The sequence below is a fragment of the Prosopis cineraria genome, unplaced genomic scaffold (assembly GCF_029017545.1).
Source record: "Prosopis cineraria cultivar Desert tree isolate PC_DT_omini unplaced genomic scaffold, ASM2901754v1 PC6, whole genome shotgun sequence".
In the NCBI taxonomy this organism is placed as follows: Eukaryota; Viridiplantae; Streptophyta; class Magnoliopsida; order Fabales; family Fabaceae; genus Prosopis; species Prosopis cineraria.
This window is the reverse complement of record NW_026555337.1, coordinates 2228141-2297356: the sequence shown is the minus strand read 5'-3', so window position 1 is coordinate 2297356 and position 69216 is coordinate 2228141. Positions and strand designations below refer to the sequence as shown.

At 31.4% G+C, this 69216-nt stretch overlaps 6 protein-coding genes across 10 annotated transcripts; 3 read left to right on the top strand and 3 right to left on the bottom strand.

The window, feature by feature from the left end:
* Positions 1-2729: 2729 nt before the first annotated feature.
* LOC129312901 (dof zinc finger protein DOF2.1-like) lies at positions 2730-5107 on the bottom strand. 2 transcript variants are annotated; one of them, XM_054955679.1, is made up of 2 exons: positions 4781-5107; positions 2730-4126 (listed from the first exon to the last, which is right to left on the bottom strand). In XM_054955679.1, the coding sequence occupies exons 1-2, from the start codon at positions 4805-4807 to the stop codon at positions 3263-3265; spliced, it is 891 nt and encodes a 296-aa protein (XP_054811654.1). In that variant the 5' UTR covers positions 4808-5107; the 3' UTR covers positions 2730-3262. The 2 variants fall into 2 exon arrangements, with proteins under 2 accessions (XP_054811654.1, XP_054811655.1); XM_054955680.1 differs by lacking the exon at positions 4781-5107 and adding an exon at positions 4254-4773.
* Positions 5108-18967: 13860 nt separating this feature from the next.
* LOC129313460 (arogenate dehydratase/prephenate dehydratase 2, chloroplastic-like) lies at positions 18968-23010 on the top strand. 3 transcript variants are annotated; one of them, XR_008593952.1, is made up of 13 exons: positions 18968-19305; positions 19410-19477; positions 19606-19698; positions 20563-20763; positions 20969-21049; positions 21391-21486; positions 21584-21661; positions 21758-21847; positions 21954-22021; positions 22211-22292; positions 22373-22448; positions 22608-22692; positions 22781-23010. XR_008593952.1 is itself a non-coding variant. In XM_054956599.1 (12 exons), the coding sequence occupies exons 1-11, from the start codon at positions 19050-19052 to the stop codon at positions 22430-22432; spliced, it is 1173 nt and encodes a 390-aa protein (XP_054812574.1). In that variant the 5' UTR covers positions 18969-19049; the 3' UTR covers positions 22433-22448; positions 22781-23010. The 3 variants fall into 3 exon arrangements, 1 of the variants encoding a protein (XP_054812574.1); XR_008593951.1 differs by having other exon boundaries at positions 22373-22494; XM_054956599.1 differs by lacking the exon at positions 22608-22692 and having other exon boundaries at positions 18969-19305.
* Positions 23011-34002: 10992 nt separating this feature from the next.
* On the bottom strand, positions 34003-36465 carry LOC129313732 (NEDD8-specific protease 1). The gene is made up of 2 exons (XM_054957075.1): positions 36166-36465; positions 34003-34898 (listed from the first exon to the last, which is right to left on the bottom strand). Exon 2 carries the CDS (start codon positions 34871-34873, stop codon positions 34187-34189), a length of 687 nt encoding a protein of 228 aa, XP_054813050.1. The 5' UTR covers positions 34874-34898; positions 36166-36465; the 3' UTR covers positions 34003-34186.
* A 3621-nt stretch (positions 36466-40086) lies between these two features.
* LOC129313423 (V-type proton ATPase subunit a1) lies at positions 40087-49776 on the top strand. Of its 2 annotated transcripts, XM_054956504.1 has the most exons (18): positions 40092-40486; positions 42356-42400; positions 42683-42805; positions 42959-43066; positions 43309-43425; positions 43553-43726; positions 43917-44054; positions 44582-44689; positions 45094-45201; positions 45292-45440; positions 45662-45815; positions 46042-46202; positions 46972-47178; positions 47263-47446; positions 47540-47623; positions 47772-47971; positions 48062-48121; positions 49007-49776. In XM_054956504.1, the coding sequence occupies exons 1-18, from the start codon at positions 40346-40348 to the stop codon at positions 49209-49211; spliced, it is 2466 nt and encodes an 821-aa protein (XP_054812479.1). In that variant the 5' UTR covers positions 40092-40345; the 3' UTR covers positions 49212-49776. The 2 variants fall into 2 exon arrangements, with proteins under 2 accessions (XP_054812481.1, XP_054812479.1); XM_054956506.1 differs by lacking the exons at positions 48062-48121; positions 49007-49776 and having other exon boundaries at positions 40087-40486; positions 47524-47623; positions 47772-47937.
* Positions 49777-54094: 4318 nt separating this feature from the next.
* Positions 54095-58001, top strand: LOC129313466 (mitogen-activated protein kinase 3). The gene is made up of 6 exons (XM_054956607.1): positions 54095-54599; positions 54763-54892; positions 55291-55428; positions 55518-55850; positions 56056-56239; positions 57473-58001. The coding sequence occupies exons 1-6, from the start codon at positions 54445-54447 to the stop codon at positions 57640-57642; spliced, it is 1110 nt and encodes a 369-aa protein (XP_054812582.1). The 5' UTR covers positions 54095-54444; the 3' UTR covers positions 57643-58001.
* A 1245-nt stretch (positions 58002-59246) lies between these two features.
* LOC129313620 (uncharacterized) lies at positions 59247-62423 on the bottom strand. The gene is made up of 5 exons (XM_054956887.1): positions 62144-62423; positions 61298-61549; positions 60651-60794; positions 59877-60566; positions 59247-59730 (listed from the first exon to the last, which is right to left on the bottom strand). Exons 1-5 carry the CDS (start codon positions 62258-62260, stop codon positions 59488-59490), a joined length of 1446 nt encoding a protein of 481 aa, XP_054812862.1. The 5' UTR covers positions 62261-62423; the 3' UTR covers positions 59247-59487.
* Positions 62424-69216: the final 6793 nt, after the last annotated feature.

Below are 69216 nucleotides of genomic sequence, written 5' to 3'. Positions count from 1 at the left end.
TTATTGAGATTCCTAATGTTTCACTTCTGACTCTGCATATTCCCTCTTGGATCTCAAATCTCAAGGTCCATTACGTAGGACTTGTTTTTGTTTTTGTTTTTCTTAAAAAAAAAAGTATATTTGATTACTTTGAAGGATTAACGGCATCCAATTATATCATTTATCCTAAAACTAAAAAGGATTGAGATAAAGAGGGCAAGGAGCTGTTTGGATTTTAGTTTAATATAATTGATTATGAAAATAATTAATTAAATATTTAATTTTAATTATAATTAATTATATTATAATACAATTTATTTGAATATTATTTTTTAAAATTTAATTTTAATATAATTGAAGATATTTGAATAATTTAATTAGAATCAATTTTAACTGTATATATTACCACAAAAGATATTACTTTTTAAAATTAAATTATTGATAAATTTATATATAATATTATTAAATTTATTAAATTTTATTTAAGAAGTAAAATATATTATTTAAATTATACGATTGATTAATTAAAAAAATTAAATTATATTAATATTAATATTTTAATTTATGTAAATAAATAACTCAATATATCTTAGTTTAAATAAATTTAATAAAAAATATTTAATTGTTAAATACCAAACATCAATTTTATAATAACTAATAAAGATGATAATATACAAGTTAATTTCTTATGATATCAAGGATTATAAGCCATATTTGATGAAGATGTTAAGCATTATCTTGAAATTTAACAACATAAAAAATATAGCAATATAACAAATAATACAAAATATGTCTTTCTAGAAAGCTACAACAATCTTTATAATGATCTTAAAATTTAAATTAAATTAAATTTTTTCTATTAATTAATACTTTATTTAAATTAGTTTTATAGTAAATACTTAATAAAGGGTAAAAATTAATAGAAACTTATGCTAGCAACTTTCTTGAAAATTCAAAGTTCAAATTTTGCAAAGATAAAAAAAATAATAAGAAAGTTTAGTTTTATTTTTATCAAATTTTGTGCTTTTTTTTTTTGGGCCTTTGTTGTCATTTTTCCATGTGCCTTTTGAACAGATTTATTTTTTATTCTCTTCCCCGGTGGAAAAGCCAGAAGCGCGCAGATTCAGCTTAGGGAAAAAATTGATTTTTCTCTTTATAATTGATTATCTATTGAAATTCGTGTTTGGGTATTTTTCAAAAAAAAAATTCAATTTTTTAACTGAAAAAATAGATTATGAAGCTAATCCAAACACGCAAAAGATGTGTTTAGAATTTTTTTTCTGCTTTATTTTTATCTCATTTTAAACTATTTTTTGTTGTATTATACTCCATCATTCAGTTTATTTGTGATTATTGAAGATTTAGATTCAAGCAATACACTTTCTGTGTGTGGTAATTAGTGTTTCAAATTTAAAACTTGGAACAATATTTGGGAGAACGACATTAAAAGGACAAAAAATTAAATAAAATTTAAATAAAGACCAAAAGATTTGAAAATGCAAAATAAGGATTAAAGGTTCACGAGTGAATCAATATAAAACTTTGTTACTCTCACTTCATAATTTACAAGTGAATTTGACGAGTTTTTCCTTTACAAATTAATGAATTTTACTTTCAAATTTTTGTTTTGATATTTCCAAATGTTGACAGAAAAAAAAAAAGATAGTTGCAAACAATGTAAAGTTTTTTAGACCAATTAACTAAGAAAATCATTGTTCCTTGTTTTAAATTTCTATTTTTTTTTGTTTCTTGTTTAAGTATAATTAAATCTTTCTGTCAATTTTCCCATAATGTTTTGCTATCTATCAATTTTATAATAAGGATTTAATTGGAAGAAATTTTTTTGTTTCCTTTAGAAAACACTATGTCTCGGAGGATCCATAACATTCGCCCCACAGATATGCACGCCTGGTACTTTTTTAAAAATATTATTCTTTTCCAAAATTAAAATATCAGGATATCAATATCAATATAAATTTTAATAGGAAGTCACAATCATTTATAAATCCTACACAATGAGTACCATTTCTCGAACTCAATCCAGAGCACGGGGAGTTTCCATCTGGCAATTTGTTGGGATGCGAAATACCAAAAAATAAAGAAATTATTTTACGCATGAAATCCAGTTAATATAAATTAGTAACAGAGATAATAATATAATAGCACAACATAGATTGTCAAATTCTTTACCCTACAGAAAAGAATTCCTTTCCAGTACCCTTACAAAACGACCTTAACGATAAGTGTTGTTTGAAGAATATGACAATCGGCAGCTTCATGCTCTCCATTTTTACGCAATTTTTTTGGGGGCATCGCGATATGCAATGCTTCAATTCAAATCTCTCTCTCCTCGGGGCAAAAAGCAAATTCAAACCTCTCTTTAAAATAACTATAAACGTTGCAATCGTTGATGGCGGATATAGTTATTTGAATTAAATAAATATCAGATTCATGGTAGTCCTATCCAATGGTTTGCTAGACAGGGTTGAAAAAAATGGCGGAACATCGGATGATTCCAAGAGCCTCCCGACCCGATTAAAAGAAATTCAAAACGCGATCCAGCCAATGCGGTTCATTTGTCATTGATTCGAGAGGCAAATTCAAATAATTTTCAAACTGATTACTGACGTTTTCTCACGCCCAAATCCTAACATAGATTTGATCCGCCAAGAGAGACAAAAATCCTAACCGAAGTTGGTGCACATGCTTCACTGAAATTTCTAACTCTTAGGGGCACGAGAAATTCTCCATTCATTTTGTAATTAATTATATCCGCAGTTAACTATATTATGCAGTTTAGTAATTTGATGATGGTGCTGCATGTTCTCAGTCAGATTCTGCCTGATCATACAAAGACGCAATCATGGCAGAATATCTCGAAAACACTGCTACCTTCAAAACGCAGAGGAGCTAAAAATACCGATTCCAACCGATCAGAGAGTCCAGGCTCAGACTGCAATCAACCATGAAACATCACTCTCATTCTTTTCTCTCTCCCGCTTCTTTTTGTCAAATAGCCGAATAATGATTCTTCATCTACTTCTCTCCAACTTCCTTGACTATCATTAAAAAAACCAAACAAATCTGAAATGTTCTTAAGTGGGAAATTTTTTTTTAAAAAAAAGGACGCAACCAAGAAGACATGATGATTTGATTCAAAACCCGAGGAATATTGAAAGTCTAAGAGTTTGGCCAAAGAAAAAAAAAAGTTCAAGAGCGATAGATTCTAGTCAAACATGAGGGGAAATCATCACGGCCCTGTGATTGTTCTCTCTTGGAGTTTTTACATTAGGGGACTATTAAGAAGCCCGTGCCAAGACGAAGTGAGACTGTTCCAATTTGCTCTTCCTGAATCAATTTCACCCATATTCGTGTCTCCATTAAGCTGCCATGGAAGACCCCACAAAACCTTGGTGTCACCTTGTTCTCTGCCATTGCACATTTCCTGCTTCATGGTAGTGACAGTGACTGCTTGAGTAGTGGCATTACTCACTTCTTGATCAAATGGAAGCATAATCTCTCCACTAACCCCAGCAATCCCACAAGCATTACTATTATTGCCATTATCCACCTCTCCCGAGTCCCCATTTCCATATCCGTAGTACAGATCCTGGAGACTATTACCCTGTGTTTCAAGGAATCCACTACGAAGTGCATCCAGAAATCCAATGTTTGTGGAAGACAGGTTTCCAAGGGAATTTCCCATAACGGAAAAATCATGGTCACCAAAGCCCAATTGCCCGCAAGATTGTTTTTGGAGTCTAGCCATTGCAAGAGTGAGTTCATTGGGGTCATATGATAATGGAGGGAGGGGGGTGATGAGTGGGTTGGAATTGGGTGTGACTGATTGATCCTGAGCTCTTTTTGATGACGACGACGAAGATGACGAGGACCTTTTGTTCTTCCTGCAGCCTCCGCCCACTGGAACATTCCTCAGAGTTCCTCCTTTTGTCCAATATCTCCTGCAAGACTTGCAGAAATATCTTGGCTGGGAGAGACTGTAATTGTTGTAGTAACAGAATTTGGTGTTGGTAGAGTCGCATCTTGGACACTTCAGGGCCTGTTCTGGCTGAGGTCTTGGCTTTCTCTCTTGATTCTGTGCCTTTGGACAAGCCAACATATTCTCCAAGGACTGGCTAGGCATTTGCTGCGAGATTGATCGGAAAAAAAAAATCACAACGAAATAAAAAATGCATCTTTAAATCTCTGTTCAATCTGTGAGTGATATGTACATGTATACAAGTAATCAGAAAGGTAAATTTAAGGTCAATCACCTGCCTATTGTTGGAAAAAGCAGATGGAGATCGGGAGGTGGAGATTCATCTTTAAATAATTCCAAGAGTTAAAATAAAAAACTAAAGAGCATAAATTTCTCTCCAAAAGAAGTTCAAAAAAAATTTGGTTCCGAGCTCATTCCTGTTAACTTTGTTCAAACCTCGCAAAGATTTAGATTGTAAAGTTTGCCCTAACTTCCCAGCTCAAAAAGAAATTAAATATATTATATATAACAAATATATCAAACTCGGAAGTTTCTCATGCGTATGTTCCAAAATTTTGCTAGAAAAGGGGCGAGCAAAATGAAATGGCTGAGAAGTTCGCTTGTTCGTTGATTCTTCAGATTTCATGACATATATACACAGAAGCTGAGGGAGGAGTGGAAGCAGAAACCAAAATCATAATCAGAACAAAGAGTAATGCAGTATATGATTGAATGAAAGTGGAAACGAAAAAGGGACAAATAAGAGGCGCGTGTATGTAATTGCTAGAAAGTAGAAACGCCCATGTGTGTGTGTGAAGCTACCTGGTGTTGTCCACTTGAAGGATCCATCCATACAGTCTCAAATGAGGTGGCCTCAGTGATGAGAGGGAAATATGAGGTTGTTGTAGAGGAAGAAGATATCTGCGTTTGTGTGAAGTGATGGCTAGTGGTGGAGAAAAGGAGGAGAGGGAAACTGAGATGGGTTGGGTGTAAAGACTAGAGTCATGCAAAGCGAGGGGAGAGGATAGAAGGAAGAGGGGGTGAAGTGAAGATATATAAAGCAAGAGAGAGAGAGAAAGAGTAATGATGGGGCATGCCGTACGACATGATAGGTGAGGTTGGCTTGCACGCAGAGAAAGCATTAAGAAAATTCCAGTCCTTCTATTTCTAGCCCCAAATCTCTCTTCTGCCACCGTTTCATTTTCATTTCATACCCAGCACCAGCATCCAGGCTGCAAATTCTCTCCCTCCCTCTGGGTGGCCGGCGGTCCCACCCTCGCGTGGATTCAACTATTAGTAGGGTCCACATCACATCTCCTCCCTCGCTGTCCCAATTCATTCGCACAAAACCACCTCTGCCATTTTCTCAGCCTCCCCCGCGCCGAGTCGCCGAGAACCTCGTGTGTTCCAGTTCCCACATATATTCACTTCACCTTCACCGTTTTTTTCCGTTTTTTGTGTTAAAGTTTAAATGACTTGCACTATCAAACACAGATCTCTCATTTCAAGTAATATTTCCAAATTATCAACCAATACGTTACAGACAAAATCTGGACTCACGCGCACACACTTACATGATCTATTTGAGCTAGAATGACAATCTTTCCTTTGGCCTTATGTTTCATACTAGCTTTAAAAAAAACACAGACAAATATTTATACTTGTGTAGAATTATTAATAAGAAAATAAATTAAAATTAGTTTTAAAAGATATGGTAACGTGGTATTCTTTGCTATTGTTATAATAAAGCAATTTTAACTATTTCACTAAAATTTAAAAAACATATTTAAATTATTAGTTATATTTAAAAATATTAAAACTCAATTTAATCAGTTTTTAATTAATGATTTAGAAAAGTTCATAATAAGAATTATTCATTTATTTCAAAGGTGTATCATGACATGGAGGAACATAATAATGATTAAATTTAAGTTTGGTGCTGTGGATAAAATATTTGTTTGTGCAAAGGAGGAAGAAACATTTGTTAAATAATTTAGTTGAAGGAATGATCTGGCAGTGGAAGAAGAACAGAGATTTGGTGGGAGAAGGGATGTTGGGGCTGTTCATGGAAAGAGGCGATGGGACCCAGCGGGGAAGAAAGAGGGAGGCATTTGATTTTGATGTGACATTAATTGAGCGGGCAAGCCTTGTCGTGCTTTGTTTGTTGAGTGTTTTGGCTCTTTCTCAACTCTTCATCATTCCTCAGGACAAGCACCGGACATCCTCCTTTTTGTTTTTTTGTTTTTTTTTTAATTAAAAACTGAATGATTTGGGTCTCCACGCACACCTCGGCTCAGCGAAGGAAAATCTGGAGAGGCTTGTTACTTTGTAATGCTTATTGTATCGGAAGTTTTCCATATTGTTATAATTATAAAATCAATGAGAAAATAGAGATATGAAAATAAGAGAAAATTTCAGTTAAGTACTACTATAGTAACTTAATTACATGTGAGTTCAAAAAATTTTAAATTTTAATTCAGTTCAGAAAAAAAAATTAAAGAAATTTTGATGATGAAAAAATTAAAATTCCCATCACTTGTTATACAAAATTAGTCATTAATTTTTTTAATTTACTTATTAATTTATTAATTTTTTTAAAATAAAAAAAATTAATAATCAGTAATTTTATGTAACAAGTGAAAAATGTTTTAATCTTTTCATTTCTTAGAGTAAACTGAGATTCTAAAAGTTTTGTGAACCTGATTGTAATTAAGTAGTCACTGTAGTCGTTAACTGAAATTATCCCCAAAATTAATGAATGAATGGAATGTTTTCTATCTGATATCGATAGAACAAAAGCATAGGTATGAGTTATTTAATTTGTTTGGGGGCTGGGCCCAGGGGGTTGGACGTGGTCCCTCGCCCCCTTTGATTGGCATCAATTATAAGATGTGCGCACACTCACTCTCACTACCCACCAAAATTTCTTCCACATCACCCATTCATACAGGGCATGCCACTCCCATCCTCGTCCTTTCGCTCCCCATTACGACATTCCTATCCCCACTTTGCCCCGACACTCCCCGCTCACTTTTTTAATTATTCCCAAAATTACGTTATTAATTTTATTTAAAAATAAAATAAACTTTTAATTTTATTTTTATTTAAATAAAATAATTTTAAATTTATATTACATCTTCTCTCATAATTAATGAGTTTTGAATAGGGATAATATTAAAATATATTAATTAATACATCATCAAGTGTTTCATATTAAAAGTCAAATAATTCTTCAAGAATGTACCTGTAATATGAACCAAAATGAGTACTTTATATATATTGTACCCTTGCACAGACATGGAAATACGTTCCAACTCGCAAGCTGTCCCGTGTACGTCCCTTCGACCATTCCATGCTTCCTTTCTTGTTTCATTTACTCATTCCTATATAATAGATGTCCTTGTTATCTTTTCAATTTTTCATAAGTCATGAATAATGTGATCCATCTTAAATTTTATGTAATACATAAAAGATGTGTGTAATTATGAAACTAATTGTGTGCAACAAGTGTAGTGCTCTCTCTGTTTATATATATATATATATATATAATAACGGTATCTTAAGAAAATCGATTAAAACTACATGAATTGTTTAATCAAAATAATTGTGTACGGAAATAAAAAACTAGGCTAAAATGTTTAATCAAAATAAGATTATATGAATTGTTTCTCATGAGTAAAAATTATGAGTTTATAAAGGGTAATTTAAAAAAATTGTAAAAAAAATTTATTGAGATATATGATTTTACTTAAATATAAATAAAAAATAAAAAATGATAGTTTTTTTATATATAAAAATGGAAAAAAAAATGGTACTGATAAAGGAAGCAGGCCTCGAATATTATTATTTATTAGTTATTATATTAACCCCCACTTTCTCTTTCCCTCTGAATATCCGCTATCATATGATTGTTAGTTATTACAAATCCAATTCACCTCCCCGTAGGCTGGTATAAGCTTCAGAACATGTGGGAATTTAAAAGATATGGACATTAAAAATTAAGGACAAATGTTCAGATACACTGCATATTTAAAAGCTTAAAAAAAAAAAAGCGTCCAATTAATCGGGATAATGCGGTGCTGTGCCCTTGAGAGAAATCGTGGTTGCATCCAGCGAGGGAATGATTGTGTGACAGTTACCATCATTCGCCAATGCAGAATGATTAATTTCGTCCGCTTGTTTGATCTTCCAAGCTTCAATCAGATCATTCTCACACATGGTAGCTGTTTTGTCGTTTTCCTGTTATCTAAAAAGCAAGGTCCTTTTTGAATTTTGACTCCGATTCAAAATTTAAAAGCTAATCCCATTATTACAATACCAAATCGTATTACCTATTTATGTTGTCCCATCCTCCTTAGATCCATGTATATAGATCTCTTTCATTTTTCCTTCTTCAACGTGCTCGCAGCACGTATTATACGAATATTAGGGATGCATGGGTATCGTAATATAATCGATTAGCAATATCTGATTACGTGCTATTAATTATAGGATGACAGAATAATATTTGAAACAACGCATCTAATAATCACGCCTCAAACCTCGAGTGTATATCATATAAATGTCAATAAAAAAATAGTTATCACGTTTTTCTCTTGCTTTTGATGCTAAATGACTTTATAAAATACATTTTTTCAAAAAAAAGAAATCATGCTCTCGAGACCAAGCAATGAACTAAAATAGAACAGACAAGACTGACTGATCTCGCCCACCCCTGTGCATCGTATGCCAAGTTCCCCACATTCTGTTACTCAGATGAAATTTGTTTGTCCCGCGAAATTGAAGAGTGAATTATATGATCATGAGTATTAAAACACAATTGTGTTCATTTTTTTTGGGGGGGGTTATCAACCACCCATATCCATTATTCAACTCACTGTTTAAAAATCGGACAAAAATAAATCTTGAAAATTTAAAAATACCGTCGTTTAATTTGATTTGGTTTTAATTAAGACATATCTTTGTGGAGGATAATGAAGCTGATCAAGAAAGATGATTGGAGGAAGCAAGAATATATGGTGGGCCATGGAATGTAGGGTGGGGCATAGAACATGAACATCATAGAGCTCAGTCATGTTTGGTTGACTGGTCAAACATAAGTACCAGTCAAAGAAACACAGTGAAGTGCAGGGAAAGTGAAAGAAAGAAAAATATATAAAAATAATATAAAGCAAGTAGCGGGAACTGTGCCTAACATGCCCAGGCATACAATACATACGGTGATGTTGTTCGTGTTGGCATTTCTGTGAAGAAAAGAATCTAATGTTCCCACTTCCCACCGCCTTTTCTTCCACACAGAATCTCTGTCTCTTTGCTTGAAATTGATATCTCCTCACTTGATTTCTTGTGCCTCTTTTGGTCTAAACCGTAAACATTTCTTGCGTCCCTAGTTGGATGCGACGGGATTCACGTTTTATTATAAACAAATAAATAAATAATCTCAGTCATCCTCGAGAGAATATGAAATATAAACTTAGTAAATCAAACGTGTCAGCATTATATTGATACATGTATGATTCAATGCTGGCCGCCAAAAGATTGATAATTCAATTAGAAACTTGCAGTTATTTTATTGATCCGTATCGTATGAGATCAACGGAGCTAGTTTCGAAAAAATGATGATAATCGTGTCATTAAAAGTAACGAGCTCACATTCCAACGTTTCGTTCAGGATCTTTGTGAAGGAAACAGAAAATTAAATTGCTTTTTATCGACGACACTTTCCCTTCCCACAATAACGGTAAAAGTATTCTATTGACAACTTCACGTCTTTTTCTTTTTCTTTTTCTTTTTTTCCAACACTCCATATACTCAATTATATATGGTTCATGCACAGGTCTTAGGAGCGTGGAAGACTAGATATATAGCCAAAGATCCTATATTAATTTGTATGGATTACTTTTTAATATCAAGCCATTCTATACATACACATGTACGGAGTCGGCTTCCCTCCTGTGCCACTCTATGGGGACAGTGGAAAAATTTAAATCATTCAAATTAAATTTTCTAATTTTTATTTTAAATGGATATTTTTACAATAAAAATATACAGCAATTATAATTTTTTTAATGAATATGCTTATTAATCTGATGGTCTATATTTAACATGGATGGTTTAAATTTAATATTAAAATTTTTCAATAAGTTTGTTGCTCCATTTAGAATATATCTACAAAATCAATTTAAATTTTTAATATTAAATTTAGACTGTTCATCTTAAATCTGGACTGTCCGATTAATAAGTATACTTATTAAAAAGATTTATATTTTTTTATTTTAAAAATATTAATTTAAAATAAAAATTAAAAAAATAATTTGAACTGTTCAGATTTTTCCTCCACCTCTTCTCTCAGTGTGGAAGGAAGCCGACTCCCACATGTACATATATATAATGGATTAGAAATTACACCTCATAAATAAAAGAATACACACACGAAAAAGAAAGAAAACGTACACATATAATAAAACTAGGACTACTGTTTGTGAAGGCATCAGCATGAAGAATATGAGGAAATAACCTGCGCTTATGAGGGCAGGATGAAGCAGGAGATAACCTGCTCCCGGGTTCAACCACACGATTTTTAGTGCACAGTCCCTCGCAACTCGGAAGAAGCATTTGCAAGCCAACCCGCCACTAATTGAGTTAAAGGTTATGGCCTTGGGGTTGGAAATGAGAGAGACATTAACTTTTTTACCCACAATGTCCTCCACTCTGGTTAATTATTCCGCCAGGTTAATCCCTCACAAGTATAACGCTTACGTGCTTCTCCATCGCTTCATTCATCGTTTTATCACCTAACTTGTTCAACGACTTTGCTAAATCTTTTTTACGAATTTAAATTTTTAATATAATTAAATTAAAGGTCACTTTTATTCCTTAACTTTACTTAAAAAATGATTGAGGGCCTTAAATTTAGTTATAAATTAATTATGTCCATCAACTTTTTAAAGATTCCTTCCCCCCATCATTTTGTTATTTTCTCATGGTTGATTAACTATTAGTAGACCCTACATTACATTTTAAATATTTTTTATTACATTACATTTTAAATATTTTTTATTATAAAATATTTGAGTTGAGAATATTCATTGACATTTTGAATAAAAGTTTAAGGATAAAAATAATCTTTAAATAAAAAAAATATTTAAAAAATAGTAAAATTAATTAATGATTGATGGACATTAAATATTTTAATGTTAAGGTGATCGAAGTAAAAATATTAACATTGAGTGCATAATTGATTCATAATTAAATTTAAAATTCTTAAAAGTCCTTTGACTAAAGTTGAGTAACAAAAGCGATACTTAACCAGTATAATTTATGATGCTGGTTAAAAAAAAAAAACAGTATAATGTACGCTAGTGTGTACTGAATGCGGGAATGGTGTCTGGGGCGATGAAAAAGAAGAGTGATAAAGATCCCGGAGGGGGGGGGACACGGTCGGTGGTACAGGGCCCATGCCAGATGAGAAGGGGACACGTGGCAATTGGAATGTGGTTATGAGGGGGGAGACGAATATTTCAGTTTACGAGGGAGGAACAAATGAGCAGTAGATTGAATCGATAAGTGCATATTGTGTAATAATATAACTAGACAATTTTCAGTGTGTTTATTCATCTGCTCTTCGGAAGAAATCGAAAAATCTCTTAAAAATCCTATAAGATTCATTCTTTTTTTTTTTTAGAGATTATCAAAATTTTATTTGAGCTCAAATCCTACTAAAAGGTCCACTAAAGAGTAACACATCATGGCACACTATCCTATTTCACAGTATATGAGTTGTTTTTTTATTCTTTTAATTTTTTTCACTCCTTTGATATATCTCAAATTTTTGTATCTTTTTACTTTAATATATAAGATTTTGAGTGATTTAAATTTACTGTGATTATAAAAATTTAAGATTTCTTAAATTTAAACTAAAATTTGATAATTACTTCTAAAGTCAATCCTTTATTACCATGAGTTTTATTAATTAATTATATTAAGTGGAGTGAGATTTTACAATTTTCATCCAATATAATACAGTCAATCAATCACGACCTCCAATAAGATTTCATAACTCTTTGACTTGGTTTCATTATTTCTTAAATTAGTCTAACAAAGCTCATTCAATGATCACAAAACCTACCAAATAATGTTTAAAATAAAACTTATATGGAAAAGAGAATGTGATAAGTAAAAAATTAATGACAATTTTGAAATAAAACATCTATGCAGATGAAATGAATACAAACAGCATCGTCTCGAACACCTCCTTGAAGATTTTTAAGGAGAGTGAATCATAAAAACATAGGGGACCAAAGGGAGGACTATTGGAAGGGAATTATTGAAAGAACTATTAGGAATAAGGCACGACGTTAATGAAAATATATAGATGATTGAAATAAATGCTCCCATTTAAAATGAGAATCAGTAGGAGGATTAATGAAAATAAGGAAGATAGAAGAAATTGCACAAGAATGAGTTGAGTAAACCAATTACATAAGTGAATTAAATTAATACCAAAGTAAAATCACCAACCGAATTGAATAAGAGCTGATCCTGTGCGTTAATGTGGATTTGATTTAAGAAATTTATAAAAAAATATAAATTACAAACACACAAGATTCCAATTTAAATAATACTACTATCTTGTTATATATATATATATATATATATCAATTTTATGGTTAAAAAATGATGAATGTTATTTCTTTTTTGCAGGCTAAACACATTAGTGAATAATATAATTTTATATAACATCCAACTTTTATGTATAAATTTTTTTAAAAAAATGGAAATAAAAGGAACCTTTCTAGCCCTTTGATCTGAAACAGATTTTGGTGCCCCTTGAATATAAGATTCTAACTCCTCTTCAGGCACAAACTTCATTACTCAACAAGATGAGGTAAGTTCCTATAGAAGACCCTTTCTTAAAGCACATTTGATTGAATGACAGCATTTAAAAAGTGTGTATTTCAACATATCTAATAATAGAAACCCTAAAGGAGAAAGGACAGAGAGAAAAGAGGATCACTTTGGGAGATTGTAGAAGAAATCCTCAAGGGAGTATTGATAGAAGGCAAACCTTTTGGGTTATAATCAAAGAATTGTCATTAACAAAAGCTAATTTAGAATTGACAAAATGTGCGAATAAAGAGACTACAAATATAACATACTTCTAAGTACGAGTAATAAGAGGTAACCTTGAGAAATTAAGTTTTTAGATGCCATATGGGAAATGATTGCTTGGAATTGAAGCACGATATAAGAGCAGATGGAAGTGGTGGTTTTGCATTGTCTTCCCAATCCATAGCCCACACACAAATCCTCTGCTCCAGCAACCCTTGCTTACAAAGATAAGAGAGAAACTCATCAAAAAAAATGAGAACAAGTACTTCTGATTGGTAAGGAAATGTCAAAATATTTCCCTGCCTGTGAGATTAGTTATTATTGATTAATGGTTACCTTTATGCTAAGAATTGAGTGAAAAGCTCTAACAAATCATTACCTTTTTCTGAGTAGAATCTTGTCGTTTAAGGAGATGGTGAAGCATTGCAAATCTAGGGTTTTACTTAACTCGTAGCTCTAACTTCCAATTGAAGAAGATGACTATTGGGAATGGAGAACTTGAACAAAGACAAGGGGAAGAACTGAGGGAGTTAAATGGCATTTCGTGAATCTATAAAGAAATTGAAACTATCAATAATAAGAGAAATTGCAAATGCATGGGAAAGTGCAGCAGATTTGAACAAAGTTAATGCTTCTTGAACAATTTGAAATTCAAAATTTGAAAATTGCCCCTGAAATTAATGCTCTTGTGATGATAGATTTTAAAATATATGAAAATAAAAAAATAAATTGAATCTCATCCACTAATCAAAAATTATTTCAATAAAATAAACCAAAGACATAGAAGAATTAAAATTATATCAAGGTTGATTGGACCAATGATATGAAAGATATTCTGATCAATCAGTAACATTCTACAAAATTTATTAATATATATTAATGTTGATACTAATACAAATTCTATTTTTATTGGCTGGCCAATCAATGGGGGCCCCACTATCTTCCCCTGCACCTTCCTTTCTTTTCCCTCTAATGTCACTTGACTAGGGCATCAACCATAGTCATCTGCATGAAATATCTTTGCTTGTTTAAGAATTACTAGATAAAAAATATTAGAATGTCTAATTATTAAAACATAAAAGAAGTCTCACATTTAAAAATTAAAAGATAGATTATAAATATTTAAACTTAGAAAGTATCTAATCAAATGGTTAAAACTATTTTGATGGAGCATAATATCTTTAAGCATACTTAATATAAAAAATCTAATATGATATCAAAAGTCATTCAATCAAGAACAAAAAAAATAGAAGAAAAAAAGAATGAAAGATGGAAAAAAGAGATTAAAAGAAGAAGAAGAAGAATGAGGAAAAAAAAGTAGTAGAAAGAATATTAAAATATAAAAGAACTCCCACATTTAAAAATTAGAATATAAATTATAGATATTTAAACTTACAAAATATCTAACTAAATGACTAAAACTATTTTAGTGAAGTGTGCTATCTTTAAATATATTTAATATAAAAAATTTAATATGATATCAAAAGCCATTGATCAAAAACAAAAAAAATAGAGAAAAAAAGAATGAAAGAAAGAAAAACAAAAAAAAAAGAGAGAGAGATTAAAAGAAGGAGGAAAAGGAGAAGAAATTAAATACACCTGTCTTTGAGAATAAAAAAAGTACAAGCTCTAAGAAGAAGAAAAAAAAGAAGAAAAATAAAAAAAATAATAAAAAAAATATTAAAATATAAAAAAAGTCCTGCATGTAATACTAAAAGATAAATAATAAATATTTAAGTTTAGAAAGTATCTAATTACATAATTTAAGTTATTTTGGTGGGTTATAATATTATTAAACATTTTTAATATAAAAAATCTAACACTAACCACAGGAAAATAATGTAAACAAAAATTAAGGAATCCAGCAATGCAGGCGGTCCCTCGCTCATAAATCACGACAGGTTTGCTAGTGTTGAGAGGGAGGATGGGGCAGGGTGATTTGCCTCGTGGACACGACGATGAATGAAAGGTTACGCGAGCCAGGTACTGAGGTACAGAGAGAAACGTCATGGTTCGAGTGTCGTTGTAACGGGACGGTGATTGTTTTGTGCGATCCAATATGAAGTGTGGAACGTCATAGAAACGGAACGGCGTTATGGTTATCATCATGATCCCTTATTCCGGGCTCTGAACTTCAGGTTCCTTTCTTTTTTGGCCATTACCTTATCATTTGGCAACTAATTTTCCAACGTGATCGATGCAAAGCCCTGGGGCCCTCGCCATTTCGAAGCAGCCTAGGGATGGCCTGGCCGATTTTGGTGGTTTATAACTATATTTTATTTTATTTTTATGTTAAGCTCTTCCGTTATCCTTTTACTTAATTCCTTCTAATTCACTTTCGCGGTAGCTGAATTATCCACTGCACGAGCCTATATATTTCTCGATGAAGCATTTATTTAATGAAAACTATTTTTTTTTATCATCGTCGTTGTTCCTAAATTATCACTCGTCCTTTTAAGAAACATAAACTTGCATGTATTTTTTTTAAAAAAAACGTTAACAAGTACTGTCAATATTTTTAAATAGATATTAACATGAGTTGGAAATTGATTGCATATCCCAACTACCAAATATACAAAATTACCGGATGGAGAGAGTGTTGAAGAAGGAAACAAGAAAGGAACTATTTTTAATCATTAGGATTTCCTAGCCCACATGTTCGTGATTGGTGCCGCAAATCCAATCAATTACATTTACACGCACCAATAGCAAGATTCACTCTCTTACTATAGGATTTACAACATTACAGCATGATTATAGATGCCAATAAAATAAGTTCATAATTAGCGGGTGTGCGCCGTCGGTCCAACTTGCCAGCCCTTGTCGTTTAGTTGTGGCACACTTCAAGATTTATGAGCTAAGCATGCGTGTATTGGCCATTTGCCTGTATGCTAGGAGTTACATACTAAAAAATATAAATTTTTTTTAATATTTTAAAATATAATTATTATTTTTTTAAGCATTCCTATTAATAATAACTTTATATTTAATATAAAATATTTAATAAGAATAAATATAAAAAAATAAAATTAATTTAAAAATAAGTAACTACTTTATTAAGAGGTGAGATTTGATTAAAAATACTATATATTTTTATACGGAGTGAGTATATTTGAGTAAAATTCAATGACAAGAGAATTTTGCTTTTGTTTTTTTTTTTTCTAATGGATCGGAATTGATTAATGTGAAGTGTGACGCGTGCAAATCTTGCACGCATATTTATCATTTCGTTTTCAAAATCTTGATTTCCCATGTTTCACACTCTCCTTTCAAATTTAGCACATTGTCGTTTGCCTCGCATTAGATACCGCGTTCTTCTTGACGCGATGACGCTAGCTGCTTGCGAGCCATTCTAAACAATTTTTCTTTTGGTTACTATACATTAATTATATTCAGAATATGAAGGCATTGCCTTTTCGTTAATCATTTACACTTAACTACGAGTTGACGTCAGGTGATTATTTCACTCTGAACCAGTGGTTGATACATAAAAATATATATAAAAAAAATATTTGAGTGCATTCGTACATCTTTTTGTCTTGGACCAAGAAGTGACTTGTCTTTGTTCTGTTTCGTAGAGCAACGATAAAATTCAATTCTCTGGCCCATCGAGCATTAAATCATTCGGCCTTTTTAAGCAGTTTAGAATTCTCATCGCACAGGCATGTCCGGGCTAGCTTCTGGTTGGGCCGATATTGGTCATGTTACCTTCTGGTTGAGAAGCTAGGCACCGAAAGATTTCAGGGCAACACTCGCCAAGGGAGTTGTTATTGTTGCTGCTGTTATTTATGAGAAGAAAAGGCAATAAAATTAAAATGTTCGAGTGAGGGGTTAAATTTGTTATGTTCTCTTTCTTTTTTCTTGCATTTTTTTCACTGTTTGAAAACCCAAACCAACTCGACCAGGTTCCAATTAATTGAAAAAATTGGCCACACGTGAATTCCAGCCCAATCAAGCCGGCTTTAATTTGGTGGGTTAATTGATTAACACGTTAGATTTTTATCATCATCATCTTCTTCTTCTTCATCTTCACTATTGTAGTTTATTACTGTAAACAATTTATGATTGTTATTTGTACGAGACGTATAAAATTTTTTACATTAATTTTTTATTTACTTAAAAATTAATAACTTTTTTTTTGAAAATATTATTGTCTTTCATAGTCAAATATAAATATTTGTGTATTTTGATTATTATTTTAACCACAACTGACCTAACTCTAAGTTGACTCTTGATCGAACCACTTGCCCTTAAATTATTGTCTCAACTGGTTCAATTACTGGCCCTAATTTTTAGTATTTTGATTTTCATGATATTTTTGGACAAAATAAATTATATGATTTGATATTACATTTAAAATAACACTCGCATTTGGGGAGGGGGATTCCAATGTCTTAACTTAAAATAGTTTTTTTTTTCAATTGAATAAATTGACAATGTGTAATTACTTATAATTAAAACTAACAATTTATCGAGGGTTAATTTGTAAAAATATTTAAAAATTTGTTCTCTAAAAGTTTATGATTCCGTTTGGTTATTATAAAAGAATTGAATGAAATGTATCAAAAAATAAAAATAAAAATAAATTAAATTATTTTTTTCTCTTATGATAAATATGATAAAACTCATTAATGTATACTATAAATATGAGAATTGTTATACTTCTGAAAATTTTATGAATTATAATTCTTAACTCAATAAACTAATTATTCCTCTCTCTTATAATGTGATTCACATATTTTTTTTTGGTCATCTTATTTTTATCTTTAGTTTTTAATTCATTTATTTAAATTCTTTCTAGTAATCAAACGAGATCATGGGCTATTTTAAATGATTGAAAAATATTAACTTCTTTTATAAAGTTAATAAGTACTTGTATATCGTTTTTTGTTTGAGAACACCAAAAATTATTGAGAAAAAAATCTGAATATTTTGGCACCTTGACCTATTTATCAATCAGCAAGTGAAATACATTAACAGGCATAAAATGGCTCAACATGAAATGCTACTAGCACTTTAACTTACACAAGAACGTTTGTCCTTTGATAGTAGGATTTGTTATTCGAATAATGTTTTTTAAACGCCAAGTTAAGAATACTGTATGTTTCAAAAATAGTTTACTATCAGTAGAAGAGACTAGTCACAACATGACATATCAAATTTAAATTTTTGTTAGGAGAAGTAACTATATTTAAATTGATTTTTGAAATAAAATTATCTTTCACAGATAATTATGAATAATAGAAAAAAATGGATTCAAGCATTTCTTTCTTTCTTTTTTAAGGAGTGCTGACACCGTACCCTTGACAAGTTGGGCAATTTTTCCTGAAAAAATTTTCAAGAGCGAAATCATCCTCTTTGTCAGAAGCCTATCGTCTTATCAATTATCAATTGATATAAAATAATTATGGGGCATACATACAATAATAATAAAATATTTTAATTCATTTTATTGCTAAAATTAGGTTCAGTTACTGCCATTGTTACTTCCAGCTTCTTTGACCTATATAAGATAATAAAAATAAAGATTAAAATATATTTTTAATCCTTAATTTTATATAAATTTTATTTTGATCTTAATTTTTTAAAAAGTATATTTTTAATTATTTAATTTTAACATTGTTAGTTTTATCATAAAAAAATTTACATTAAACTTTTAAATATGAATAAAATATTTTTAAATAGTAATTTGTTAATTTTTTTAAAATAATAACGACGGATACAAAATTTAAAATTTCTTGTTGTTGTCACAGCTATTTTACGTAAGGAAATAATAAAAAATAATAACAGGTCTCCAACGACCAGGTAACTTGTGTCTTGAAAGGAATTATTTGGAAGGATATTATACTAATATTTACCAAGGTTAAAAAGTGAAAACCCCCGAACGCGGAAATGAGGCAATTATGAAGAATTAAGGGGTTCGGTCGCCCGCGAAAGAAAACAGACTGTAACAAGCAAGGGGCCGAAGCTGTTAGCTCCAATGGCGGCCTCTATGGCGGCATCACGATTATCCCATTTCTCCTATCATGCTAGACAGCAATCTTCGCCGTCCGATATCCCTCCGTTAACCACCTTCAAACCGTCCAATTCTCATCCAAAACGCTTCCGGAGCCTTTCCACCCGGGCTTTACTTCAGGGGGAAAACGAACTGAACAAGAACCCCAAAGCTCTTGATTTGCGAAGCGCCGATGACTTCCCAGGTGACGTCGTCTCCAAAGACATGCTCGCCCTGCCGCGTATGAATTTCATCATCTCTTCGTCACCCTCTTCTTTGTTTTTTTCTATTCATATTTTTGCCGTGGCAATTCGATTTGGGGTTGTGAAATGTGATCTGTTTCAGGGCCATTGTCTTCCGCTCAGTTTTCTGGTTCAGTTTCTGATAGATCTCGCCTTCGTGTGGGATACCAGGTAATAGCACCAATATATTGGGGAAATACGCATTTGTAACTTTTTCTTGCATTTGCCTCCGACCATCTGAAGTTCTATTTCGTTAGTAATTTTTTTTTTATTTTCTATTCCTGCACTTGCAATTTCAGGGAGTTCGTGGCGCTTACAGCGAGTCAGCCGCACAGAAAGCCTACCCAAATTGTGAAGCAGTGCCTTGTGATGAATTTGACACCGCTTTTGAAGTAAGATGTTAACCGTTTGCCCTCTATAATCATATTGTCTGTGCTGTTTGATTAAATTTTTTCCACTCTTAAGTCTCAGTGATGTTATCGGTGGTATTAATTCTGCGTCTTCCTGTGTTATCCTCCAATGATGTCCAAAATTAGTGAAATATTTTTATCGTTCTACTTATTGGCATGCATCATTGCTTTTGTTTTAGCATTATATGTGGCCAGACCTGTAGTCGAAGGTCACATAGTTCATATCACACAAGGCCATGTAATTCCTAATTTCCTATTGTGCTCACTGACTGCCATTATTTCGTTTGTTTGATTGCAGCTGAGTCTATAATAGGATGTTACGCTTGTAGGATTTTTGAAAACCATATACGGTGCCTATAATCTATTATATTTTCATGCCCTTGGTAACTTAATTCTTTGTAACGGCTCTATTTATTGAAACAAAGTCATGAAAACTAGTTACTGCGGGAGATAACTTAGTTACAGGTACTGACTTACTGCCATCACTTGTTTTCTTTACTGAAGAATGTTATTTTTTGTCGAACTTTGCTTAAGAGTTTTATAAGTCACAGGTTACATGTGCTTCTCACCAGAGTAGGGTCTCAAGGATCACAAATAGTGAGCTGAGTTTGTAATAGGATGTTATGCTTGTGGGATTGTTGAAAACCCTATGCTGTGCCTATGATTTATTATACTTTATGTCTTAGTAGCTTAATTCTGTCTAGTGGCTCAATTTCTTGAAAGAAAGTCATGAACATTAGTCCATAGTTTCTTATTATTGTTTGCCTATCTATTTATGCAGATGGTTTCCAAGGGCTTCTTTTTAACTGTTAATTCTCCCTCTTTCTCTCTGATTCTGCTTTACAGGCTGTTGAAAGGTGGCTTGTGGACAGAGCAGTTTTACCAATTGAGAATTCTTTAGGAGGGAGCATTCACAGAAATTATGACCTATTACTCCGTCACAGGTTGCATATAGTGGGAGAAGTAAAATATGCAGTCCGCCATTGTCTGTTGACCAATCATGGTGTTAAAATTGAGGATTTGAAGCGGGTACTTAGCCATCCACAGGTGTGCCTATAACATTTTCGGGAAAGTATAATTTTGGGTCTTTGCATTTTGCTGTAGGTCCTTGCATTATTTTCGGTGTTCTAAATCTCTATACTTTTATTTTTGGGTGTTCTAAGTCAAGGAACCTAAGGTTATGTTTCCCAACATTTTTTTAGCTTAACTTCTGTCACTTCCAATCCCAAACTCATAGACGATCATTTTTTAGGCTCTTGCTCAGTGTGAGGATACATTGACTAGTTTGGGATTGGTCAGAGAAGCAGTAGATGACACAGCTGGTGCTGCAAAGGTAAGCCTAGATTTATTAAAATGCTGTACTTGACATCACTTCAGATGCTTCTGCTGACCAATATTAACAATTGATGTTTTTGGGGTACAAAAATGATAATGTTGTAATAACATTACTCACTTTTTCTGGGTAAGTTATATTATCCACCATCATATTTCTGAGCATATTATGAATTTGACTGCTTTAGAATACTAATTTCTGGGTAATGCTTTCCCAAGTTGTGTTGTATTCTGAAATTAGACTTTTTCCTTTTGATAAAAAGGACTGGAATTCTATTTTAAATGATACCGTCAACACTTGTTAATCAATATCACTTACCCTAATATATTTACAAATTTTAGCATGTTGCTTTCCACAAACTACGAGATGCAGGAGCAGTTGCTAGTTCTGCCGCTGCTGAGATCTATGACTTGAATATACTTGCTCAAGATATTCAGGTTTGTAACCAAGGCGCTCAGTCTTTTGATTCATGCAATTTAAAGTTCATGTTCAAGGTGGATATGGTCATTCATGGTCATGGATTTGTTTTGGCAGGATGATAGTGATAATATCACACGTTTTTTAATGTTAGCACGAGAACCTATTATTCCAGGCACAGATAGGCAATTTAAGGTAAGCTTGGATGGAAGCAGAAGTTGATATTATTGTATCAAGTTCGTCAGATGCTGTACTAAAAAATTAGTGTTGATTGTGGTGTGTTGTTATCAGACAAGCATAGTTTTTTCTTTAGAGGAGGGTCCTGGGGTACTTTTCAAGGCACTTGCTGTTTTTGCGCTGCGACAAATCAACCTCACAAAGGTATGTTGCCCTTTTGATGGCAGTTGTGACACACACACACACACACAGTGGTGGAATCTTTGCTTTAGACACTTTTTAATTGTGTTATGGGTTTGTTTCTAAACAGATAGAAAGTCGGCCATTGAGGAACCAACCTTTACGAGCATCATCTGACGATAACTATAGTGGGCCCAAGTATTGTTACTGAAGCCATATCTTCAATTTCCCCCCTAAGAGCACCAATATGTGCATCTGTTTTAACTTGATCTTTTTTTTGCCCAGAACTTGATCAGATTAATCATTTGTAGCATTGTATCTTCTAAAATATTTTGCTGGTAAGGAGTATTTTATTGTGCTGATTAATCATATGTGTGTGTTAATCAGGTACTTCGATTATCTTTTCTATGTGGATTTCGAAGCATCAATGGCTGATCAGAATGCACAAAATGCCCTTAGGCATCTAAAGGTACAATTTGGTTTAATCTTGAGGCGTAAATAAAAGGCTTATTTGTGAATGGATACACTCTGAATCAATAACCTTTACAGGAGTTCGCTACATTCCTGCGAGTGCTTGGGAGTTATCCTGTGGACACAAGTACGGCATAAGTTGTCTCTTGAAGAGGTCAGCTGCAATTTATGAATATTTGGACACCTCGAATTTTCATATGGTATAATCGTGTCCCACATTTCTACTGTCATTCTCCTCTAGGTGTGTGCTTAGGGAAGTTTCTCTTCGTGCTAACCCCAGATTTATTCATTTTCTTTCCCCTGTAACTCTCAGCTGCGGTATTTAATACTCGCTACGTTTTATTTCCCTGAGATCGTTGTTATTTCGTCACTACCCGTCTCCCTCTAAGAAAAAACATGTATGATGTATTTGTATATGCACGATTTGTCTAATATACCCCTTTTTTTGAATCTTTAATTTCTAATGTTTATAAATAATTGATGCAGGTTTCACGATACTCATATACAGTTGTCATTATACTTGCGGTCGTGTGCGGCATGGTTCTTTCAATTGTCGATTCAATTTCCTGGATATATAGGGCTTACATCTTTACATTCTTGAATAGAGGATTGAAGTAGAAATTTAGGTTGGTTGCATACAAGTTTCGTAATGTATTGATGGGGTCTTACTTGGAACAGTTGCTTTTTACTTGCAAAAATTTCATGCTTTAGATGTTTCTTCTCTTTTCTTTTATTGGCAAAAGATAAATTTTGCCCCCTCCTCTCTGGTACATGTGCTGTTTCAATATGAGCAAGAGGACGTAACCCCATTTAAATTGCAGTTTTGTAACTAAATGTAACTCAATTATCCACTTGTTTGTGTTAATAATCTCAGATATTTGTGATTAAAATTCTAGCTGAACATTTTTTTTTTTTTTTTGCGGCCATATTTTTACGAGGCCCATTTGGTGTGACCAGCCGACAACCACAGGCTAGTATAGTATATATGTATGTACGTATTTATATATACTGATCAAAGTTTTATGGGAAACTCACGGTGAAAGACCTTTGAAGCATTTTATTTACAGAGAAGGATCAAATAATTTTAAATTCACGCTATAAGATTGAAGGATTAAAATATAATTAATTTTTAATATGAAAAGATAAAACCATCTCTGTTTTTTTAAAAAAAAAACATCTCTTCACTTTCATCAGCAATTAGGGCTCCAGCATTGATGGCTGGACACTAACACTAGAGTTTCAAATGGTGGTTCAGTGAGAGAGACAAGTTAATTTTTTAAGGTGGTCAAAATGAGATTTCAACCTAGACCTTTTTAACCACCAAAAAGATGGCTTGCCACTAGGTTAACAATTTTTGTCAATTATAGAATCGATAAATAATAATTTTATATATTTTTATCTTCATATTTTAAATTTTAAATATTTATTTGAGGTTAATTGAATTTAATTAAATATTATTTAATTTTATTAGCCAATATTTAATTTTAAAATTTTAACTAACTAAATTTTTAATTTTAAAATATAAATGATATCTTTAATATTTTTACACAATTATTCTTATATTTTATTTTATTTTTGCAGATTTTTTGAATTTAATTTGAAAGATATTGATAAAAATTATTTTAGATAGAAGAATATAGATATGTTTGAAGATCAAGTCAAGAATCATTGTAACATCCCAATTTAAATTTTAATAGTTAATTTAGGTTAATAAAAATTTTAAAAAAATATTTAGAGGTAAGCAAATTAGTAGGAGATGATTATTAAATCTAACTTAGGATATAATTCTAAATTAAAATTTAAAAAATTAATTAAAAAATAATAATAATAAAAATTAATTAAAAAATATATATTATTAAATTATTATTATTATTATTATAATAAAAAAAAGGGAAAAGGTATTTAAAAAAAAAGAAAGAAGAAGATGAAAGTTGGCTTCCTCTTTCGGCGCATGATTACCATATAATAATAAAAAAAAAAGAAAGAAAGAAGAGAGAGGAAAGAAGAAATAATAAAAAAAAATGTGGGACCCACTGAATTTTTATAAAAAACTCACCTGTTTACTTCGTTTCTTCATTCTTCCCTGTGTGCGAGCTGAGGCTGAGAGAGTGTCTAGTTTAGCCGGTGCAGGAGATCTGAGTTTTTAAGGTAAGAGTTTTTAATAAGATATTTAGGGTGTGATTTTAAACTTTTCAAGACTAAGTAAGTGTTCTAAAAAATTTTCTTAGTCATCCTTCCTCTGTGGTTTCTGATTTTATGGTGGTAGAAAATTTAGGATTTGAAAGAGGGATGAATTTATATTGAATAAATATAGTTTTTGAGGTTGTTAGTAGTATAATAAATATTCTAGAGTATAAATTTATTGATAATCTTTGAATTTGTGGCTTATGGATCAAATTCTAAACTAGATCTGAAATATATATGTTGATTTATTGAGGTTTAAATGATTATTTGGGATGAGAAATGAATTATTATGGCAATAGGATTATGATTCTAAGCTAGAGACTCAATTTTTAATTTTTGAATATTTTAGGTGCGAATTTATAAAATAAAAAAAATTTTAATAATAGAAATTAGTTTAGAAGTTGATTTTTAGATTATTAATGTTTATTGATAATTAAAAGAGGAGTCAAAAATTTTACTTAATAGTATTAACTCTAGATTTGTATTAAGATTGATATTAGAAATTATGTTATATTTTTAATTCTATTATTAAAATTATTTTATTAGTTTCAAAAATTGAAACTAATATTTATAAATAATATGTTATTTGTAGATTGTATTATTGATGAAGATTGTGGTAGGAGAGAAATTGTAAGGAATAATTTATTGAAAAAGCCATGAGGTAACCATGCTTTTAATTTATGATTAGTGTTACTTCATGTTAATTGGGTGATTATTGAGAAAATTATAAATTTTGTAATATTGTATAATTGTGTAATATTATTATGAATTTGTTTGATTATTGTGAAAGGTGTTAGGAGACTTGCTACTGTTGTTGTATTTATGTGCCACATGGTATGCCCCTATTGGAGCTCAATAGGTGGCTTATAAGGGCTCGGGCTAATCTACCTTTAGTCGGGTAATTTAGCACCGAGTGAGGGCCACGGTTCGAGGATAATGGAAGGATATAAGGATGGTTATTTGTGTGTATTGTAATATTTCTTATATTTGTTAGAATTATATTAATTTTAATTCTCACTTAGTAAGCACACACTTAACTGTTTGTACATACTATCATAAATTGGTATTGGTTACTGGGACTTTTGAGTCTCATTATGTGGTTAATAATTTTCAGGAGAAGAGTCAGAGTGACGCGTGGAGGAGTCCTAGAGGCTTAGTGGCATAGATCCACTGTCTCTTTTAGGTATTTGATTTATGATTTATAATGTGTTATATTGTCAATATTAGGGCTTTTTGTTTATTGACAATTATATGAATATATAAATGTAATCATGCCTTTCAAATTATTTCTATTTTTAGTACACTTTGGATGACTGTAATTTTAATATTTAGTTTACTTTGGATTTGTTAAAATGACATGATTATGAGGCCAAATAACTGGCTTGTTTTAAAAATTGACTAAATTATTTATTTTTCTTGTTAGGAGTATAAGGATGGACAAAGTGATTTAGTTTACTTGTTGGGAGTATAAGGATGGACAAATATGATTTAGTTTACTTGTTGGGAATATAAAGATGGACAAAGGTGATTTAGCTTAACGGCATGTGGGAGGTAAAAATTTATCTGAAATGTTATATTGTGCGAGTTGAAGCCAATTATAAAATATTTTTATATTAAAATTATTGATATAAAATGTGTTAGGTGGCTGTAACCCAACTATGGTTGAGTTAAATTATTAAAAAAAAATTGGTGTGTTACAATCATATTGTAAAAACTTTGTTTATTTTTATTTTAGGTTTTTTGGTGTGATTTTCAATTAGAATCATTGAGGGTAGTTTTGTTTTTTTAATAAATTATTAGGGTTTTTTTTATGAAGAAAGGGCACATGGCGGCATAGAAACATGGCTTTCAATTGAAACAAGAAAACACAAGACACATCATTTTTGTATTCCTTCTATTCAAAAATATAAAATATTTTTTAAAAAATTTAATATTAAAAAATATAAGATATTTTTAGTCTGTCAAGGTGTAATCATTACTTTTTTTTAAAAAAAGTATCCCAATTAATGAATGACTTTATATTTATTATATGGTATTTAATAAGGATAAATATAAAAATATAGTGTTAGTTTAAAAGTAGGCAATTATTCTACTGAGTGATAAAATTTGATTAAAAATATTTTATATTTTTTAATGGACTAAGTGCATATATATGGAATGCACATAATAGAAGGCAGATTTTTGAAGTAGAAAATTAAAGAGGGAGTTAGGGTGTGGGATTGAAAAAATGAAAAACAGCTAAGGCATGCACGCATCTTCTCCGTATAGGTGCGATGAGAGATGAAAAAATGGGTTGAGCCCACGGGTTAGCTCGTTTAACCCGCACAATTTAATTGATTTGGTTGAAGAAGTTGGCCCGTGTTTTAAAACGGGCTAAGTTGGCCCAACCCGCAAAAATATAGGGCTAAAATGAGTTAGCCCGCAGGCTAGCATATTTTTTTAAAAAATAATTTTTTATTTTTTAATTACGTTATATCTTTTTATAAATTTACAATAATGATACTATTTTTTAAATATATAATTTAAGACTTTTAAATATATTCTTTACATTTAAAATATAATGTAAATTCTTTTTATAATTTGCAAATAAAATTTTTGTTATGGTTTGTGAAGATGATTTATTAATTTTTATAGAAATATTTTGAATATATATTATTCATTAATCTTATAAGATTTATTGATTAAAATTATAAATATAAATTCACTGAGAAAAATAATATGAGTTTATATTTAAATTTTCTTTCTCAATGACAAAGATAGCACGTATAGGCAAGCAGATGATTGATAGTAAAAATTTAGCAAAATAAATTTGCTTGGTTGAATTTTATGTTTATTTCATTTATTTATAAGTTTTTTAATTTGTAATTTGCTTTAAAATATGAAATAAATATATATTTATATTATATAAATTTTAAATTATTAAAAAATTCTAAAAACTTTTTGTGGCCCAGCCCGTGGGTTCGCTAACCCGCTATCAAATGGGTTGGGTTAGATTTTTTAACCCATTTTATCTGACGAGCTGGCTTCACCCAACCTACAAAAATGCCAGCCTGTGCGAGCTAGCTGTGATGCATTTGTCTAGTGCTAGGTGTGATCACTCTTCATCCTTTTCTATTCAACAATTATGATGACTTTTTCTAGTTTTTCCTACTGGTTGTTTGATTTTTTTTTGGTGTGATCAATTATAAATTATAATTTTAAATTTTAATTAGAGTCTTTGATATTTAGAAAAAAATTCATTTTAACTTTATTTTAATTTACTTTTCTTCTCTTTTACATCTAAATTTTATGTTTTAATTGTTAGAGCAACTTTATTGCATGATTTTTGGATTATGAATTTTATCTAAAGTTTTATTTGTTATAATTGATTGATATAGTAACATAAGAGAATTTGGCCTGGCTTGAGTGATTTTTCATGCTTTGTTTCTGATGTGGTTAACTTAGAACAATTATTAGATTGTGAATTAAGTGAGATTTTAGTTAATTTATAAGTTAATTTTTTATTTAATTCTTGAATGATAATTTAAAAAATATATAGTAAAACTAAAATAATAAAGTTAAATAAAATTAATTTATTTTGTGGATGAGAAAGATTAAATTTAGATGATTAAGTTACGATTGATTATGCTGTTAGTGCTTGGTAATTTTTTCAGTTAAACTTATTTTAATTATTTAATTTCAATTTAGTTTTTTTAAATTAATTTCATCATAAAAAAGTTTTCCTATTATTTAACTTTTCATAATCATAATTCAAATAGTTAATCTATTAATTTTTAAAGAGATGACCTAAGTTACGCTTTATTATTAAATTTAATTTTTATTAATTTCAGTGCTATTCGACAGTAGTGTCAATAATAAAAATTTATATATATATATATATATATAAATTTATTTTCACTTTTCATGCTAATATTTATCAGAAACTCAATAGTTACTTGTTATTTATAAATATTTATTTGTTAAACTACTAATAAAATTTATTAAAAAAATTTAATATGCACTAGTTTTTATAAATGTTTACTTATTTTTATTAAAAAAATGATAAGTCTTCATTAGTAATTTAATAAGTAACAAGCTATAAAATGATAAGTCCTGTTATTAGTTTTAAAATTTTTCTTGATAATTTGATAAGTAAATTTTAATAAGATAATAAGTTCATATGAATTTTTAACAGGTAAGCTATTGATGATAAAAACAAGTAAATATTTATAAAAAATGCTCTATATTAATTTTTTTAACAAGTCCCCCTTGACAAGTTAACAAGCAATTATTTGTGAAATGATAAGTCTCGTTAGTAATTTTAAAAAAGTCTCTTAATAACTTGATAAGTAAATCTTAACAAAATAACAAATTTACATAAACTTTTTTCATGTAAAAATTTAGTGATAAAAATAAGTAAACATTTATAAAAATTACTCCATATTAATTTTTGTAACAGGTTTTCATTGATAATTTAATAAGTAATGATTTGTAAAATGGTAAGTTTTGTTACTAATTTTGAAAATTTCTCTTGATAAGTTGACAAATAAGTTTCTATTAATAATTTAATAAATAATTATTTGTAAAATAACAAATTCTGTTATTGGCTTTTAAAATTTCTTCTAATAATTTGACAAGTAAATTTTAGTAAAATAATAAATTTATATAAGTTTTTATATGTAAACTTTTAGTAATAAAAATAAGTAAACATCTTTAAAAACCACCTCATATTTAATTTTTTTAACAAGTCTTCATTGTTAATTTAATAAATAACTATTTGTGAACTAACTAGTCCCATTACTAATTTTAAAAATTTCTCTTAATAATTTGACAAGTAAAATTTAGTAAAATAAGAAATTCATATAAGTTTTTAACATGCATGCTTTTAGTAATAACAAGTGACCATTTATAAAAATTAGTGCATATTAAATTTTTTAGCAAGTCCTATTAATAATTTAACAAGTGATCATTTGTGAAATAATAAATAATCATTAAGTTTTTAACAAATATTGGTATGAAAAGTGACAATAAAATAAAAAAATATATAAAAATTTGCATTGTTCACTTAACAAGTTCATATTGGTATGTTAAAAGCTTATATAAACTTGCTATCTTATTAAAATTTACTTGTCAAATTATCAAAAAAAATTTTTAAAATTAATAATAGAATTTTTTTATTTCACAAATAGTTACTTGTTAAATTAATAATGAAAACTTATTAAAGAAATTAAATATTGGATGATCTTTATAAATGTGTACTTATTTTTATTACCAAAAGTTTACATGTTAAAAACTTAACTTGTTATTTTACTAAAATTTATTTGTCAAATTATTATAAAACAGTTTCAAAGCCAGTAACAATACTTGTCTTTTCACAAATAATTATTTATTAAATTATTAATTAGTACTTGTTTGTCAAATTGTCACGATAAATTTTTAAAGCTAATAATATGACTTGTTATTTTACGAATCATTACTTATTAAATTATTAAGGGGTACTTGTTAAAGAAATTTTATATGGACTAATTTTTATAAATGTTTGCTTGCTTTAATTTTATATATCAAAAGCTTATATGAACTTATTATTTTACTAAAATTTACTTGTCAAGTTATTAAAAAAAATTTTAAAATTAGTAACGGAATTTGTCATTTTATAAATAATTATTTATTAAATTATTAATAGGAACTTGTTAGAGAAATTTAATATAAAGTGATTTTTATAGACATTTACTTGTTTTTATTACTAAAAATTTAGATGTCAAAAGCTTATATGAATTTATTATCTTACTAAAATTTACTTGTCAAATTATTAAAAGAAAATTTTAAAACTAGTAATGAGACTTGTTATTTAAAAAATAATTATTTATTAAATTACTAATGAAGACTTATCATTTCTGGTAATAAAAACAAGTAAATATTTATAAAAACTAATGTATATTAAATTTTTAACAAGTTTTATTAATAGTTTAATAAATAATCATTTATAAAATGATTAATAATCATTGAACTTCTGGTAAATATTGGCATGGAAAGTAAAAACAAAGTTATATATATAAAAATTTACATTATATAATTAAAAAAAATTGTTAGCCCATTAACTAATTATCTTTTTGGCGATCAAGAGCGTGTGAGTTCTAACCTTACCTTAGCCACTTTAAAAAAATTAATATGTCTCTCTCATTGGTGACTGTGAGAAGATTATTTTTTTTTTTAAAAAATAGAGGGTTTGTCTTTTCACTTCAAAAGTTAATTATATTTTGATTCCTTAATCTTGCCGCGAATTTAGAATCATTTGACCATAAATAAAATGCTCGAGATATTCTCCCTTGATTTTTCCAAGTTTTATACACACACAACCAGACTAGTTAGTTAAATGAAAATTTTCAAAAGATTAGTCGCGGGGGGTAACGTCATTCTCATGCATCTTAAAAATCCGCAGAACGACTTCGAATTCTTCCTGGTTAATGAAGAATTTTTTTCAAATAAAAACCTGCTAGACGTCAATATGAACTTTACACATTTTCCATAAGAAAGTCAACACCATTAAAAATTACCCACTCTTTTTGTATCCAATTTTATTTAATAAAATAATTAAATCATTAATAAAAATAAAAATATCATTAATTTCAAATTTTCATCAAGGTATTTTCTTATGGAATCTCATTGTTTACTATTAGAAAACACCACAAGGCCTTCTATTTTAGTCGTGGCATCTTAAAAAATGTTTTGTAATTTTGATACAAGGAAAAAGTGTGTGTGTGTCATAATTATATATGTTTTGTTGTTGCCAATGGCAAATGGCCTTGGCGAAAATACCACCTATTTGCAAACCTGAGGTCCAAGGTTTGGACCTTGATCTGGCACTTGGGTGTATGAATCATGTTTAAATTGATAATTTTAAAAAATGCGCACGCGTGTTTTGTTGAATATACAATTATAAAATTAAGAATAAAAATTGAGCTTAAAGACCTTATTTAAAAAATAATTTAGACTTAAAAAATTAATTCTTTTTTTTTTTGTGGAAAATTAAGCTTCTGAGCCTGAACTTTTTAAACCCTGAAGAAAATGGGCTTGGTCCTGAGTGGCCCTTCAAACTCTGATCCCCTTTTTTTTTTTTAACACCCCTTCTTGAAGGTGCTGTGTTTTGACTTTTAATCTAGTCTATTAAAAAAAAACCTAAGCTTGCACGGACTTGACTCCTCCCTCGCTTGGCTCTTTTAATTGCACGACTCTCACCTCTCCCTCAGTCCCTCTTCTCTCTCGACTCTTGATCTCATGTCTCACCATGGGTGTTCTCACAATCTTACCATGCTTGTTACTCATCAGGCCATAGTTGTGCAGACTTTCAACCTCTCCCTCCTTTTGATCTCAGTGAAGGCAAGTCACAGTGCTCTCGCCTCTCGACCTCGCTAGCGTCACGATGCTCTTCTCCCTCCTTTGGGTCTTGGCAATAGCAAAAGCCATAGTGCCTTTGATTTAGATCTTGCCTTTATCGCTCATGATGCTTGGTCGCTCTCTTCCTAACTTCAACCTTCAGGTGCTTCTATCTCAATCTCTGCTTCAGGTGCCTTAACTATTTGATTCTATCATATGGCTTCAGTTCCTGGTTTTATGATTCTCTCATTGTTCAGGTTTATGGTCCTTTGATCTCCTGTGATTTTATTTTTGATCTCACGTCCTGCATCTTAGTCCTTCAATTTTGTTGTGTTTCCTGGTTCTGATCCTTCATGCTTCAATTCTTAATTTTGTTGTGATTCCTATAAATTTATTTTTGATTATTTTTGGTCCATTGAATGTCTTGTTGGTGGTTGTTATTTTATTTATATGAATTATATTTTTTATTTTTAAAGAAGGGCTTATGGTCTGGTTCTAAACCCTTGTTCATAAAAAAATGAGATATTTTAAAGAAATTGAGTTTAAGGGCTTAGGTTTATAAAGGTCAAGCCTACCTATCATTTATGTTTTTTCTTTTTCTTATCAAGGAATAGATCGCTTGTTCAACTCTATGAAGTAGCATTATTATAGTTAAGGGTGTTCATGGAATAAAGTTAGAACACCCTTGTCTTGTGCTGAAAAAATGATCTAAATTGAATTTTTATCTCATATCCCATCTCATTAGGAATTGAAATGAGATCAAGATCGAGCTAGGTCAGTATGTTTTGCCATCCCAATAAAGCAGATAATATGGGAGAAAGGCTTTAATAGTAGCATTTATTAAAATTTTAAATTATATAACTTATTAAATTTAATATCAAAACAATATGAGTACATAAATAATAATAATTTAAAGTTAGTTATTGAATTACATTAATCATAATTACAAGTGTACAACTTAAAATTAGGTATATATGAGATATAACATTATGATAACAATTACAAATAATCTTTAGACTATAAGAGTAACAACAATAGACAAGTCGGGCACAATATTAAATTATTATTCTTCTTCTTTAATTGAAATATGTTAAATTAGCGACTCTTCCAAAAATAAGACAAGAAATATAATATAAATAAAAATTATTAAATAGATAAATATAAAAATAAATTGTATTAATATAATTAATGTATTGTAAAGAAAGATTATATTACCTTGTATTGCTTATTTTGTATTATTAAAATTATTAATATAAAAAACTTTTAATTTTAAATACGAATTGCACAAATTAAAATTATAATTAATATAAGTATAAATTATGTTAATATAATTAATATATTTAATATATATTTTTAAAATAATGTGTATATATATACACAACATTCAAGACAAGACAAGATGTCTCGAGAGCAATCACATGTTTTATCTTTTTTTGAATTCCTTTCTCATCTTATTTCAATTATTTTTGATTTGAGATAAGACTCATTTTAATATGATTGAAATAGAATTGAATCAATTAAAACAGCTACAAGTTAAACACCTCTAGGTGCCGTAAATACGTTCCTTAACTTTCGCATGTGCTTTGCGCATTTCTCTACGGCAAACCTGCTTTAAATGTGAAAATATTTTGAATTTGTAAAAAATTTATTTTTTATCCAAGGCCCCGGATGCAAAGAAATATCTAGGATTCCGGCAGGAGCACCTCCCTCCTAAAGGCTTCACTCAACTAAAGATGATTAATAAAAAGCAAAAAACATTTTGTATTTAGTTACCAATATAAAAAATATTTATTATTTAGTAATTTTAAATTTTTATGATATTTTTGTATATCTTTATATATAAAAGAAATGATTTATCATTAGTTATTGTAAAATTTTTATCACGTATTTCCTTAATTTTTACACACCATGTTTTTTTAATTTTCAAGTATATTTTCTATTTTTTCCTGTCTAGATAATTAAGCTTATTCTTGGTAATCTACGTGGACTCAATACCTTATTATTCATGTCAATAAATTTCAATGATGTTACCTCTTCTTTAAACGCAGTTAAAAAGGAAAAAAAAAAAATCCATCTTGAAACAATAAAGACAAAATTGATAATTAAAATAAACTCAAAAGACCAAATCTACAAAAATTAAATTTGAAAAACTAAATCAATAATAAGGTAAATTTGAGGGCTAAAAAGTTTTATTACCTCAGAATCTTAGTTCAATCAATAACTACAATGTTACACAATGAAGCAATATGGGCTTTACATCTAACAACGAAATCTGAATATTTCCCTCCCATCCCATATCACAGAGGAAGCTCGGGCTGAAATATCTTGAGCGCGAACACAATTCTTATTCTGGTTTCACCGTCTTGCCATTATATCTCTGATCAGCGCCAATATCTCACTTCGCATTGCAGCAACAAAAGGAGGAGTAACCTGCTCCTTCACAGCAGAAAACCAGAGACGATTTCTCTCAGTATTTTCACCATTTACATGCCAACTACATATCACTCTTGCTATGGCTGTGACATATAAGCCGCAATCATAGCCATTCACTTGCTTGGGTGAATCAGGACATTCAAGAAATTTGGCCTCACATGGTGAGTTGGAGAGTCCTATATATCCCGCCACAGCATTATACAGTTGCTTAGCAGGTTCTTTATTCATGCTTATTGTGCTATCGTGATGAACAAAGAGGTTAGCATTTCTGTGATATGCTAGCAAGCTCCAATGGGATCCTCCTTCAGCTTGGCTGACATCATCATTGTCGTTGATGGGAAATATAACTAGTGTCTTATCTGTCAAATGAAGGGGCTCTAAGAAATCTTTCAGAGCCTCGATGACTGGGCATTTCATTATCCAGAATGCAATAGATGGTGGAACCAGCAGAATATCCTGGGAAGGATAGCATGAAGAGAGATAACTGAAATAGAATTCAATAATTCGATCATTAAGAAAATATGGACCGCTAAGGATGTCTAGATCTGAATGCCGAAGCACAACATCATTGTAGCTGAGAATCTTCTCATCTGCATGCGATTTGCTCATTTTGTGTACAGGCCAGCTTGTAAACCTGATGAAAACAGACATGGATGTATCTTGAATGAGCATCAAACACTTGTGAAAAAAAAAAAAAAGGCATGCACTCCTCCACAGTTAAGCAGCATTTTGTGCTCTGCTGTCAGTAATCTCTACATATACTACTTTCTCCAGTTTAATAGCTCAAGGTTCTGATCAGGTTAAGGAAAACATGAGAGAAAAAGGAATAGAAGTTCTATTCACATCATCAACTTGTCACTTAAAATCAATTATCAATCAATATATCTATAAAAATTGTAGGAAGCCGAACGTTCATAAGCCATAAATAATGTAACTTATTTTAGACTTAATACAAATTCACCAAACCTCACTCTAGTTTCTCAAATCCTCTTCACCAAGTTCTGTAGCCTAATGTTGGGAAATGAAGTTGCTCTTTACAGAAATCTAAGAGCAATACCTTTGCGAGAACTGCCAAAAAATCTCATTTTCCCCAACCAATTCAATGCAAGATAAGATCAAACAATTATGTCCCCAAGGCTGCAGAAAATTAAGGTGCTTTCTGAAATTCTGATCACACTTTTTCCCCTCTATCTTTATTTCTTTGGGAGGTTGCAGAAAGAGGATGGCGTGTCAGTGTATATAGACAATATTTACACAAAGTCTGACCCAATGAAGGTGGTTACAGTAGACAATTTGATTCAACCTATAGTGATTCCGACTCTCCCTGTGCCCGTCAAGTTGTGTATAACAAGTCTTACATGTTCATTACAACTTAACAACTATATGGTTTATCTCTATCCCAATTGTGTCTGATGAAAATTCACATGTCAGTCTATTCTGATTACTGTCAATTTCAAACAAACATGATCAGTCTCAAATTTATCCATATTTGATGCAAAATGGACAAGTGCAAGCATTTAAGCAGCATTAACAGTTTTTCTTTAATAAGATTGGCTCCCGTCTGGATTGATGATTATCTTCAAGTGCAACAGGTTCAATATTGCATAGCCTTTACTTATCTCATAGCCTGACGTGCTAGTACATCAGTCTTCAAGGGATTGAGAATTTAACAAATTCCCCCAAGAAATGCACCTTTTCGATGAACCTCAACTCTTTCTTTTCTAGAAACTCTTATCAACCGGGAAAAATAAAAACATAAAAGTGAATGTACAGAGTTGTGTATTCGGGTTTTTCTTGGGACGCAGTGGATATCAGGAAATTCATCGTAGATTAGAGAGACATGGATAAGCGCAAAGAGAAAAGAAATAATTAGCAAAGTTGATATCAGAAGACGGGCTTACAGTGCCGCCAAAAAGAGCCGAGGTTTCGGGAAAAGCTTTCAGACTCTGCTCGAATCTGTTCACAGTGACGGAGCTGAATCCACTCCCTTTAAGAAGATCCCGAAGTTGGATCAGGTGAGAGAACGGAAGCTTTCAATTAACCTGATAATTTACGGAATGACACAAGGCGAGACACAAAATTGGGACTGCCCCAGCACTAAAACGTAGTTTCCCGGCCACAACCGTAATTGTGAACCAAACAAGAGACAATAAACTCCAATCACGTTCTTCATCCAAACTAGGTATTCACCAGACAGATGAGATTAGGACAATCCTGTCACATGTCTCATCTTCAAAAAAAAAAAAATAAATAAATTTATCTCATATCCTATTTCATTTTATTTCAAAAATCATTCCATCTCACTAGAAAATAAAATGGAACTATAATAAGATTGAGACGTCCCGTTCTTTAAATAAATTGGATAATATCAGATAAAGATTTAGATAATAATATTTATTAAAATTTTAAATTATATAATTTATTAAGTTTAAAATTAAAACAATACAAATATATAAATCACAACAATTTAAAGTTAATTATTAAATTATATTAATCACAACTACATGTTATAATAACAATTATAAGTGATCTCTAAGTTATAAGAGTAGCAATAATATGCAAGTTAAATAGAACATCATATTATTATTCTTTTACTTTAGTTGAGATGTGTTAAGTTAGTTGTTCTTTCAAAAATAAAGCAAAAAATATAATATAAATAAAAGTTATTAAATAGATAAATATAAAAATAAATTATATTAATATAATTAATATATTATAAAGAAAGATATTTTTTACTGTATATTTTAAAATTATCAATATAAAAAAATTTAATTTTAAATAAGAATTACATATATTAAAATTATGATTAATATAATTAATATATTTAATATATATATTTAACATAAAAAAATATATATTCAGGACAGGACGAGATGTATCGATGATAATCTTGTATCCCATCTCATCCCAAATTTCTTTCCTGTTTTGTCTTGCAAAATTTCATCAATTATTTTTAAGTTGGGATGAAATCATTCTGATATGATTGAAAAAATATTAAATCAATTAAAATGAATATAAGCTGAGCATTCTTAATCCAAACCATCAGCCACGCCCGTTTGGGTAGAGACTTGAGAACTTGTTTTTGCGTTAAAAATGTCGGTTGAAGCATTGACTGCAAAATCGAAAATGTCACCCATCCAGCAATACACTCATCAATTTTGGGCGAGTTGGATTGACTTTGAACGAAATTAATTATGCATTAAATTTAACAATAAAGGGCAATTTTTTTTTTTTAACTATTTGCTCATGAATGTCTAGCATCTTGCAATTTTTCCTTTTAATATTTGCATCCTATCATTAAAAAAAGTTAACTCTTATTGTTGTTATAAAAAGATTAAAAAAAAATCATAGAAAGGAACCCAAACAATACATATAAATACCTTATAAAAATTAATATCAATTGAGTCCATCCTTAAAAAATTGACAACTAATGTAAAAAAATGCATACATTTATAAATAACACTAATTGTATACAATTTATAGATTATCATATCATACTATTTTAAAAATTTAATTGATATTAATTTTTTATAGTACTCATTTGTACTTTCATGTATACTTTTTCTAATTTTCAAGGTCAATTAATTATTAAAATTAATTTTTTTAATGGTAAGGTCAGCATACCATTTTCAAATATTATTGAAAAAAAAAAACTGCACTAGGTGTAAGTTAGGAATACTAAATACTCATGAGCGAATAATTTATGAGCAAAAATGCTCTTTAATCCTAAAGTTTATTTGTTTGGTTAATTTTAAATATAATTGATAATTGATCATGTTTTCTGTTAATTATTTTTTATATTGATTTATGAATAAAATTGATCTTGATCACAATTGAAAGGCAAAATTAAAAATCATGTAAAATCATGGTTTTATATGAAAAAAACATATCCATACATTCATATTACATGTCAGAATTAATCATGAACTTGAAACTATAACTTTCTTAAAATATGTCAAAATTAGTTATAAATTATAAATTAAAAATTATATTTTTTTAAAAAATATCCAAACACTCCACATATATCAAAATTAATTATAAATACAAAACCTTTACTGGCCGAAAAATAGGTTCTGCACTCATGTCGATGAGAAGTGCGTGTTTGTGAATGCAGATAAATAAAATATTCTACCACTTAGACATCATTTACACTAGCCGTTTTTTTTTTTTTTTTCCACTTAATATTGCTTAAAAAAGAAAAGGATTGCTTTTCATGGGCGCTTACAGTATTGTGCTACGTTACCCAGACACCTTTATTTTCTCTTATTTTTTTTGGCCCGAGCTGTACCCTGAGGATTTTTTTTTTTGGTGGGACCTGAGAAAACTATCTTGTTTAATTGTGGATAATTTTTGTCTTTCTTATAGTGGAAGTGAGGTGTTTGCTAGTTTGCAAAATTTACGCAAGCTGTTAGCCCTAACGCAAAACGCAATACTACATAGATGCGAAAGTCATGAAGCGAATGATAACGACGATCCAGTATTTTACGTTAAAATATATTTTTGAGTGTGGTGGAAGCATCACACACCAATAAATAAGTGGAATGGAATTGGAAGCATTCAAAGAGGAATGAATCGCGTGCCAAGAAAAAAAAATCGTTGGATCGCTCACCAACTATTTAAGGTCATTAAAAAAAAAAAACTTATTTGACCTCGTAGAGTTAAATAACTGAAATTTTAGCCCATTTTAAATTCCCCCTCTCAATATTTTTGTTTGGCCAAAACCCCCCCCCCTCAATTGGGAATCCCAAATAACAATGGAAGGTCATATTGGTCCAAAAAAAAAATGGAAGGTCGTACTAATAATTTACATTGACATTCATGCCAGCAATAAATGAATTTTTTTTTTCCAACTTTGGAGTATTTTTAAGTCCGGTTACTATTTCTAATACTAGTATTTTATAATATAAACAGTGACTAATTTTTCTATGAAAAAAAGTGACTAATTTTGATAACCACATCAGTTTATAATTTTTGTTTTTTTAGTGAAGTTTATCCTCTTGCTTCAACTTTTGAAAAATTATGAATAAATCTCATACAATAAATTTATTTATAAGTAAGTTCCATAAAATTCAAAAGCTATAACCAAGTTTGGATTTAGTTATAATTTATAGTTGGAGTATAAAAACAATATTATCCTTATTAATTTGGTTTTCATTTATAGTTATAACTTTACAATTTATAAATAAAATTTCATAATTTACAAGTCAAATTTTCATTTAATGTGTCACATAATATAGAATCTCTATGAAGTTAATTATATTTACTTAAGGCTATAATTAATCTAATTAAAATGTAAAATTCATAATTCACCATGTGATTATAGCTTAAGAAAATATAATTAATTCTATAAAGACTCTATATTATATCAAGTATTAAATAAGAAGTTTGACTCATAAATTAAAAAATTTTACTTATAAATTATGAATTTATAATTATAAATGAAAGCCAAATTAATAAGGATGATATTATCTTTACACTTTAATCATAAATTATATTTAAATCTGAAGGAACTTAGTTGTAATTTTTAAATTTTATGAGACTTATTTATAAATAAACATACAAGGCCTGTTTATAATTTTTTCTTATTTTTTTCACAAACCATGAAATATATTGCAAATAATAAAACTTCCTCCACTAATTTAATATTTTCATTATGTTCAATTTTAAATTTAATTTTTGTCATAATTCATACAAATATTGGTCAATGCAATTCGGCCGCTTCATTCGTTTTTCCTCCTCCGTAATGTTCAGGTACAACATACAACGCTGGTCCAAAAAAAAAAAAAAAAAAAAAACCAAGATACAACATATAACGAGAAGCCGGTGGCAATCGAATTGCGTCATCGAACCATATGCCTGAGCCGTAACTGTGAAGTTTCACCAGCTTGGGAATTCTGCTCGAATAGAGTTATTTTTATATTCTCATACTTTTCCATTAGACTTTCGAGACTTCATGTGAATTTTCCGATTCTAATGACCGTCGAGTCTCCAAGATAACATAATACCAAAACGCCGACGCGCGGGAGACGGTTTCAGATCTGAAGCGAAGATCTGATCCATCTGTGTTTGTTTCCCGGGAAAATGGATCACATCGACAACTTGCCGCCGATGGATCTGATGCGCTCCGAGAAGATGACCTTCGTGCAACTTATCATGCCCGTCGAGTCCGCTCATCGAGCTCTCTCTTATTTGGGCGAACTTGGCCTCCTCCAATTCAGAGATGTAAGTTCCTGCTCAGATCCGAACTTGTTTCCTACTAATGATGTCGTTCTTGCCTTTTTGGTTCCTTTCGTTCTTGTTTTTGCTTGCCTATTCTTCATCTTTCTTCGGGAGAGAGTTTAAGTATATATTGGAGTTTCGTGCTATTGTTTAAGTTTGAACATGAGTTCTCAGCTTTTCTGGTATGGACGGTCGTCTTAGTTTCTGTGAGTTGACAACGGGCATCAAGGAATGATGGGATATCAGCATTGTGTAATTTAACGTTGAACTTTAAATTTACTGAGATCCCATGCTAGTGTAGTGTGGATTTGACGGTGACTGGAGGCTTCTTGTTTGTAGTGCATCTGGTTTAACTGCTCGACCCTTCATGCGAACAGTATATGCAAACTGATTCAACATTTAAGTGTTTTTATTTTCACGTTAAATTTCTTTAAACATTGAATCTAATAATGGTTTGAGAGGTGCAAATTTAACAGAATTATGGTTTCTTGAGTTTAGTGTTAGTCATCGGTCTTTACTTGGTTAGCCAAGTTACAGTTTGATAATAGTTTCTCAAGTTATGGAGACTTCCCGCACTAGTCGATGGTGGTTAATACCTTATCTCAGTGAGTCACTGGTTCAGATATGTGGACTGCAATTTAGTTTCTATCAACTAGGTTTGATACTGCCTATTCGCTGACTTGAATCATACGTTGTCGTCTCTGCATCCATTCAGGGCTAGAAGGTCAGTTATCTTGTCAGTTTGGTTCATTGGAATTTAAGATTGTGGCTCAATGCATATGCAGCTAGTGTTGGTCATGGTTGGGCCCACTGATCATTTAGGACAAATTGATCTAGTATGTCTAACCATCAGTGATGTCAAGAGAACTTTTTTTGAAGGATTATCTATACTGTACTATATATGTATACATGCCATTATGCCTTAGGAGTTAGGTCATGTGGGTTTTTATCCGTATAAAAACATTGGCCTAAGAAATAGTAATAGAAAGTTGTGATTAGTGGCATTTAAAGTTTACAACTCTTCCAATCTTTCTTTCCTAAATAAAAAAGAAAAAAGTGGATTGACATGCTAGACAATAGTTACTTTTGCACATGTCTCAAGTGAATTACTCCGTTCGTCTCAAATTATAAGACATTTTTAGACAAAATCTCGCATACAAATAAACTTCATTAAATAGACTTAACAACCTTATCTTCAAAAAAAAAAAAAATTAAACTTCCAAATATATCTATAATTTAATATATTGAAAGGAGAAGCGGGAATTAATTATAGAGAGAAAAATGGTAATATTAGAATTGTTACATTTAATGAAACCTTAATCTACTTAAAGTGTCTTATATTTTGAGATGGAAAAACTCTTTCAAAGTGTCCTATAATTTGGAATGGAAGGAGTATTTAGAATGGCATGGGAGAAAATTTATCAGTGGCTGCTTAATTATATGTGATGACATGCAAAAATATTGGTGGAGTCTCATGCACTTAATATCTGGAACTTGCTCTTTATGTTCCAGGCTTTTCATTATCTGAATGTTCTGTATAAGCAGACTTTGTTAAATTGGTTTATGGTTCTGATGGCTTTTCTCATATATCAGCAACCAATGAACTAAAAGTGGGGATGTTATTTGAAAATTTGAATGTCATATTAGGAACAGCTCATTCAATTCTGTCTCTCTTTATGAGTTTTATGAAGGGTTGTTAGGAAATACATGAAGTTTGCTGAAGTATTTACTTTTGCTGTGCAGGAATCTAAGTAATTTGTGCTGTTCTGAATTTTTGGATATGATGTGATTGGATTATAACCTGTTTTGATCTTTAATAATGCATATCTGATGGACACTCTTTTATTTTTATTTTTTTTTTTTTTTTTGTAGTTGAACAATGATAAAAGCCCCTTCCAGAGAACCTTTGCTAATCAGGTAACCTTCACAGCTCTAATTTGATATCCCTTTGCATTCTAAAAGCTGTAATTTATGGCCTCATTATTGAATTATTATTAAATCACTGATTAGTATTATAAGTAGATAAAAGGAACTATGAGATGCATCAATGTATATTTAGACTGAACACACTGCTATCTGAAATTAAAAGTTACAAGTTTTATAATAAAAAATAATAAAGTAGTTATGATGTGTGATAGTAATTTCAAAATTGATTTTGTTTCATTATTTCTGATGGTAAATGCATTTCTTTTATGGCAGGTAAAGCGGTGTGCAGAAATGTCGAGAAAGCTGCGATTCTTCAAGGATCAAATCAATAAAGCTGGTCTGATGTGTTCTCCTAGTCTTGTCTTGCAACCTGATATTGAGTTAGAGGAACTAGAGGTTCCTTTCTATCCTACTGCAATTTCCCTTCAGATATGATGGGTCTCCTAGGCTTTGCATAAAGTTGGTGCTTAGTGATTTTCTATTTTAGATGAGTTCCTTTTCTCTTGAATCTGACAATATATGTCATCTGTTGGATTTTACTCGTAACAGGCACAGCTTGCTGAACATGATCATGAGCTAAATGAAATGAACTCTAATAGTGAGAAGCTTCAGCAGTCATATAATGAGCTCCTGGAGTTCAAGATTGTATTGCAAAAGGTAAAAATTTCTATGCTAGCTTGTTCAGTAATTCATTTTGGAAAACAGTGGCCTTCCTGATCATTACTAAGTCTAAGCATAAGAATTTTGTTTATTTTTCCATTTTTCTTCAATAATACTGGTTTTAATGTGTTCAATTAAAAATATATGTGTTTCTTTGTTCTTCACGTATCACTCCTATTATTTCAGTATAAAATTCTTTCTAGTGTATCTAAAATAATAATTTTGTGGGGAAATTTCAGGCATGTGGTTTTCTTGCATCGAGTCATACCCATGCTGCTATAGAGGAGAGAGAACTGGAGGAGCACGTATACTCTAATAATGATGATTATGTTGAGAGTGCATCTTTGCTTGAACAGGTTTACTCTTATGTCCTCAGCGATCCTAGATATTTTTCCGTTATGAGAAGTGTGGATTCTGTTTCTGGTTACACACGCTTGCACATCTTTTCTTTTGACTATTCTATGATAACTGTTTCTTTTTCAGGAAACAAGGCCTGGATCATCAAATCAATCTGGTTTAAGATTTATCAGTGGGATAGTTTGTAAATCTAAAGTTCTTAGGTTTGAAAGGATCTTGTTTCGTGCAACAAGAGGCAATATGCTTTTCAACCAGGCACCGGCTGATGAACAAATCATGGATCCTATTTCAACAGAGATGGTTTTCTTCTTTTCTACTACTTTATCACTTTTAAAAAGGCTGATGAGTTGACCATATATATATTTTTTATATTTATGGCATAGATAATTAATTTAACTTGTTATTACCATGATCTATTTTAGGCCTTGTTTGATTTTCCCAATGCACTTTCTATGTTCCATGACCTTGATTCTTGAACTGTCCTTTTCAGGTTGAGAAAACTGTGTTTGTTGTATTTTTCTCTGGGGAGCAGGCAAGAACAAAGATTCTGAAAATCTGCGAGGCATTTGGTGCAAATTGTTACCCTGTGCCTGAAGATATACATAAACATAGGCAAGTAACTAGGGAGGTAAATATGCTCATATGGAGGTTGAACACCTCTCTTTTGAAAGCTCAAGCTTAGATGCTATTTCCGGTATCTTTAGTCATGCTGATTCTTTCATGTTGTACTTAAATATGCACTCTTTTATTAAAGAATAGGCGCAAAAATGTGATTTAGGTGAGATTGGGTTTATTTGGGACAACATTTTGCAAGAGAAAGAAAAAATTGCAGGTTCTCAGTTACATATTTTGAAATTTCACTTCGTTCTGGGTTATGGACTGTCCCGAATTCCTTGCAACATTTTGTACCAGTTACCAAACTTTAGTTCAAATATTTAGGCTTCAGAGGCTTTTTTACAATCTAAGAGGCTTTATTTAGATGTTTTCTGCTTTGGGTTTCTTTTCCAGCGATGCCTTTGGGAGTAGTGTCACAATCAATTGATTGAAGTCTATTATTGCTTGTCCTCCTGCGTTTTTGAAGTTGTTTTATACGTTATCACTGGTGGTTGTAAACTATATGGCTTGTGGTTGAAAAGGTTCAGATTTTCGTGACAGGTTTCATCACGTCTTGTTGACTTAGAAGCAACTTTGGATGCTGGTATTAGGCACAGGAATAAGGCCCTTGCTTCCATAGGGGGTCATTTAGCAAAATGGATAAATATGGTAAAATATGACATGTGCCCTCTGCATGTTTTCTTTTTATATATTTGCTTGTACCTTCAAACTGATTTCAACAAGTGATTATTGTATGCATGTGAGGGATATTTAATACTCCCCCCAATCCTTTTTATAAGTCATTCCTACCAATCTCACCAATACCAATGCAAAAGAAAAGGAATAAAAGTGTGTAAAATTCCAAATATGTCCCTTTATAAAAAATCTCAAAAGTAATACCATGTTACCTTTTTTCCCTCATGAAGGGTAATTTCGGAAATACTTTTCAAATATTATCTAAAAAGCCATACCATAACTTATAAATTGGACTAAATGGGCTTTATAGAATGTGTCTTATAAATGGGACCGGAGGGAGTATGAAATAACGGTGCTTATTGCTAAACTTTTCCTAGGTAAGAAGAGAGAAGGCTGTGTACGATACACTCAACATGCTTAATTTTGATGTCACAAAAAAATGCCTTGTTGGAGAGGGATGGTGCCCTATATTTGCAAAAACACAGGTTATGCTAACTCCTTATGTTTGAGTATTTGAAACATTTGACTTTTCATATATATTCTCATAAAAAGATTGCATCTATTGATTATAACAGATCCAGGAGGCTCTGCATCGTGCAACTTTTGATAGTAATTCTCAAGTTGGCATAATCTTTCATCCGATGGATGCAGTGGAATCACCACCTACTTATTTTAGAACCAACTGTTTCACAAGTGCTTTCCAGGAAATTGTTGATGCATATGGGTGAGTCTAATATCTGCAGTGTTGTTGCAGCAACGTGAATACGTTAATGTCTTGAAGTTGGTTTTGGGATTACTTGATAGTGCATGAATTAGTAATCATCATTAATTGATTCAAGGATGTATCATGGCCAAATTAAACTATTGACTTCTAAGCTGTTACTTCTGAAGTTTGCAGCCATGATAACTGCTAAGGTTAATGGTGATCCCCCCTTTTTTTGGCAGTGTTGCAAGATACCAAGAAGCAAACCCTTCAGTTTACACAGTAATTACATTCCCATTTCTTTTTGCTGTGATGTTTGGGGACTGGGGTCATGGAATTTGCCTGTTGCTGGGAGCATTAGTTCTTATAGCACGTGAAAGCAAGCTCAGTACACAGGTAATTTCATTCTGGCCATGCTGTTTTTTAAACAAATTAATAAATATTCTCACAAAATAATAACACTACTAAAACAGGTTTGTAATATAATATGGTATACCTTTGATGAATAAAAACCAATGTCAGATGTCAAAAATCTCACATTCCTTTTCCATCTCACTAATAATAGGGTTGTCATAATCATTTCTCTTATGATAAATTGTATTCAATATTTCAATTCTACCAGAAACTTGGAAGCTTTATGGAGATGCTATTTGGAGGGCGCTATGTGCTTCTTTTGATGGCAGTGTTTTCAATCTATTGTGGGCTAATCTACAATGAATTCTTCTCTGTTCCTTTTCATATTTTTGGTAGATCTGCTTATGATTGCAGAGATACTTCGTGCAGGTGTGCTCTATCTTTTTCCAGTCTTCATTCTTTGTGCCTGTTAGGTGTTTTTGGTTCTGTCATTAAGATATTTGGTCATTACTTGTTGGTGCTTAACACGTCTCTGTAATTTCTGGTGTTGATATGTTCATTAAATTTTTCTATACTTAAATGGAATTTATATTTGGTTGGAACCTCTGTGCCTTTTTCTTTGTTTGGTGGTGCATGCTATTTCATGTGAACATGACTTGATATGATACATGATAATAAAATATATATTTTTTCTTCTGTACAAATGTTGATCAAATTGTTTTTGTACTCTTAAATCATGAAAAGGATCTATGAGTTTGACCCCATCAGATGTGTTTGGTAATAGTTTCAAGATGGTTGCCTTAACATATAATATGCTCAAATGTGTGTGATTCTTGATGGTTGTTATTTAAGACTGTTGAAAAATCTATTGGATAATTTTAATAGCTTCTTTGCTTGTAGATTGCCCAGATGTAGAGGCTGTTGTTACGCTGTTGTATGACCTCACCCAGAATTAGATGTTTTTAAGATTACTGCGGTTCCTTTCTTGAGATTTTTGGATTCATATTTATTTCAATGTTATCAGGGCTCATGTGATTCAAATCTCTCATTTGCTCTTCACCATATTGCTCTGTTTATATTCTTTCTTTCAAACTGTTCTGATCAATCCTGTCTGAGCATGTGTGCCTTGAAAAGTCTTCCTTGGCAAGGTTTATCTTTTGTGCTATATAGCTTTTCATCATTCTTCTTGTCTGGTCAGGGATGCACATACTGCTGGCTTAGTCAAATACCATGATGCATACCCATTTGGTGTGGATCCCAGCTGGCGAGGAAGTCGATCAGAATTGGCTTTTCTGAACTCACTCAAGATGAAGATGTCCATTCTTTTGGGGGTGGCACAGATGAATTTAGGAATTATATTAAGTTACTTCAATGCTCGTTTCTTTGGTAACTCAGTGGACATAAGGTATCTCTCACTTTTGCTAAGCACCTGCACCATTCCCTTGCCAACACTTAAGTAATCTTAACTTATTCTCCATTTTGTTGTCAGGTACCAGTTTGTGCCACAGATGATTTTCCTTAACAGTCTATTTGGGTATCTTTCCCTTCTCATTGTTGTTAAGTGGTGTACTGGGTCTCAGGCAGACCTCTATCATGTAATGATTTACATGTTTTTAAGTCCCACTGACAATCTTGGTGACAATCAGTTGTTCTGGGGCCAAAGGCCACTTCAGGTTTGCTTACAATTCTTTTCTCCGTTTTGCTTAAACTAGTTCTGTACTGATTCCTGGTTGTGATCATTCTGAATTAGAGATCATCATATACAGATTGTGTTATTGCTATTGGCTATAGTTGCAGTTCCATGGATGCTCTTTCCAAAACCTTTTATATTAAAGAAGCTTCAAATAGAGGTACTGCCTTTCCCTCCCTCGCATATGATTGATTTATCTTGCTTAAAAGTAGCAAGTCTTTTCACCGAATTTTTAACATAACAATAAGAGGTGATTCTTGAGGTGTTTTGGAGGATTAATAATCACTTATCTTGATTGCATTGTACAGAGATATCAAGGACATAATTATGATAGGCTTAATACATCTGAGATGGATCTTGAGGTGGAACCAGATTCTGCTAGGGCTAGGCAACACCATGAGGAATTCAATTTTAGTGAGGTCTTTGTTCACCAAATGATACACTCCATTGAGTTTGTCCTTGGTGCAGTTTCAAATACGGCATCATATCTTAGACTCTGGGCATTAAGGTTTGGTCAGCCATGATTTCCCCTCATTGCAATGAATTCCTATATTCTATATTATTGTCCCTTGGTTGATACTTGTTACCACTATTGCAGCTTGGCTCACTCAGAGCTTTCTACTGTTTTCTATGAAAAAGTCCTCCTTCTTGCTTGGGGGTAAGTTAAATCCTGTCATCTGGCTTGATTTTAATGTACCTTTGACCTTGTCGTGGAGAAATGTTTTGCTTTCTTTATTATTATTGTCTCTTATTTTGATGGGCATTCAGCAGCCCTCAGCGGAAAACGTTCACCTATAATTAAACTTGGTGCAATGTGATTCTATACAGGGTTCTTTAGATTCACAATTTTGAAATCCTGGAAATCATGAAATTATTAATAAAATTTGTTTTCTGTAATCCAGAGTTTGCAAGATGCTTACAAAAGATGATTTTAATGATGAAATCTCGCCACTTTCTTATTTTGAACTGTTGTCTTGACTTGACATGTTTTATTTTGGGTGACAGTTATATCCTTTGATGAGATTCTGAGCATTTGTTTGCATGACAATTGACATAGGACCAAGCTGATTCTTTCCATTCATGTAGCTTTGCTGTATTGATGCATTTTCTTGTGAAAAAGAAAACTGACATTCTGCTTTGATATGATTTGTTGAATCCTTCCTGTTTAGTCAGCCGACTTCAACTTCATGAGATGGTGGTAAGGTTAGAGCATTAATCTTCTGATAGGTGGGACTGGATGAGTTTCTTATTTTCTGGTTCATGGTAGAGTTTTTCTTTTTCTTTTTCTCTGTGTTTTCCCCCTTTCGGGATCAATTGGTCTGAAATAGTTTATTGAATTACGTTATGGTTTAATTTATTGGTGGCGAAGTTAATATTTTGTCTAGTAAAATCATTTTAATCAATTTAAATTCTATTTAGTTCTGACTTCCAGTATTTCATCTTTGAGAATTATCCATGCCTGTCCATATCAGCATTTCTTTTCAGATTCTTTTTTGTCAAATTCTTTCATAGTTAAAGGCATTGTTCATTGCTATTATAACAGGTATGACAATCTGGTCATTCGCTTAGCAGGCCTAGCTGTTTTTTCCTTTGCAACTGCCTTCATACTACTCATGATGGAGACGCTGAGTGCTTTCCTTCACGCCCTGCGTCTTCACTGGGTAGAATTTCAAAATAAATTCTATCACGGGGATGGATATAAGTTTAGACCTTTTGCCTTTGCCTCATTGGCAGAGGATGATGATTGATCCAATCATGTCTGTCTGTCTTTCCTGGCAAAGAATATACAGAAAGATGCGGCACTACTCAAATTTGTAGAAGGAGCACTAAATGAGATTTTGTAGGCAGCTAATTTCGTCGTTGGGCTCGCTTGTTGCAATGCCAATTCTGCTTGATACTGACCTATCAACCAAAACTTATGGCTCGTGTTCCCGTGGCTATGCTTGTGTGAAAGATAAAAGATTGCTGCGAACCCTCACCGAAGGCACATGTCACAATATTTTGCTTTCGATTTTTCCCTTTATAGAATAGGAAGAGAAGTAAAGCCAATGTTTAGACTAATTTTTGTAGAGAAGCGGGGGATTTGTCATAGAATGTAGCTATTGAATTTTGTTTGTTTGGGGTCACACATACACACACACACAATGTGATCACTTCACAATGTAGCACCGGTTTTGCTGGGAATTGGCCTTTTTTTTTTTTCCGTTCGAGTATCATTTCTTGTAATCATAAATGATTGATGACATTGACAACCTAGACGGTCCCATTTTTTGTACGGACTAATCGAAGTAAAATATAAGTTGAATAATACCATCTCTTTCTCGAGTTTATGGTGGAAAAAATGGTCAGTCGGCACCATGACCTAGCCCAAGGGTATAATTTTAGTGTGCCGTCGTCCCCTTTCCACTGTGCATTGTTGAATTATTTGAACGGCTCTTGCAATGTGTTAGTAATAATTTTTAAATTTGATGTCATGAAGATTGAGAGAAGAACAAGAGGGAGTGATTTCGCAAAACTCTTCCAAAGTTAGAGAAGAGAGTCAGAGAAAGACGGATTATATTACGTCCGAGTTTTTCCTGTTCCAAATTCTACTGTTGTAGTTTTTTTGTTTTACATTCTAGTTCCAATCATGTCCATGATGGTTTTCTTTGCACCACTACACTATATGCCTACCTTATCACTTTTAACACCGTCGTTTAGGCCATGCTGAACATGTTGAAGTCAAAATGGTATTACAATCCTGTAACATTCCTATATCAGGTAAAGAAATTTACTTTCCCTGCACTTTGTTGCCATGCAAATCACATAACTCGCCTTCAATATCTTCCCCTCCCCTCATTCGTGCGTAAAACCTTTGGAACTAGCCTTTTGCAGATGTGTGGTGTCCTTCCCAGCTTCCCCGTATCAATCAATATCAACCTATGGTTCATATATCATATTATTGCTCCATTTTTATAAATGCCTTTCCAAAATTTTGCCAGCTGTATCCATTAAAGAACAAAATTGATGTCCGGGCCACTGTCATGACCTTCAAAACCACGTTGCTTTTTTTTGTTTTTAGCTAAGTGATATTGGGTGTGAACTGATACTTTATATTTTGAAATGATGCCATAATTTTTTGATATGATGATATCAAATAGGAAAAATGACAATTGAAGACTCCATAGGACCATTAATCACAATTAGGAATTTTGAATTATTGAAACCCAAATAATAAATCATAATCTTTATTTGAAATTAAAATACATATAAGTTTACAAAATTGCTTTGAGTACTGAATTTACTATGATGGGTTGAAACTATTATTAATTAAGGAAAAATCAAGATCCATATTTGGGAATGGAATTAACAATAATCTTTACCCATAATAGTAATTTTAATAGTCTCAACCCATAACACTTGGAATGTTAATTTTTTCAATTGAAATTAACAATAATTCCAACCTATGATAGTCAATAATATATTTTCTTGATTTTTCAAGTGCCTTACCTATATATTGACAAGTATAAAATTCAAAAGTAATTGGCTTCATATTCAAAAGTAATTTTGGTATATTTTCAATTGAATATTGTATATTTATAAGTACTTTTCAAAAGTTTTACAAATAAATTTTGGTTTCATGTTAGGAAACATCTCGTTCTCAAGTGTGAATTTTAATTTTTTTCAACTAAGATTAGCAATAGCCTTAACCTATCATAATAATTTCAATAGTATCTTTTTTTATGTTTCAAGTGAAGACAATTTTGTAAACTCATATATATTTTTAATTTCAAGTGAGGATTATAATATATTATTGGAACCTCAATAATTCAGGATCTCTAATTATAATTAATAGTCTTATGAGGTCTTTAATTGTTATTTTTCATCAAATATTAAAATCAAAATCGTTTAATTAATTATTTATTTGAATTTTAAATTTTCACAACTTTTTAGGGACTAATCTTAGCAGAGTATAATTATTAAAGTTTAAAAAAAATGCCAAATTTTATGCGACACTGCCCTTTGACTATGCCTAGTTTTTGATTGATCCAAATTTGTGCTTATTAAAAATTTGACTTCCACATTTCTGTAAAGTAGCCGGTTATGTTATTTCTTGACCGGACCCAAATTTGGACTTGGTAAAATATTGACTCTTCACATATTCTAGCTGTAACGACACATATCACACAAATTTGGGCCAACTCAAATAAATTTAAAAAAAATTTTAAAATTAGTACAATAATGATATTTTTAACATTTAAGCATATTAGAACTATCTCAAATAAGATCAAAAAATTTGAGTCGAGGTTGACAGGTGTTAGTGTTTGGCTTGAATATCTAAATAAAAAAAATACATTTTTAAAAATATATAAAATATAATAAATATTAATTAAATTTTTTAAGTTTTAGGTCATTTTATATTAAAACACCATATATTTGAGTGCATTATTATAGAAATATTTTTAAAAAATAAAAAATATTTATATTGTCATATTTTTATTATTTTTAATCAATGAAATATTATTTAAAATGTATTTTAATATTGATTTTTAGATCTTAAGACCCACATATTTTTTACAAAAATTTGAGTCTTATGCATCTTTTAAGTATTCAAAAAATATATTTTATAAAATAAAAATAATTAATTTAAAATAAAAAATTCAAGTTAAAATTAATTTTAAAAATAAAATGCCGGTGTCCAAGACCTCCAAAGCATGAATAATTCGGGTTGAGATTAGCCATTAGATATTTCAAAAAATTTAAGCCTGTTTGAGTTGAACTTATTCAAATTGAAGAAGCCTTGCTTGCTCAAATAACATATCCCCTTGCCAACTTTTATCTTTGGCTGACCTTTGTGACTTGAAGTGCAATATTTTATGCTTCCTCCATGACAAAAAACTCTCTCAATTCTCTCAAAATGTAAAATAGTTTAATAAAAATAAGATTTTATTAATAAAATTTTTAATATTTATCATTCCCATTATATTATCTCTCTATTTTATATTGTTTTCATAAATAGAATATTAATGAGAGACTTTTTAGAATTTTATATTTTTGTTTAGAACAATAAGAATGAAAAGTGTATTTGGTGATTTTTATTGTTGTGCATGATTTTACATAAAGTATCATATAAATAGTACGGTTAGAGTCTATTTTTTGGATAAATTAGCCAATTTTTTGGATAAATTAGCCCACGAGCTAAAAAACTTCTTATGCCCTAAAAATATAGATTAAATTTTTAAAAATTTGAGAGTATGGTCATTCACATTGATATACAAAAAGGTTTATCATCAATGAACAAGAAATTTATAATTGAAAATTTTAGGATTTATCTTTAATATATAATGGTATATTATTGAAAAATATAATCAATTTGTTATGATATAAAATATAATAAATGTTAAGCTGTTTGCTTAGTTTGATTCTATAACGTGGATTATATTTGCAAAAGCCTCTTTTTTTAATGTTGAAAAACATACAAATATTAATTATATAAAAATTAGTTTTTTTAATCATTTTTACCCCTTATTTAATGTCAAGATATTTTAAACATTAACTATCTAGAAACAAATATTAATTATACTTAAAAATGGAATTTTTGGAAACACGTATTTTTTTTAATATTCAGAAATCTGTATCAGAACTTATATTTAGGGGAAAAATTGAAAAATAGGATTTTTTATTTTTTAAAAAATAATCATTTAAATATAACTTACATATCTGAATTTCATGCTCCGTGAGAAGGTGGCATTACCAATAAAACAACTTGCGGCAAGTATTATATATTTAAAACATGCAAGTTAATATTATATTATATTATAAACAAATAGTTTTCAAAAGCTGAGGAAGCATCATATATTTAATACAAATTGACTGGCACTAATTTTCCCTCGTGCGTGCGAGTGTTGACATTGCCCTGATGATGCCGTATGAACTTTTCAAACTGGAATCTGCGGGCAGAGGCTTACAGGACTCTTTCACGTCTTGCTTTTTAGTATTTATTTCTCCCTAATGCCATCAGCAAGGACGTTTTAGCGGAGAAGCGATAGGTTTCCAAAGCTAATCTCTTTAAACTTTGGACTTTGATGAATCGCTGTCAAAGAAATATCAAGTGCTTGACTCGCAGAAACTAAAGCCATTTTAAGATAGATGTATTTTATTCTCCAACGTGTCGTAGAAGCTGTTATTGCACAAATTAATGAAATTTTTTATACGCCGGCGCTTCGGACACATTTTCAACATGTGGTGGTGGTTTGATTATTGATGTTTCTTTTACAGCAATTTCATGATAGAATATTGACGCTGTCCGAAGAGGATCTTGGTTAAACTCGTGGAAAAAATTAAATTAGTTTGTATTCAAATCTCAGAGTTCGAGAATATTATCCTCCTCTGGTACATGGTCAGAAGACATAAGTCGCATATAGCCCAGGTACGTAATTTTCTGGGGTAAAAGGTAATGTGATTGAAAAAAAAAATTCACAGACTTAAAACGCAAAAGGCTCTAGCATATTTTTTTGTTCTTTATTTAGTTTTTTAAAATAAAATAAAATATGAGATGAGATGGCCGATGGCTTCCAAGTCTTAAAGCGAGGCCTCCCGTCCTGATGCGATAAACAATATTATGGCAGTTGAAATAATTGAACAAACATAGGCCGTTGATGAGAGGCGGCTACAATATGAGCCTTCCGACTACCTTCTCCTCCAAACGCGTTCCTGGATTTTCTTCTAGCGCGTTTTCGCCTCATCTTCGTTGCATCTACTTCGAACTCAACTTCAAGACCAAGCACACACTACGACTCTCCTCTCATAGTAAGACTGTCCTCGCATCATATTTAAGATCTTCTTCTCCTTATTCAACAGACCATCTTCTTCTTCCTTCGTCAACGTTTTACACCGAGAGAGGGGAGAACTGGTGTTGAAAGATCTTGAGAGAGAGAGAGAGAGAGAGAGAGAGAGAGAGATAAAAGGCTTCTTGTGAAGTAGTTTGTGAGTGACAGAAAAATGGTGGATCCGAACACCGGCGCAGATTTTCCGGCCGTTCCGACTCACGGAGGGCAGTTTATTCAGTATAACATATTCGGAAACCTCTTCGAAGTTTCAGCGAAGTACAGGCCTCCGATTATGCCTATCGGTCGCGGTGCCTATGGAATTGTCTGGTACTCTTTCGTTCAATACATGTTCCCCTCAACTTTTCGTTGTGCTGCGTGTGCGCGCCTTTTTTTTTTTTTTTTTAACTTTCCGTACGTTGGATCATTGAAATTTTAAGCAGTGTCATTAGTTACTGAAAAGTTAGTTATTATGTTCCATGTGATAATGAAGCTCGCTGCTGAATACGGAGACTAACGAAATGGTGGCTGTTAAGAAGATAGCGAACGCTTTTGACAATCTCATGGACGCTAAGCGCACGCTCCGTGAGATCAAGCTTCTTCGGCATTTGGATCATGAAAATGTGAGTATCTCTCTTCGGCAAGTGAATTCAGATATGGCGAATAATTGGCGTTTATCTTTTTGTCTGCTGCTATGTTTCGCTTACTGGAAATCGTGTAGTAAATTATTCATTTCTGTGTTCCATTATTGATTGAAACGGATGGTTAATTTTGAGTAAGCTTGTAGCGATATAGATATCCATAATAATAGTAAAATTTGGTACAGAGTTTATCTCCCATTGTTGACAATGGTTGGCCATGACTTTCCGATTTTAGGAACCCACGTTATAAAATCTTAAAAGCCTTTTGACAAATTACTTGCCAAATATCATTATAGGAATTTGATGCCTGCATGGGAATATCCTCTAATTTTCTCCCCTTTTGGGACTTGAAATCTAGTTATAAAATCTGTGAATAACAGGTAATTGCTTTGAGAGATGTGATTCCACCACCCTTGCGTAGAGAGTTTGCCGATGTCTACATGGCCACGGAACTTATGGATACTGATCTTCACCATATCATCCGCTCGAATCAAAATCTCTCGGAGGAGCACTGCCAAGTGAGTGCTGTTTTCCCCCCCAAAGTATTAATTGTCTTCTCCGCAATATATCGCTCTAATATCTTGCTGATGATTGGATGCTCTTGCAGTACTTCTTATATCAGATTCTTCGTGGGCTAAAGTATATACATTCTGCAAATATCATCCATAGAGATTTGAAACCAAGTAACCTGTTGCTGAACGCAAACTGTGATTTGAAGATTTGCGATTTTGGGCTTGCACGAACGACTATGGAAAATGATTTCATGACAGAATATGTAGTCACTAGATGGTATAGGGCTCCTGAATTGTTATTGAACTCCTCAGATTACACCTCTGCGATAGATGTTTGGTCTGTAGGTTGCATCTTCATGGAGTTGATGAATAAAAAGCCTCTATTTCCTGGCAAGGATCATGTGCATCAGATGCGCCTATTGACTGAGGTGAGATGATAAAATATAGGTATCTTGGCTACCGCATACTGACATAAAATAGCATATGATATTCATTTAAGGGGCTCATATAGTTTAACAATCATAGACCTTTAAGTTATTAAGATGTTAGATACAAAAACAATCATTAATTTACTTGTATAGTTGTATGTAATGCAACTTCTGGATGTATGCTTACCCTGGTTATTCTCTGTAGCTTCTTGGCACTCCAACTGAGGCTGACATCGGATTAGTGAAAAATGAGGATGCAAGGAGATATATCCGACAACTTCCCCGATATCCTCGTCAGCCTTTAGCAAGGGTTTTCCCTCATGTTCAGCCCTTAGCCATTGATCTCATCGATAGAATGTTGACTATTGACCCTACACGAAGAATTACCGGTAATTTTCTTATGACTAATCTGTCATTTACGCTTATGTTGCTAGATAAAAATCAACTGGGTTCTTATTGAACAACCACGGAAGCTGCATTAGCAAGGGTTGAGCCAGAATTTGATTATGAAAGGACCAAGATTAAAAAGTATATACACTACAAAGTGTGCAAAAATCTAGCGGACTGGAATTATATAACACGAATAAAGACTTGAAATTTGAAAACTTGGGGTGGCCAGCTAACCCCACACTCATGGCTTTTCTTTATTCTAGTTGCACTTAATGTTGCTTTGTAGAAGCACTGAACTTGCAATGTATAATTATCGCTAGCTTCAATCTGCTTAATATAATGACGATAACGGAAGTAGCATGTTGTGGGGTATGAAAAGGAGAGTGAAAAGAATCATTTATGAATGATCTGAAAGAGGAATAAAAACGAATTGCACTTGACCGTCACATATATTACTACTTTGAACTTAGTGGACTTCCTTTGTTCTCTTGCTTTAATAAAAAGGAGCAAGTAATGGGATCAGCAGTAAAAACTATGTGCTAAAATATGATATGAACACTGAAAACATTCCAAGTTTAAAATGTAAAGAGAAATATGCATGAAAAAATGTTGATTCTGTAATCTCCTCAGTTAACTCATGGGATCTTGGAATTTAAGAAGTTAAAAAGTATTCGGCGTAGGAGACTTATGTGGTACCAAGATTGTCAATAATTGGTTCCAATACAACTTTTAGCAGTGTTTTTGGATAGTAATAATTTTACTCAAAGCATGCACAGGAAGTTGTTGAGCTAGACTTTCTGTTTACTGAACTGTTTAGTGTTAGCATTAGTCTCTTTTTTTTTCCCCCCTAATACAAGGCCATGGAGTAACCGTGCAAAAGACTAATAGATAGTCATGTCTATAGCCATGAGGCTATTACAGTCAGGGCGGGTTGTCAAAGATACAAATATCAAAATGATGATAAGTCAAGTTATGGGCTAGAAGATCAGTGTATTTGTTAGTTTCTCTATAGACAGTCAAAAATAACCAGCCAGTTTCTGTTAGCATTAGTTTTTGACTCTTCCATATATGACATGAGAATTAAAAAACACACGAATTATAAAGAAGGGACCGACAATGTTTATCAGGCCATGTTCTATTTTAATATGGTTTAACTATAGTAGGCTCAATGAAGAGTACAACTGCTAATGAATTGGTGGAAATTTCATTTCTATTTGCTTAATGACGTGCAGTTGAAGAAGCGTTAGCGCACCCATACCTTGCTAAACTACATGATGTAGCTGATGAGCCAGTCTGCCCAGAGCCATTCAACTTTGATTTTGAGCAAAATCCCTTGGGAGAAGAGCAAATAAAAGATTTGATCTGCGAGGAGGCCTTGGCATTTAATCCAGTGTACGCATAAAGAATATGCACAAGGAATATAAAACTTAGAAGGGGAGAAAAAAGAACCTGAGTTGTCGACATTATCATCCTCAAAGTTCACAGCAATGAAATTTTTCGGAGAACGAATCATGTTGAGATGACAGAGCACCCCGTAAGTTTTAGTTTTGCACCAATGGCCGCCCATCTACTGTAAAATCGCTTTCTGTAGTGATAACCTCTACTGTAACTTTGTGCGTCCTGTTTAGTTGGGTTTTTTTATTCAATGAATATTTCAATGGCATAATGTATTAATGTAACATTTTTAATCCCTTGCGAACTATACAGTCACTGTAGTGGACAAATTCGAGGAGTAATATTTCTTGCTCAGTTTATCGCGCATCGATCGGTCGCAAGTAAGAACTAAAGTCTATGTGGGGGCTTCTGTAAATCTCAAGCCTCACCCCGTTTGAACTCGAGTAGCTTTGGCAGTGGTGTTTTAGAACCAGAATCCAACCTCCATCCAACTTTCATTGGGGGAACAAAAGAGGAAACGCTTCCATTCCTTGTCTTTCACAGTTCCGTTCTCTTCTTACTTTCTAACTTCTTTAGGTAATGTTTGAGTTTTTTTTCTTTGGGATGGAATGCAATGAGATGACTAAAAGTCTTATATCATTGTTTAAAAAAAAAAAAATTAATAGAGTGGAATGCTTGGGGTGACTTTTCAAATCATCTCTTACTATTCTAAACTCAATTTTTTTTTTTACCTCCTACAAGAATGAAATGGTATGATAAAAATAAATTATTACAAAATTATCCCTATCCTTCTCACTCCCCTCTCACTTTTTCATTCCCCATCATTGTAAAGTTGAAAAATATAATCATTTTCTAATTCAAATATATTTTTTATAATTAGTTAAATAATGATTAAATAAAATTATTTATTCATTTAATAAAACTCCAAACAATGGAATGTTTCACTCTACATTTCATTTCATTAATAAACATTCATTTTCATTACATCATATACTTTTAAACAAATCTTTAACTTCCAAGCTTCCTATCAAATATATACAGATACTCGATTCAACAATAAGCATTCAAGTAATGATTTAAAAATCAAACCAAACCGGATAGTCAGATCGGTTGGATCGTTGACCGATTAGGTTAACAACTCGATCAAGTTGAAAAAACCATTTGAAAAGTTGGATAGAATTGGACCACTTTGGACCGGCGGTCAAACCGATAATCGAGATCAAATTAGAAACTGAATCAAAATTTCAAAAACCAAACTGTTCAAAAAAAATACTTCTTTTTCTTTTATTTAAATCTTGTTATCAAATTTTTTTTAACCATTTAATATTATATTGTATCATGTACCATATTAAGTTACGATAAACTTAAAATATTTTATTTTATTTTTAAATTAAGGAGTAATTTGATATTTTATTTTTTATATTTAAATTATTATATCCACATAAAATTTTTTTACTTTAATTATCACATCACCACTTTGATTATTGAATTAAACCATACGAGCTGTGGACCATTGAACTTTTCGGCTCAATATTCAACTTGATTTTGGAAACATTACATTCAAGTTTGCACGTAACATTCTTTACACACACACACACACACAAACATCTATGAGAGAAGCACATGAATTAAGTACACGGGAGAAACAACACACCAAAAAGGTGGGGGGGGGGGAATTCCACGCCAAGAGGACGTGCAATCCTCAACTAAAGTTTATACATTATGACGAGGCCATCACATTAAGTTTATACACATCTTGTATGTACATAATTCTGCCTTAAAAGCGCGAAGCTCTAATTTTTGTTTTCACAATACTAACCAGCCATCAGCAATGATATCCACTTCCTTAACCCTAGCTAACGTTGCAATCTCTAGAATTTCCCAAAATTTCCTCATCAGAAGAGGCATCATCTAAGACTCCCAAGAAGTAGCCCTCTGTATTTTCTTCATCCCTCACAATATCAGCTCTACTGTAACTCCTTTCAATATATGCCAGTGTCTGCCGCCTCTGCAAGCGCAGAACATGCATTACAACATCAGGAGTTAGAGTTACACGTGATCGATCTTCTCTCCCATGTCTATTTCCCTCCATTATCTGTTCAGAGAAATTAACAATAAGAAAACTTCAAATCAAGAACATTCACCCAGTGTTATTTAATAAAATAGCACATTTCTTAGACATTAAACACCAAGTCCAAAAATAAAGACCAAGAAGGAAAAAGCAAAGTCAGCATATAACACCTCTTGTGCATTCTCAGGAACTGGAGGAACATCACTCGCATGAGGAGCCCAGATTTTCACATCATTTTCGATACCGCAAGTAGCAAGAACTGGATTATATGGATGGGCCTCAAGTTGATTTACAACATGTTGATCACCTACCATTAATCTCACCAGCTTAGCATCCTTCTTCTTCCAGATGAAAATATGACCACAATCTGAACCGCTCAAAACATATTCATCATTAGGACCGAAGAAGCTCACCCCTTTAACTGTCCGTGCGTTTCTGTGACCAGAGTAAACTTGTGCCTGTTTAAGTTTCTCCAACTCCTCAGATGTAGCAGAGGAAGGTGAACAACTCAACCCCGTATTCTTCTGAAATAAATAGATGAGCTCATCATTGTAAGAAACAACGAGTTCGCTCAGGCTTGAGTAAGCCAATCCTGTTATATGGACATGATTTGAGCCAATTAAGTGGTGAGGACAAAAGGTGTAAACAGGTCTATCTAAATTACTTGTCACATCCAATAGGCATTTTCTTATGTCATAAACACGTGCATATTCATCAGATCCTCCAATCGCAAAGTAATTTGGATTTCTTGAATCAATCACAATGGAATTCAGCCTTATCCTGCTTGATGGTTGTTTATTATTCCCTGTCAATGAGGAGCAACGGAAAAGTTTTGTAGTAGAACTACTTCGCAAATCAAACTGCAAAAGAAACAAAACTAATAATTGCACCGTATAGCATAGAGGGAAGCTTCAATAGGGAAAAAGCTTTGACACTTGACTAACATGTTGAATAAAACCATCTTCACCGCAGCTATACAGTATGTGAGGACTTCCTGGCTCCAAAGCGAGCTTGTATACAGAACCTTGGTGCTTCCCCAACATGGTAGTTTCAATCAAACCATCCTCTGAGAGATGGCCAAGCCTTACCTGCGATAGAAAGCCCAGTTACCATTAGAAGGGAATGAAGGAGGACTTTAACAGAGCATTAACAAAAGTAGGCTTGGCCTAAAGTTGCACCCTTTACTTCAGAATTTTTGAACATCACTCAAATGATGGACCAGTGGCCCCATATGTTAATTAATGAATCAACGAAAATATTAAAAAAGAAAAATTCATGCAAACAGTACTTATTAGCTATGCACTCTGGGGCTGTCTTCGTTTACCATTGACGAAATTTGAACATATTGGCAAATTGGAAAGGGAAAAGGGGGCAAGAAGCACAGAGATAACAAGGTGAAACTAAAAAGCATTATAGCAGACGAAATAAGACTGCCATTGACCTTTTCAATGATAAAAAGAGCAAAAAGAAAAGAAGCTGTGGGCTCAATGTTACTTTAAGGGTTCAACCCAACAACACCGGTTCAATTTTTACTGAAGAAACTCTGTTGGCCTAAGGGGTCAGAAAGAATATTTGGTTCAGGGAGAGATACCTCGCCATCACCAGCAGAAGTCACTATTTTGCGGTCATCAGAGAATGGCATAATTCTTGTCTGAAATATGTTGTCAGAGTGACCAGAAGGATATTCAAACAGCTTAGTTTTGGATGCCCAATTCCAAAACATAACTCGCTGGTCATCAGAACCGGAGACAAGAAGATCACCAGTAGAGTTAAACTCCACAGCATTTACGCACCCTTCATGACCATTTAACTTCCCATACAAATTCATTTGCTTTACTATGGCCTGCATATAGAAGCAACCCAATAAGAAAATTATCCAGTGGAATATTATCATAAGACAACTGCAAAAGATGGCCGACGATTGAGAGAACTGATTATTATCATTATTATCATCCCATGGGGTTAAATCAAAGCAAGCACGAGATCAAACGATTTTGAAAAATTAGGTTAGGTAGCTGGTGGAATCACTTATGCCACTTTATAACATACTCAACAATGCACAAATTACAAAACAGAAATCAGCCAAAGTAGATTCATAATGTTGGATTTCACTCCTTGTATCTATCAGAAACTAAAGTCAAGCCGAGTATCCAAATGAGAGTCAGAAACTCCTTCTATCGTCATAATCCAAATGCGAATCAGAAACTTCTTCATGTTGTCGATTTCAAGTACACTAAATACAAGTGGCTAATATCAGGATGTTATCGAACGAACTATAATTACAGTGCAATTCACTTTCTTTACACGCAGCAACTGCATATAAACCTTTCAACAGCACACCAAACGGCAGAAGGAAAAATAAAAACCAAAACAAAACAAAACTTTCATGGGGAATTGACAAATACTCAAACTGCAAACGGAAAAAAAAAATTGCTACCTCGGAAGCCAGAAATCGTCGAGCAAAATCGCGAGGATGCGACCAGCCCACCTCCCTCCTGTAAATGTCAGGAAACCCATCTCGAGCTCGAATAATTCCCTGACGACCACTCTGCATTTTTCAGAATATACGTCTAAAGCTCAATCCCCGGCCAAAATTGCAGCAGATTGGAAGATCATGCTCAAGTATTTTTGCGTTTTGCAGGGTAAACGTGGGAGTGTTGGAGGGTCCGGTTTCGGTGGCGCCGATGATGATCAATCCGGACGCTTCAGATTTTTCACCTGCACCAGTTCATCTGCTTCATATTTACAGGTTTTCTTTTTATATTTAAAAATAAAAATTTTAAAAAATTTTAATATTAAATTCAAACTATTCAAAATTCAAAACATATCTAAATATAAAAATTATAAAAATTTTAATATTAAATTAAATTTATATTATTCAGATTGATATAAGATAGATTTTATTAAAATTTTACAATTTTTATATATAATATATATGAAAAAATATAAAAGTAAAATTTTAAAATTCAGATCATACTGATGCTCATCAAGTGATGACGCACTAGCGAAACGTGCCATTCAGTGTTGCGTTGAATCGACTAGGGTCATCTTTGCTATTTTTTCCTCTATCTTTTCAGTCTTCACTATTCATATTATGTTATTAAATAATTTTTTTAATTATAAAATTAATGAAAGGTGAGAATTGAAGCAGTGGAGGAAAAAAAGTTGAGAGGCCATTGGTTCGTGTTGGCGAGCCTGTGTCGGCATTCAGGTTGCACGAACGCATTTTGGCAATTTGTTTCAGTTTTTTATTTTTCATTTTTCTGGATCTTGCAATTTTTCGTTTTTGATTAGTTTTGTTGCTTGATTTATTTTTAGGTTGTTTTCTTGAATAAAGGGCACAACAATGAAATTAACAATTTTTATTAAAAAAATCACAAATAAACATTTTTATAAAAATATTTAAAAATTAAATTAAATTTATAATATAAGTTATCTTGCACTGTATTGTTTAAAGGCATCGTTGATTTAATGGTTATAAATGTTTTGATGAATCAAAGATTACAGGTTCAAATTTCCCTTGAAAAAAAAAAAAAGTTATCTACATTCTAGTATTAGAGCTACGCATGCGGCACCTAACGGTGGTCCAGTCATCAGCAGCCGTCGGCAATGGGATCCGACGGCCAGCAGTGCCAAAACAGTGGTGGAGGCCCGGGGAAGACATCGAGAAAAAAAAAAAATTAATGTCAGGTCCTTTTAGAGTAATTTCATGGTGTTTTAATCCTTCGATGCCAATTTTATGAGTGAGAACAAGCCTTTAGAAAAAAAAAAAAAAAACCATGTAATTTTCACAGGAAACGTCACAACTCGCATGCTGTCATCACTTGTCAGCTTCTTCTTTTGGTTGTGGTTTTTTTTTTTTTGTTTCTTTGTTTTTGTTTTTGGGCCAGTCACCACTCACTAGAGAGCCTTCAAATAGAGTACACAGATACGTACGGTCCCCGCATTCCTCGACTGCAGAAGACGAACTTTTTTTGGCCATGGCAAAAGGAGAAGAGAAAGGATAGTTTCATTAAATTTTATTTTTAATTTTTATATTTTTTTCATATTTTTTATTCTCTGTAGAAATTAAAATTTTGAATAATGAAAACTATATGAATTTAAAAAATAAAGCTATCTAATCTTTTTAAAATTTTAGAGACTGAAAATATTTAAAAAAATTATAAAGATTAAAAATAAAACCCGATAAAATTAAAGAACCAAAAATTGTGTTTTTTCAAAAAAGAATCATCTTATATTTAGTCTGTATTTTTTTGTTTAGGTGATTATTGCAAAAAGATATTGTGCTTTCTATGGCCAAAATTTTGGATTATATTTTTTTTGAATTAAGGTTCAATTTTACCATTATATTTATTTTTTATGAGTTTTGAGCACCTTACACTTTTAAATGGGGCAATTTGTTCTTTGAAATATTTTTTTAAATCTAAAATCACCTTTTTGTTCACGTGGATGTGCGTAGGGCCTATGTATAATGAAAATTAAGACCTTTGATCATATCTTTTGATATTAATTTGTCACTAAATATTTTTTAAGAATGTTGAGCATCTAAAGTTTTTTTCTATTATCATTGGGTAATTGAAGTCTTATTAAAATTTAATAAATGTTATCAAAATATTAAATATTTTAATATTGAATAATTTAAATGATCATTCAAAATTTATGAATTACTTTTAAAATATTATAACTCAAATTAATATTTTATAAATTTATATATGATTTTTTATTTTTTTATATTGATCTTCTCTCTGAAACAACGTCCAAATTGTTATGTGTAATATTTAAATTTTTAATCTCTAGGTAATAAATTAATTATAAGAAATTTTGATGTGTGAGAGGGAAATTTTAATACATAAAATTTTTTTGAACATTTATCAAAAATTAAGAATTTAGACATTAAGTAAAATAATTTGTTTTTTTAAGAAAATTTATCTGAAATAGAATAAATTATAAAAATCCACCTTCAAGCACTATTGATGATGAGGATGATGATGATAATGACACACATAAGCAGATGCATGAAAGATTGAAAATAAATAAATATATGTATTTATATTTTTAATTTGTAATATGAAATATATTGTGTGTGTATAAATAAATAAAAATGAGAACAAGGAATATGTATAAATATATGTGGGTGTCAGTACGCGCGCGGTTGTGAATATATTTATATTTGTGATTGTAGTGTAAAAATACGTGTGTGCGTGTTTATAACATAGTGTGTGTAATTATAAAATGAAAAAGCAAAGAGGGGAGAGAGAGAGAGAGAGAGAGAGAGAGAGGGAGGTCTTGCCTGTGAGCCCACGGCCCACATCCCTTTCCCCATAAAATAATTACCCTAGTTAACATCAAAGCGCACGCTGCACCTTTTTGCCGCCGAACAAGAGAGCATGTGAGGGAGAGCCAGTGCAGGAGGCAGTGAAGAAGTTTAAAACTAATATAATCACATATTATAAAGGTGCTTTAAAGATTTATAAAATGATGTAAGCGTTCTAAATTATTTGTTCTGTCAATTTATTTTCTTAGTTTTTAATTTATAAAAGATGGAAAATCTACAGTGTTCTATATTTAGAATTTGTGGGTTTTTTTGTTCATGAAAAAGTTACTTTAAAAATATTTGCAGATCTATTTTGAGTTTTTAGAAAGTTTTAATCTTTAGATATAAATTTCTTAAAAGGTCTGAAGACTCTTAGAGTAAGGTTTGAAATTTAGAATAAATGTTTGAGATGAATAGAAACTTTAAATCATTCTTTTGAATTATACAAAAATTATTAGATATATAAAATAGTGAAACTAGTCTTAACTAGTCTTAACAAAGGGTATGAATTTAAAATAATATTTTGGGTTCTTTGGTATAGTTTTAAAATCTAAATAACTTTAGGACAACTTTATAGTTAGTTTTAGGGTATTTCTTTGATAGTTTTAAATTATATATTAATATTTTTATATGTGAGTGCCTTCTGTAAACTATCGCCGATAGTTTTTACTACTTGGATTTGCTATAAGGCTACATGTAAGCGTAAGAAGAACATGTAACTTAGGATTTTTTTCATGTGTGTGCCAATTGTATTTGTTGTGATAACTTATGCAAGTATGCTCCTGTATGTTTTGTCTAATTGAGTATGATACTTGTATATAAACTATATGACAAAATGTAAAAAATGTGACTATAGAATTTATTGAGTCACTTCAATTTAGTCAACCATGCTTGTAACTCATTGCCATGATTATGTGAGGTAACATATTTCCTTTAAAGTTTGTTGGCATACATTCTAAATTATTGCATATGCATGTCATGCACTGGTAATAAGCCAAGGGGATAATGATGATGATGATGTAGATGTTGACTTATATACAATTGTGACCATATGGTTTGCCCCCCAGTACGTGCATGGTGGTTTGCCTTTTCTTTTCAAAGCTTTGTTCCTTAATACTTACTTAGTTAGGTTTGTAAAGGGGGAACATATGACAATGACACCTCCTAGTTGGGTTCTTTAAGGAGGAGAACCATAGTTGAGGGCTTAGGCTTAGTACCTTTAGCCAGGCATATCTTGAGCTTTGGAGATGCTTTGGTCAATCCAGTGAGTTGGTTAGACCTTAGACAAGCTTGTGATTCTGGTCAACAATATGAGGTGGGATGGAGCAATAAGGAGAATTTTGTATATGTTGCATATAATTGTTATGAATGACGGCTTGTAAATTGTTGTGCTCATAATTTAATAATGATGATGAGGTTATATGTATGCATTATTGTTAATGTGTGTGGTTGTAAGTTTGTAGATATATGGTGGAACTCTGGTTATTGAGACGTTAGTGCTCATCCCTCTCATTAACATTTTAGGCAAGTTAACAAAGAAAAGAGGAAGCATCTGAAAGCTTGGTGTTTAGCTCGAGTAAGCCTTAAGTTCCTTTTCAATCTATAGAATAATTATTTGTTAGTACAGGACTCATTGTTAATGTAGGTGGAGTTTGTAAATTGTTTATTATTTATTGATGATTAGTAAGGGTACTTGTCATGCCTAGATCATGATTTTCCTAAAAAGGTAAATCAATAAATATAGGAGTCACCATCAAAATTTTAAAAGGATAATTTTGAAAATCCTTTACGAAATGAAACGGTCTATAATGACCAAAATAAGGTTATGAAATTAATTGTGTGTAGGGAAGGTGTTAGGCACCCCACAGCACTCGTCTCTGAGAATGATTTCCTAGTTGACTAAACAAAATTAATATAGCCTTAAATGAAATTTAATTACCTTTAATTAATAAAACAATAAAAGGAAATAAGAAGAAAAATAAAATTATATCAAGAAAAATATTATTTATTACATGTTAGATTTGACCTAAGATAAAATCCCAAGGCCTACACACCCTTTAGAGGAATCAAAACTCACGTAGCTCAAAAGTAAAAATACGTGTCACTTCGTTGGTGACTTTTAGAAGAATGATTTTAAATTTTGAAAAATAATTTCTTAATTGAGTTTGTATCTTTTAATTTATAAAAGTGAATTCCTCCAATATGTGACAAAAGATTTTGGAAGAAAAAATTTAGATTGAAGTTCTTGTAGAGATTTTAAAAATCTCATACTAAAATTAATTATTTCATGCCTACGGAGATTCCAAAACCTAACACGACGTAAAAATCATTTTCTCAATTAGTTTATTTATTTTTTTATAAAAGAAGATTTTTTTAAATTGATTTAAGATATGTTTGCAGTAGCCTATTGCTACACATGGCATATCAATTAACCATGTACCTATAAAGATTCTAAAAATTTCACACGATAAAAATAAAAATAAAGGAATTAAAATTATGTCTGAAGAAGAAGAAGGAGAAACAACCAAATAAAAGGAAAAAGACAAGCCAAATCTATCTATTACATAATGCCCTTGAATCAAAAATAATAAAAGCAAGAGAAAGGGGGCAGATTTCATACTTGATGCGTGCATTTCAAGTGATAAACAATAAACAAGTGATGTAGGACCAACCAGCCAATAGCTGAATCTACTGCCATCTCCTGAAATTCTTTCACTTATGTTAAATACACAAGAAACTTGGGAACAAGGTTAAATATAGAAATAGCAAGGGAGAATGTGTATGCATATTAACAACAAAGAGGATAAGTACCATGTAATCTTGAAGAAACCATAACAAAGCGAACATTTGGCAAAAAAAATTGATGGGTCCAGAACTTTAGGTACATTTGCCTCCATCTCATTAGGATGTTCATTGACATGAGAAAGCATCTAGACACATGATGGAAAATGCAATGGATGCCCCCAACAAATTTCACATTCCCCTTACTATCTTACATCATCCTCCTCTCCATGTCTCCCTCTCCCCTTTTATAGATGAAAATTAGGATTTTTATATTTCATTGTTGAATCATATCAAATCATAATTTATAATTAATCTTATTTGACTTTCACTATTTCAAATCAAGACACAAATTTGAGAATTGAATTTTCATTTGACTTTTCTTAATTAAAGACTCATATGAAGGCACATATATGGCGATTTTTTTCATTTAATTTTTTTTATTAATTTTATTTTTCATTATTTTATTAGAAAAGGCTTTTCAATTGTTTGTTTATTCATTTATTTTTCATGGAGGCCCAGACAAAATAGGGTGTTCACAATACTGTTAGTTGAGGCCTAAGGCCATAGAAATTACAAAACAAATTTATTTAAATATTCTAATATAGAATTTTAAGGGTCGAGACATTTATTAAAATAAATATTTGAGTATTTATGATGGGATGTGAAACGAAAATCTGTAGGCTTTAGTAAGCCTATACTTTTGTGGAATGTGATATTTATTTTCAGGTTATTTTCTATCTATCATAATGAACTCTTTTCTATTATGGTAAGGTGTTATTTATTGTTTTAAATAGTAAGGGCTAACTATTATAACCTTGATAGCTTTTTTAAATAGTTTTATTATTTCTACCAAGCCTAGATTTTTAAATATCTATTTATTAGATGAATTTTCATGACCATGGTAGTTCCTTAAAATATAGATTAACTCTTTTCCTCTATAATCATCTTTTTAAAATAAATTTGAGAATTGGCTTTAAATCTTTAAATCATGGTAATTATTTTTATTGGTTTAAATATTTTTATTATCATGATATTTGGTTAAGTTTTTAGTTAGTAAAAATTAGGGTGTTACATTACGCCTTTTGTACATATCAAAACTTATTTATATTTTTAATTTTAATATTGGTTAAATTTCTTAAAATTTTAGGTAATTTTCTTTAATTTTTTTGGCTAACTAACGATCTTTATTGAAAATACTGCACTACCCAAATTAATGCTCTTTGTACATTATAGTGTTAGGAGTAAAATAAAAAAGATAACAAATCTGGACCAACAATATGCGAATGAAAATGCTAATGTAAAAGATATCACTTATTTCATTAATGTGCTACAAAAAAGTTACTTAATCAGAGAAAAATGAAAAGATGATAAGAACAAATTCCTTCGTTAATTTAGAAGTTCATTCCATTCAT

Bases quoted from the DNA above. Each gene is read 5' to 3' on its own strand.
- LOC129312901 (XM_054955679.1), bottom strand. From the start codon at position 4,807: ATGGATCCTTCAAGTGGACAACACCAG. The intron at 4,127-4,780 runs GTAGCTTCACAC...TCAATCTCGCAG, and splicing joins CTTCAAGTGGACAACACCAG to CAAATGCCTAGCCAGTCCTT.
- LOC129313460 (XM_054956599.1), top strand. From the start codon at position 19,050: ATGGCGGCCTCTATGGCGGCATCACGATTATCCCATTTCTCCTATCAT. The intron at 19,478-19,605 runs GTAATAGCACCA...TTGCAATTTCAG, and splicing joins GCCTTCGTGTGGGATACCAG to GGAGTTCGTGGCGCTTACAG. The intron at 21,050-21,390 runs GTAAGCCTAGAT...TACAAATTTTAG, and splicing joins ACACAGCTGGTGCTGCAAAG to CATGTTGCTTTCCACAAACT.
- LOC129313732 (XM_054957075.1), bottom strand. From the start codon at position 34,873: ATGAGCAAATCGCATGCAGATGAGAAGATTCTCAGCTACAATGATGTT.
- LOC129313423 (XM_054956504.1), top strand. From the start codon at position 40,346: ATGGATCACATCGACAACTTGCCGCCGATGGATCTGATGCGCTCCGAG. The intron at 44,690-45,093 runs GTAAAATATGAC...AACTTTTCCTAG, and splicing joins TAGCAAAATGGATAAATATG to GTAAGAAGAGAGAAGGCTGT. The intron at 48,122-49,006 runs GTAAGTTAAATC...CTATTATAACAG, and splicing joins GTCCTCCTTCTTGCTTGGGG to GTATGACAATCTGGTCATTC.
- LOC129313466 (XM_054956607.1), top strand. From the start codon at position 54,445: ATGGTGGATCCGAACACCGGCGCAGATTTTCCGGCCGTTCCGACTCAC. The intron at 54,893-55,290 runs GTGAGTATCTCT...TGTGAATAACAG, and splicing joins GGCATTTGGATCATGAAAAT to GTAATTGCTTTGAGAGATGT. The intron at 56,240-57,472 runs GTAATTTTCTTA...AATGACGTGCAG, and splicing joins CCCTACACGAAGAATTACCG to TTGAAGAAGCGTTAGCGCAC.
- LOC129313620 (XM_054956887.1), bottom strand. From the start codon at position 62,260: ATGCAGAGTGGTCGTCAGGGAATTATTCGAGCTCGAGATGGGTTTCCT. The intron at 60,795-61,297 runs GTATCTCTCCCT...TTTCTATCGCAG, and splicing joins CTTCTGCTGGTGATGGCGAG to GTAAGGCTTGGCCATCTCTC. The intron at 59,731-59,876 runs GTGTTATATGCT...TTCTCTGAACAG, and splicing joins TTCCTGAGAATGCACAAGAG to ATAATGGAGGGAAATAGACA.